Source organism: Oncorhynchus mykiss, chromosome 2, assembly GCF_013265735.2.
Source record: "Oncorhynchus mykiss isolate Arlee chromosome 2, USDA_OmykA_1.1, whole genome shotgun sequence".
Classification (NCBI taxonomy): domain Eukaryota; kingdom Metazoa; phylum Chordata; class Actinopteri; order Salmoniformes; family Salmonidae; genus Oncorhynchus; species Oncorhynchus mykiss.
This window is the reverse complement of record NC_048566.1, coordinates 64,386,121-64,456,794: the sequence shown is the minus strand read 5'-3', so window position 1 is coordinate 64,456,794 and position 70,674 is coordinate 64,386,121. Positions and strand designations below refer to the sequence as shown.

Here is a 70,674-nt window from a genome sequence, read left to right as displayed (position 1 = left end):
AAGTTTACTATTTTTATAATGCTGTTAGTCTTTACTCTGGGATTTTTTTTCAGCCTCAGAGACAATGTCTGTTTTGAAGCTAATTTCCTGCAAGCCTAGACATTTTGCTATGGCTTATTTCTTGTTCTTATGCTGTCTAAGTGATTCAAACATAAGTCATCAGATTCTCCCAGACTAGTTTTTATTTTGGTAATTGTTAGTTCTCAAAGATAATCCGATTAAAAAAAAATATATATATAATAATTTTAAAAAAAATTAAAAAAAAGTTGCTCCATTATCTTTTCAACAATCTTTATCTGGTTTTAGTCGTTTTTAAGTTTACACTGAAAACGTTTTACCATCCTGAAAAGGATTGGTGCATATTAGCTAATGCTGCACTCTAGACGTCTGAAGTTCTGTTACCTATGAAAATTATGCACATACATATTTTCTTCCCTTTTCCATTTACAGTAATGAGGAAGTGGAGGCATCACAGCGTATCTTTTTGTGTATCATGTGCTTTACCCTGGTACTGGTGTTGTCTTCCAGGCGAATATAGCTCTGTTTGAGGCCTGCTGTAAGGAGAAGATCCAGCAGTTTGAAGATGCAGGCTCTGATGAGGAGGACATCTGGGACGAGAAAGATGTTACTTTCGCACCAGACGCTCAGAGACGTCCTCGGTACGGCAGCGCCTCTTGGCGGATATGTAAATTACATGTTTTAAATGACTAACATATCTTCTGAGGCTTGGTTCAAGGCACCAGTTTGGGTGATTTTGATACATTTTCTTGACTTTTGTCCATTCTGTGCCTCCCATTAGGAGCTCTGGCAGCACAGATAGTGAGGAGAGCACAGACTCTGAGGAGGAGGATGTTAAACGCGATCCTTTTGACCCCAACAATGCCAGCTCTGATGACAGAATGGAGGTGGACACTGGTGAGTGATTGTTCCGGGTTTGCGCACTGGGGTTGGGTTAGTGGTTCGTTGGGTAGGTCGGTCTGGTATGATCTTTTCGAGATGATGCCTTGCTTTTTTGTGACGGCTGCCCTGTTGTTTCAGGGCCTCTGTGGACAGCTAACTTTGATGACATACCCATGGACACCGGGAGTTCTACGGCGATGGGGGAATCTGCCCCAGCCTCCCCCTCCTCCCCTGCGGTTATACCAGAGTCTGCTGGCTGGAGCTCCCCCAACGCCTCCCCTGGCAAAGCCATGGGCTGGGCAGACTTCTCTAGCAACTTCTCACCAGTTAGGTAAGGGTTCATCATCCCACCACCCTCATTCCCAAGGCCTTAGGTGACACTTGCCACACATTTCCATATTGCGTTATCCTTCCATGTAGTATGAATAAGGATGTGGGTGACGGGTGTTCTGTTCATTCCCCTGGCTTCCCATGTCTAATATTTGAGATGGGCTATTTTAAGAGGACAAATTCAAGACCTTTTCTGACTATCTTCCAGACCCAAAGATCCTTTGAGGAGCAATTCCCCAGTAGCAATGGAGACCTGTATAGAGACAGGAGACCCCTTGGGTGTCAACGCACCAATGCAGCATGAAGGTGAGATTTGCCACTGAGCTTTTCAGGAATAAGTGTGTTACGGCTAACTCTGTGGTCACTGTTATGATGCTGTCCCTGTGTGACGTCGCAGATTCTGACCAGTGGCCAGGGGATGAGGCAGCCCAGCCAGCCAGCTCCCCTGGAGGGAAAGCCGGATGCTCGGATGCAGAGGAGTCCGTCACCACTGAGACGGTCACCAATGGATCCATGAAGGAAACAGTTAGCCTTACTGTAGATGCCAAAACTGAAACTGCCATTTTCAAGAGGTAAGGCTTTTGATGACTCACCATACCCTGTTCCTCTGGTCACCAATCCTTCCTTTACAACACAGCCATTCACCTCAGAGCATGTGGAATTGACCTCTGTGTCTTGCCACGTTTTCCCCCTCCTGCACTGAGTGACTTAAATCCATGCAAGGCAGGGACACTCCAGTAGACTTGTATAAATATCTATATACCATTTATGTATCACCAAACCTGCCAAACCTACATTGCTGTCTGTGTTGTTTGAGAAACTGTCCTTCACTTTAACTGCAACACTTACAACATGAGCTTCCTCTTTCTCTCTGGCGTGCGTGTGGCTTCAGAGTGTTGAAATCTTATCGGTATGTACAGCCAGTCGGGGGGCAGACATCTGCCGTGTCTTGTTTTCATGTCAGCCACTGAGTTTTTTTTATTAATTATTTTGCCATCTCCATTTGCATGTATATCTCAGATGTATTGATTTGGTCGTCGCTCGTCGTCAATGACGTCGTGAATTGGCCATCAGCCCTCGGGATTAGCCACTCCCAGGCTTTGAGTTGGCCTTGTTCTCCTTTCTGTCGATGTCCAGGTGGGGGTGTGGATTGGTGTAGGCAGTCTTCAAAATTTATCCACCACCTCCTTGTGCTGGTGTCTCATTGGCTTTGGTTTGTAGCTCATGGCATTGTGAGGTGGCTGGAATAAACTGGAGAGAGATGATTCTTAGCCTAGCAGTAGTCCTGTTGTCGCGCAAAACTCAGCTCTACTAGCAGTAGTCCTGTTGTCGCGCAAAACTCAGCTCTACTAGCAGTAGTCCTGTTGTCGCGCAAAACTCAGCTCTACTAGCAGTAGTCCTGTTGTCGCGCAAAACTCAGCTCTACTAGCAGTAGTCCTGTTGTCGCGCAAAACTCAGCTCTACTAGCAGTAGTCCTGTTGTCGCGCAAAACTCAGCTCTACTAGCAGTAGTCCTGTTGTCGTGCAAAACTCAGCTCTACTAGCAGTAGTCCTGTTGTCACGCAAAGCTCAGCTCTACTAGCAGTAGTCCTGTTGTCGTGCAAAACTCAGCTCTACTAGCAGTAGTCCTGTTGTCGCGCAAGATTCAGCTCTACTAGCAGTAGTCCTGTTGTCGCGCAAAACTCAGCTCTACTAGCAGTAGTCCTGTTGCGCAAGATTCAGCTCTACTAGCAGTAGTCCTGTTGCGCAAGATTCAGCTCTACTAGCAGTAGTCCTGTTGTCGCGCAAAACTCAGCTCTACTAGCAGTAGTCCTGTTGTCGTGCAAAACTCAGCTCTACTAGCAGTAGTCCTGTTGTGCAAGATTCAGCTCTACTAGCAGTAGTCCTGTTGCGCAAGATTCAGCTCTACTAGCAGTAGTCCTGTTGTCGCGCAAGATTCAGCTCTACTAGCAGTAGTCCTGTTGCGCAAGATTCAGCTCTACTAGCAGTAGTCCTGTTGTCGCGCAAGATTCAGCTCTACTAGCAGTAGTCCTGTTGTCGCGCAAGATTCAGCTCTACTAGCAGTAGTCCTGTTGTCGTGCAAAACTCAGCTCTACTAGCAGTAGTCCTGTTGTCGCGCAAAACTCAGCTCTACTAGCAGTAGTCCTGTTGTCGTGCAAAACTCAGCTCTACTAGCAGTAGTCCTGTTGTGCAAGATTCAGCTCTACTAGCAGTAGTCCTGTTGTCGCGCAAGATTCAGCTCTACTAGCAGTAGTCCTGTTGCGCAAGATTCAGCTCTACTAGCAGTGAGATTTGTTTTTAAGCTTGAATCTCAAGTCCAACAGACTTTCAAAATGCCATCTAGGTAGTTGTAAATGTAGTTCACTTTGCCAGGTCATTTTAAATAAGAATGTGTTCTAAATTGACTTGCCTGCTTAAAGGTTAAATAAATCGCACATAACCGCCGCCTCAAACAGAAAATGAATAAGACCTGTAAAAATACCCAAATATCCTGGAGTGCGTTAGTTTTGCCTAGTAATTATGACGACGTAGTTGTGGTGGTTTTAATGACAAAAATCAAGACCGATGGCTGAAAACTTTGAATCATTTCGGTGAGTTTCAAAACTGTCATCTCCTCGTGTTCTGCTCTTCGAAACAAGCTCACTCTTAAAAAGAGGAAACTGCTGTAAGTGGATGGTCAGAATCTAAATGGACTCTTGCTGCTTCTGTCCATTTGCTGTCCATTTTGTTCCTTGCATCCATTTTTAACCGCCATATGCATTTCGACACATTCGTTTGCCCAATGCTTTGATGTTGTCTGTCTCTCCCATTCTGCATGCGCTAGTCTTTTCCGTTCTGTCTATAAACAGTGGGGGGTTTCTGTCTATTGTCATTCTGAATGTTTGAAATGGCAAGAGCTCTGTAAATGTTCCCTTTTTCTCTGCAGTGAGGATGTGAAGTTGTCTACCTCAGAGGACGCATCTGCAAAGTGCGTGGTGAGGGAGAGTGGAACACCAGAGAAGAGGGTCCCTGCATCTGTCCAGCCTGTCAGCAACTGTTCCAAACCAGGGTCTGGCTCCATGTTGTCAACTTATACCTTCACTGGAACTGTCTCGTACTAGTGAGCTATTTTCAGACATGCTGTTGTACCGGTTCTGTCTCATGATGTCTTATCTTTCTTTATTTCTTCCCTTCCACAGTGCACAACATTCAGATGAGAAATCAAAAGTCCCCAGTGACGCTGTTAATGGTCCCCTAGAAGGAACAGCAATGGACGAAGCCAAGTAAGTGTCAGCTAGAATGAGGTTGTGCTGTGGGGTTCCAGTCTGGCATGTCTTATCACTTGTGAAGTGTGTGTCATCCAGTATGTTACACTGTGTCCTCTGTCTGCCCGCCTACAGAACAGAGCAGAGCGTGGCCTCACCGGCGGCAGCTGTGAACGGCCCAGGGTGATGTGGTTCCTGCCAGCCTGTTCCTGCCACGCACAGCTCTCTCCCTGGGCCACCAGTAGAGGGCAGTGCAAGTCCAGAGTCAGAGCTGCTGCTGCACTAACTTCACCAGATCAGGACCAGCAATATTAATATTAGGCTATTACAGACAGTTGTACAGGAAGTTGGAACTGAATGAAGAGATACTCTAATGGATACAGTTATTATTTTTTTGCATTCGTTTATATACTATTGTTATGAGGTGATCCGTCTGATATTTTGCCACTCCAAGTTAAATAGTAATGTTGCTATAGTTAAAATGATTGTATGAATAAAATATTTTATAAAAAGAAAATGTATACAGAAACGGACGATAACTAAAATATACCAATTGGAAAACTTGGTGTGATTTTGATAGGGTTTTCCTTCTGCACAAAATCGGATACATTTTATTTCCAGCTACCATGCAATGTTAATCGGCAACCCATGTTGGTATGTTTATCAGTACGCTTGTTGGTAGGAATCAAAATAATTTTAAATATTCAAAGGTTTATTTTGCCACAGCTATTATTTGTAAATGTTTCTTGTATACTTTCAACATGAGCAAGATTTGAAAACCTTTGGTATAGTTTTTAACTTAATTTATTAAGGTAGATAATGTTCTGTTAGTGCCATACACATGTTTTCTCCCCCTTGACAACATTAAACTGTACAAACCCAAGGTGAAAAACTGTAGAAAATGGTTTCCAGTTGCACGTATCTAGTGAGTGTTAACTGTCTGAAGTCTTGTGGTAAATGGGTTCCATTTTACAACTGTTACAGTACCACTCAAGTCAAACATTCTACCTGCAAAATGATGCGTGTGTAATGAATATTCTTGGTATTGCTTCAATCATGCATCAACCATTGATTATTTTTATACAGTGCATTTGGAAAGTATTCAGACCATTTTACTTTTTCCACATTTTGTTAAGTTACAGCCTTAGTCAAAATGGATTGTCATTCCCCCCCCCCCCCCCCCCCCCCCCCCCCCCAGGTTTTTAGAAATTTTAGAACATTTCTTAAATACAAACCTGAAATATCAAATTTACATTTACAAGTATTCAGACCCTTTACTCAGTACTTGAAAGCACCTTTGGCAGTGATTACAGCCTTCAGTCTTCATGGGTATGACACTACAAGCTAGGCACACCTGTATTTGGGGAGTTTCTCCCAATCTTCTCTGCAGATCCTCTCGAGCTTTGTCAGGTTGGATGGGGAGAGCCACTGCACATTTTCAGGTCTCCAGAGACGTTAGATCGGTTTGAAGTCCCGACTTTTTCCGAAGCCACTCCTATGTTTTCTTAGCTGTGTGCTTAGGGTCGTTGTCCTGTTGGAAGGTGAACCTTTGCCCCAGTCTAAGTTCCTGAGTGCTTTGGAGCAGGTTTTCATCAAGGATCTCTCTGTACAGTTGTGGCCAAGTTTTGAATGACACAAATATTAATTTTCACAAAGTTTGCTGCTTCAATGTCTTTAGATATTTTTTGTCAGATGTTACTATGGAATACTGAAGTATAATTTCAAGCATTTCATAAGTGTCAAAGGCTTTTATTGACAAGTACATGAAGTTGATGCAAAGAGTCAATATTTGCAGTGTTGTCCCTTCTTTTTCAAGACCTCTGCAATCTGCCCTGGCATGCTGTCAATTAACTTCTGGGCCACATCCTGACTGATGGCAGCCCATTCTTGCATTATCAATGCTTGGAGTTTGTGTGTTTTTGTTTGTCCACCGCCTCTTGAGGATTGACCACAAGTTCTCAATGGGATAAAGGTCTGGGGAGTTTCCTGGCCATGGACCCAAAATATCAATGTTCTGTTCCCCGAGCCACTTAGTTATCACTTTTGCCTTATGGCAAGGTGCTTCATCATGCTGGAAAAGGCATTGTTCGTCACCAAACTGTTCCTGGATGGTTGGGAGAAGCTGCTCTTGGAAGATGTGTTGGTACCATTCTTTACTCATGGCTGTGTTCTTAGGCAAAATTGTGAGTGAGCCCACTCCCTTGGCTGAGAAGCAACCCCACACATGAATGGTCTCAGGATGCTTTACTGTTGGCATGACACAGGACTGATGGTAGAGCTCACCTTCTCCAGACAAGCTTTTTTCCGGATACCCCAAACAATCGGAAAGGGGATTCATCAGAGAAAATTACTTTACCCCAGTCCTCGGCAGTCCGATCCCTGTACCTTTTGCAGAATATCAGGCTGTCCCTGATGTTTCTCCTGGAGAGAAGTGGCTTCTTTGCTGCCCTTCTTGACACCAGGACATCCTCCAAAAGTCTTGGCCTCACTGTGCATGCAGATCCACTCACCTGCCTGCTGCCATTCCTGAGCAAGCTCTGTACTGGTGGTGCCCTGATCCTGCAGCTGAATCAAATTTAGGAGACGGTCCTGGCGTTTGCTGTACTTTCTTGGGCGCCCTGAAGCCTTCACAACAATTGAACAGAAAAACATCCCCACAGCATGATGCTACCACCACCATGCGTCACCGCAGGGATGGTGCCAGGTTTCCTTCAGACATGACGCTTGGCATTCAGGCCAAATTGTTCAATCTTGGTTTCACCAGACCAGATAATCTTGTTTTCTCATGGTCTGAGAGTCTTTAGGTGCCTTTTGGCAAATTCCAAGCAGGCTGTCATGTGCCTTTTACTGAGGAGTGGCTTCCGTTTGACTACTCTACCATAAGGACCTGATTGGTGGTGCTGCAGAGATGGTTGTTCTTCTAGAAGGTCCTCCCATCTCCACAGAGGAACTCCAGAGCTCTGTCAGAGTGACCATCTGGTTCTTGGTCACCTCCCTGACCAAGGCCCTTCTCCCCCAATTACTCAGTTTGGCTGGGCGGCCAGCTCTAGGAAGAGTCTTGGTGGTTCCAAACTTCTTCCATTTAAGAATGATGGAGGCCACTGTGTTCTTGGGGACCTTCAATGCTGCAAACATTTTTTGGCACCCTTATCCTGCTCTGTGCCTCGACACAATCTTGTATCGGAGCTCTACAGACAATTCCTTCGACCTCATGGCTTTTGTTCTGACATGCACTGTCAACTATGGGACCTTCTATATACAAGTGTGTGTGCCTTTCCAAATCATATTCAATCAATTGAATTTACCACAGGTGAAGTTGCCAAGTTGTAGAAACATCACAAGGATCATCGATGGAAATAGGATGCATATGTGCTCAATTTCGAGTCTCATAGCAAAGGGTCTGAATATATAAATAAGGTATTTCAGTTTTATATTTGCAAATATTTTGAAAAATAAGTTTTCGCTTTGTCATGAGGTATTGTGTCAGTGTTAAACAAATCAAAATGTATTTTTAATTCTTCAAAGTTGACACCTGTTGCACACTTGGCATTCTCTCAACCAACTTCACCTGGAATACTTTTCCAACAGTCTTGAAGGAGTTCCCACATATGCTGAGCACATGTTGGCTACTTTAGCTTCACTCTGTGGGCCAAACCATCTCAATTGGGTTGAGGTCGGGTGATTGTGGAGGCCAGGTCATCTGATGCAGCCCTCCATCACGCTCCTTGGTCAAATTGCCCTTTCACAACATGGGGGTGTGTTGGGTCATTGTCCTGTTGAAAATCAAATGATAGTCCCACTAAGCGCAAACCAGCTGGGATTGTGTATCGCTGCAGAATGCTGTAGTAGCCATGCTGGTTAAGTGTGCCTTGAATTCTAAATAAATCACAGACGTTGTCACCATCACACCACCTCCTCCATGCTTCACGGTGGGAACCACACATGCAGAGATCACCCGTTCACCTACTCTGCGTCTCACAAAGACACGGCGGTTGTAACCAAAAATCTCAAATTTTGACTCATCAGACCAAAGGACTTCCACCGGTCTGATGTCAATTGCTCGTGTTTCTTGGCCCAAGCAAGTCTCTTCTTCGTATTGGTGTCCTTTAATAGTGGTTTCTTGCAACAATTCTAACATGAAGGCCATATTCACGCAGTCTCCTCTGAACAGTTGATGTTGACATGCGTCTCTTTCTTGAACTCCGTGAAGCATTTATTTGGGCTGCAATTTCTGAGGCTGGTAACTCTAATGAATGTATCCTCTGCAGCAGAGGTAACTTTGGGTCTTCCTTTCCTGTGGCAGTCCTCATGAGAGCCAATTTCATCATAGCGTTTGATGGTTTTTACGACCACTTGAAGAAACATTCAAAGTTCTTGAAATGTTCATTATTGCCTTAATGATGGACTGACTGTCATTTCTCTTTGCTTTTTTGAGCTGTTCTTGCCATAATATGGGTATTTTACCAAATAGGACTATCTTCTGTATACCACCCCTACCTTGTCACAACACAACTGATTGTCTCAAATGTATTAAGGAAATTAACTTTTAACAATGCACACCTGTTAATTGAAATGCATTCCATGTGACTTCCTCATGAAGCTGGTTTAGAGAATGCCAAGAGTGCAAAGCTGTCATCAAGGCAAAGGGTGGCTACTTTGAAGAATCTCAAATAACATTTATTTTAATTTGTTTAACAATTTTAGTTACTACATGATTCCATGTGTTATTTCATAATATTGATCGTCTTCACTATTATTCTACAATATAGTAAAACTAAAGAAAAACCCTGTAATAAGTAGGTGTGTCCAAAATTGACTGGTACTGTGTGTATGTATATATATATATATACACACACACACACGTGGACAACCCTTCAAATTAGTGGATTTGGCTATTTCAGCCATACCTGAGGCTGACAGTTGTATAAAATGGACACAGCCATGTAATCTCCATACACAAACATTGGCAGTAGAATGGCCTTACTGAAGAGCTCAGTGACTTTCAACGTGGCACCGTCATAGGATGTCACCTTCCCAACAAGTCAGTTCGTCGAATTTCTACCCTGCTAGAGCTGCCCCAGTCAACTGTAAGTGCTGTTAATGTGAAGTGGAAATGTCTAGGGGCGAAAACGTCTCACTCATGAAGTGGTTGGCCACACAAGCTCATAGAACAGGACCGCTGAGTGCTGAAGCACAGAAATCATCTGTCCTCAATTGCAACACTCACTACTGAGTTCATGCTGCCTCTAGAAGCAACATCAGCACAATAACTGTTCGTTTGGAGCTTCATTAAATGGGTTTCCACAGGCAAGCAGCTGCACACAAGCCTAAGATACGAAATACCAAGGGTTGGCTGGAGTGGTGTAAAGCTCCCCGCCATTGGACTCTGGAGCAGTGGAAACGCATTCCTTGGAGTGATGAATCACGCTTTACCATCTGGCAGTTCGACAGACGAATCTGGGTTTGGTGGATTCCAGGAGAACACTTACCTGCCCGAATGCATAGTGCCTGCCGACTGTAAAGTTGGGTGGAGGAGGAATAATGGTCTGGGGCTGTTTTTCATGGTTCAGGCTAGGCCCCTTAGTTTCCAGTGAAGGGAAATCTTAATGCTACAGCATACAATGGATGACATTCTAGACGATTGCTTCTATCTTCGTGGCAACAGCTTGGGGAAGTCCCTTTCCTGTTTCAGCATAAAAAAATGCCCCAGTGCACAAAGCGAGGTCCAGACAGAAATGTTTTGTCGAGATTGTCATAGAAGAACTTGACTGGACTGCACAGAGCCCTAACCTCAACCCCATTGAACACCTTTGGGAAGAATTGGAACGCCAACTGCGAGCCAAGCCTAATTGCCCAACATCAGTGCACGACCTCACTAATGCTCTCATGGCAAGTCCCCGCAGCAATGTTCCAACATCTAGTGGAAAGCCTTCCCAGAAGAGTGGCTGTTATAGCTGCAAAGGGGGGGCCAACTCCCTATTAATGACCATGAATTTGGAATGAGATGTTTGACGAGTAGGTGTCCACATACTTTTGGTCATGTAGTGTAGATGGTATCTGTGCCAGCAATGGAAAGGGGATAAACTGTTTATATAAGCACTATTCTACCCTATTTTCTCAGATATTAGATTTCACGTATTGTATTAATCTCAAAATAATTACTCCTAACATGACATTGATTCAAGAGTTTGACAACGGTCTTTAGGGATTCAATTCAAACAAACCTGGGGGCCTTTTCTGTTCAATTAATCTAGGTGTTCAAATGCTCATGTGCTTTGCTAGTACAGTGTTATTTTCCCAGAGTAGATTTTGGATTAGTCAAACGGCAGTTAGTATAGCCACTGCACAATAGTTGAGCCTTGAACAGCTTGGATGACAAGTAGGTTTAAGCTTAAAACAGTAACACACAAACGCTATATGAAATAAATATGTTTAATATTAAATCAGTATGATACATTTGAAAACAAATATTTTGCTTATATAAGTTTTACAGATTCAGGTTGCCTGGCAGGTTGTGTCTGGGCCTGTATGGCCAGCAGTTGCACAGTCATACCCTATCATCACGTGGCCTTGTCAAGTGATGAACAACTTCTCTTTGGAGAACCCTCCTTAGACGTCACCTTCACAAAGAAAGACGGATGTTCCTCTCTGGGGCCACTATTTCACTTCATTAATGTGTTAAACATGATAGGGGGCGGCAGGGTAGCCTAGTGGTTAGAGTGTTGGACTAGTAACCGGAAGGTTGCAAGTTCAAATCCCTGAGCTGACAAGGTCGTTCTGCCCCTGAACAGGCAGTTAACCCACTGTTCCTAGGCCGTCATTGAAAATAAGAATTTGTTTTTAACTGACTTGCCTAGTAAAATAAATAAATAAGATACAGTTCATTATATTAACTTACACTTACTGTTCTCAGCAGCCCTGATCGATCATCTCTAGATGCTGCCGGGAGAGAAAGAGGAGAGTCCGATGTCAATTCACTTGCAATACTTGTAAAGGCAGCGACGTTGGTCATTGTACTTAAAATATCAATTATCTAAAGCCCATTTGAAATAATACTACTGAAGGGCTTGGTCATAATGTTAGTTCAGCATTCTGTCCATCTTACAAAGACGTACATCATTCTAGGTTCAAAAGAGAGCAGGGACACCCCACGTAATCACCCTGAGGCTGACCCCTCATTTACCTCTCCTATGAGCTGCATGTCTCAGACAGGGAACACTGTCCTGTCTTGGAAGCTCTGAGACGGTCTGCTTCATTTCAGAATGCTCACTTGGCACGATCAACAGTTTGGTGGTGTTTGCTGTGCCCAGTACCTATACCGAGTTGAGTTAAAACAAAATAAGTTAACACTTTCTGCATCTGAATGAAGAGGTAAAAACAATAGAAAGACATACAATAGCGCAACTTATCTGAGGATGTCGGCCATTTTTAACATGACACTTGTTGCACTGATAATGTCTCCAGCAGGTGGCACTATTTCCTAGTCAGTGAATGTCAAGTTGACTAGTGTAGCCACAGTATGAGAAGGTGACATCTGAGTTGTATAGTAACCTGGTGAGTAGTCCTGCTGATGAGAGCTGGGGCGTTGTAGGAGCACTGGGACGCGAGGTCATCACAACTCCCATAGATCACCACCACGTCCTCCATGGTGCCGTCGTACACGTCAAACTTCCTGTTCACCTCCACGTCTACCAGATAGGCCCGGGCCAGATGAGAACAAATCCTGTGGTAACTCCAGCCCTGTGAGGGAAAAGGATTTTGTTCAAATGATTTTGGAACTGTCTAACAATACTGTCTGTTGTCCGCTGGTTATACAGAATGCTAAGTAACGCAACTCACGCTCTCAATCTGTGCTGCGATTTACGGGCCATTTTCTTTGTTGTTTAACTTTATAGGAATGCTACAGTGGATGTGTAACTTGCAGAGTGTGAGACTCCCATTTATTTCAATGAAACCTGGGCGTAAGCAGTTTGGATCTTTACTACATATTGCACCATAGAGCGCTAAGTTGGTAGTACCTGATAGATAATGTGCTCCATGAAGGTGCTGGTGCTGATTTTCACGGCCAGGGAGCGCCAGATCATATACTCCAGAGACGGGAACTCGGGGAAAACATCAAACGCCTCAAACAGGGATTCAATAGCAATGAAGCAGGTCTGGGGAGAAACCATGGACAAACAATCAGGAAAAATATAGACAGGGGAAAAAATGGCAGATAACAATTGTCTCCATGGTTACGTGGAACAGTTGGAGAAGGGGCCTGCCTTATGGCTGGTTTATCAACCTCACAGTGACGTTTTTGCACACAATTATCTATGTCGTGAAAGATCACACCCTTGTCTGACATAGCTATTATCAGACAGAGGAGTGGATATTCAGTTACTTGGGCTTTCTCCAAAAAAACTGCATCAGATACAGGGCCATTCTGGAAAGAGCCTTGATAATATTGCCCACTTTGTCCATACTATTATTCTCCTTTACATTTGTACTGATCTGACCTTTGAGACTGAATAAGGTTCTCAAACACTTGTCTTCACTGACATTCGTAGGCCATTTCATGCGAACAAAGTTTAGTAAATGAACTGTAGAGAGACCTGAGTGGCTGTCTCACAGGTGACCGTCATCTCCATAGACTGCTGGGTGAGACAGTTGAGTTCTCCCATGATGGCCCCGCAGCTCCTGTAGTCTGTCAGCCTGGTCTTCTCCTTGGGCCTCTTGCCTCCAAGGTTTGGGCTTCCTCCAGTCATCTGCGATACAGTACGGTTCAGAGATTCACATCCATACAGCATAAGGTTATGACCACAGAGCGTCAATCAGGTGATTTTGTGCTTGTTTGATGATTAGGGGAGCTTATGCTATAAGACCAGCATTTGATTTAAATTACCTCATAAATAATACAAATAGCATCAACATAAGAGATCATTTCAAGGTACAGCTTCCATTTCAACAACCGGAAATTACACCTCTTGAAGAAGATGCATCAACCAGCGTCATCAATGTGACCCGGGGAATAAGGATGGGAGCTCTGAGAAGAGGATACTGCAGTTTGTAAGTGTGACAGCTGGTCTACCTCATACGTAACAAAGCATTTGCTTTTCTGCCCATCGTGCTGCTCCATGACTCACAGAGTCATAGAGCTTATTACACACTCCGTCTTCAGACAATGTGAAAATGACCTGTGACGTTGGTAAGTTCAAACCATTCTAGGATGAGGAGATCAAACAATCAAAAAAAATGTAGCAAAAGACAATTTCTTAATACAGTAATTGCGGAAGTTCAGCTTTACAGCGTGATTGAAATGTAAAAGGCAATGTTCCCGCTTAGTGGAGACTGCATTCACGGTAACCGCTGCATATGTCGTTTCAATCGGAAATTCTATCGTGGAATCTGTCGAGCTTCAGTGTTATAGACTGAATAGAGCCCTAAGTAACAAAGGGATGTTTGTGCTTTTAACATTTTACGACCTTGCTAATTACAAAAATAATTTGGAATAAAATACTGTACAATACAGCCCTCCTTCTACTACTTAGAGATTGTTGTTGCACTCAATATTTCTATTTGAGACTTCCCTTTCTAGTTTGTTTTCTACTATCCTTAATAAAGCTTCAACAAACAAAGTGTCCCTGAAGGTACTTTGGCTTACTGTATCTACCGAATGAGAAATTCGATATAAAGAAAATGTAGGAAACGTGTTAATCAATGTTTCTGAATATTGTTTAATATCAGGTCCTGAAACCAATGACTTATACTGCATTAACAACATGAATGGGACAATGACTTTTAAAAAAAAAAGTCCAGTTTTGTATTCAGAGGCAAAGAACCAAGAATTGGTATAGAAAATGAGCTGATTTTGAACAACGGCGTAAGATCACAAGGTAAGTAAAGGTGCCTGTACAAAGAGAGCGCAATTATCCCCTGCCTTTCAAAATGACCCATAATTGCACTGTCACACTGTAATGTGTTGAAATAGCTTACATTGTGTTCCATTTTAAGGTGACCAAAATGACAAGTGATTAAGTGTAATTTCCAAATATTAATAGCATTGACTGTATACTTGATGTTGGGTTCTACAGAGCTACAATGTGACGGAGTGAGGTAATTCGTTTGTGGTGAAGACTGGGAAAGAAACTACTGGTGAGTAGTAGGCAGATGAATATCAGCCAGTCATTATTTTGTTGGCTCTGAAAATAATGTGTCATGCCAAAGACATTCATTCCCAACTATTACATCTAGCAGTGATGTTTCAAGTTTGTGGTTTTTGTGTCTGATCATATTGCAAATGAAAACCGCTCGATACAAAAACGAGAATGCATTTTCAGAACAGTAACCCCTGATTAACACAACTTCAGCTCAGTAGTATGTTATCCCTTTTACTATTTGTGCGTATCAGTACATACCTTAACCAGGCCAGAGACAATCAAGTGTATTCCTTGAGGGTCATCATTTTCTTGTATGATGGTGTCTCCAAAGTCAAAGAAAAGAAGCTTGGCCACTGTCTGAAATAACACGATAAATAGAAGGAAAAAAATGGCATGAAAGAAACATTGGTATAATACAGAAAATAAAACCGATTGTCATTCTAAGGCAAGGGTCTGGGAGATGTGTGCTCTACCTTGATGAACTGAATCTGGGTGCTGTCTTTGTTCAGCCAAGGCAAATTCTGCAGAAGCTCCTCTGCTGTTGCTGCTGGGATTGTTGGTGGAAATTTGATCAATTTCTTCATTTTTATTTCAATCATCTGCCAAAGGGGAAAATGTAACATTCATTCATTTAATTTGTCAATAATAAACCTAACTCTCTGTATAGTCAGAGGTAACAATATATGTATATATTTGAGGAAATTCATTGGAAGCATTGTAAATGGCAGGAGGAACAAACTGAAAGCACCTTCTCCAGCTTTGATGCTTCTATGTCATCTAAGAGCCCCCCGGACACGAGTGTATGGATGGCGTCTCTCTCACTGTTCAGCACGGCTCGTATGGCCTGTCTGGTCTTCACCGAGATGGCAATCTCAGGATGGTCTCTCTGCAGCAAGCCTGAGAAAAGATCCCACACGGTGTCCTCAGTCACACTCCTGTCAGTTGTGAACTTAGCACACTGTGCGTAAGCTTGCCATCAAATAACAAAAAGAACCTGAGATGCACTGAGGGCTACATAATTATATTTCACAAATAGAAAATCAAGCTGTTTTACATATACTTGTAGTGTGTAATCCTGCTTTGCGTCTGTGAAGACTCCCTAAGGTCACCACAGATCTGCTCTTTCTAAATGCTAATGAAAGGTGTTATATAGTTTTCAGAAAGAAGCATCAATCTCGTCCAGCAGGAGAGCATGCTGGGAATCTGAGAAAATGGCTCCATGAGGTATTATTACCAGTATCCTACTGAGCCCTTGTGTTCTCCCAGAACACATTTAGGTCCCCTACTTTGAGGAGTCACCTATGTCCTGTTTCTGTCTTTGATGGGGTACAATGGACTGGTAGTTACATCCCATACCTTTTCTCCGAAGCCCTGCTAGCTTCCCGATACCAGGGGCCCAATCATTAGTATTTCCTGATGTGTCCCATTTCCTTTGATGGTTGTATCTAAAAAGATAGTTGCTCTAAAAGTACACAGACTTGATCCCCCAGCCTGCTCCCTTTTTCTCCCTCTCAAGTAAGTTTGGTCAGAACTTAGGTACGTAGAATCACTACAAGCATGACCAGAACAGCTTCAACTATACGTAAGTTAAAATGATTGTACGTCTTTAAAGCATGATTGGCTAGCAGTGCATTTTCCTCCATTAACCAAGGTACACAATTAGAATATCACACATTCTAAACTGGGTAGTTCGAGATCTGAATGCTGATTGGCTGACAGCCGTAGTATATCAGACGTATACCACGGGTATGAGAAGATGGAACGAGATGGATTTTGGCTGACATTCTGCACATTTTCTCATCGATGAAACATTTGATCTCAATAGTTTTCTGTTCCCAAAACTAGAATCTGTTATGAACAGAGTGGACTAAGTTTTGTAGACTTTCGCCTTTGCAATAGTTCGAAAAAGAAATCGGCATGGCATTGATGAATACTTGTTTCCTAATTGGCTTGATGGGCATTGTAGAGCGTGCATTATTTGCCTATAATGTACTGTAGAATTCAATGGCTATAATTTATTCTTACATGTTCTATGTTTGAGCTGCTTTTGAAAACAAAAGTCAAATTGAAAACATTATCGGCATTGTTGAATTAGATTTTAATAATGGCAAGCTAGGACTGATGGTTAGCTAAACTAGCAGGTCTGTTTGGTTACCACGGCAACTACTGTAGGTATCTAGTAAACTTGCTAGCTACTCGTGGATGTTGAACACATTTTATCGGCACAAGTGTTAAATTCTAGCCATGGTATAAAAGGGATAATAAACTGGGGGCTCTATGCGTTCTCTGGATAATAATGCACGTCAGTTCCACTCTGCTAGTGTATAGCGGAACACACTTTACACGTTGTTCATTATTTTCGATAGAACGGTTAGCCAGCCCCTCGTTGGTTAATTTTTTCATCTATATCAATTTAGGGGAGGTTTAATGTAGGATACTTGACATGTAAATAGGACTGAAGGATTGCTGCTGTGAAAGATGTAGGTGAGTTAAAGCCAACTAAGTATACTATATTTGTGATCTCACAGTGACCCTGGTTAAAGTGATGGCCTTTATTCAGCATGACTGATATACTGAAGATACAGACAGTGTACATGCAGTAACATTGCTTGTCTGTCTCCCCTACTCTCTTACCAATCTCCCTGACAGCCTGCTGGCAGTTTCTCTCCAGTATTATTTTCAATTTCTGCAACACAAGATGTGGTGTGATGTACATGATCCCAACACATTATAGGGCTATGGAGTAATTATTATTTGGCTAGATACATCTCTGTGTTGCAAAAGCACAAAAAAAAAGGTAAGTACCTAAGATTTCTTTACTATGAGAGAACTAAAAATGATATCCTGTTGTGAAAAGATCAACATCTGTTGCTGTATACTGTATTGTAAATGTCATTTAAAAACACCTTAGATATGCTTTTGTCATCAGAGATATGGTCAATGATCTTGCTTATGTGCTCCTCTCCGATGACATAGCCTTTCCCGATGTCATACCCAAAGCTGAGCTGCTTATGGATCTGCCGGTTTATGATTTCTATGAGCTTGGGAATGATGATCTGAAACATATACATTCAACAATAGATTATTATGATTCACAGCCTTGCTAAATGTAACTGGATAGATAACCTTAGAAAAATGTGCTGTAAAGCTATGTCAAATCTACACTGAGTGTACAAAATATTAGGAACACCTGCTCTTTCCATGACATAAACTGGCCAGGTGAAACCAGGTGGAAGCTATGATCCCTTATTGATGTCCACTTCAATCAGTGTCGATGAAGGGGAGGAGACAGATTAAAGTAGGATTTTTAAGCATTGAGACAATTGAGGCATGGATTGTGTATGTGTGCCATTCAGAGGGTGAATGGTCAAGACAATATTTAAGTGCCTTTGAACGGGGTATGGTAGTAGGTGCCAGGTGCACTGGTTTGTGTCAAGAACTGCAACGCTGCTAGGTTTCACGCTCAACACTTTACTGTGTGTATCAATAATGGTCCACCACCCAAAGGACATCCAGCCAACTTGACACAACTGTGGGAACCATTGGAGTCAACATGGGCCAGCATCCCTGTGGAATTCTTTGCCCTGACAAATTGAGGCTGTTCTTAGGGCAAATGGGGGTGCAACTTAATATTAGGAAGGTGTTACTAATGTAAAAAGAAAATGTACACTCAGTGTATATCACTGATCATAGATTTTATGGTCCCATCAAAACATAGCATACCTTCACCAAACGAAGTGCCCTGGTAAGGCGGATCATTTTAGACACCTTCACAATTTTTATCATGTGAATATTGACAACATATGCTGTGGTTTCTAAATAATGGTCCAGGAATATGTCAACACAAGCCAAGACGATAATGAAGAGGTCAAACTGGTTCCAGTGATTGAAGATATAGGCCTTCCTCATGGCCAAAGCCTGTAGAACAAGAGGAAATGTGTCACAGAGGGTCTTAAAACCCAAATGTTTGACATTATGTGAGGGTATTGTGTATTAGATGATTTTTAGTTGACATGTATTTTAGTTTAGGCCTATGTCCTACCTTCAGTATAGCCTCCACAAGATAGCCGCTGAAGAAAATGTAGTTGATAATACTGAGTTCTAGGTTATGTTTGTCACTGATCGCTGGGATGAACTCCAGGATGATGGGGAAGATGTTGAGGACAATCAATGCGTAGATGAAATACTCAAAGGGGAGGCTGAAGACAACCTGGTAGCACCGCTTGAGCATCGCATTCCTGAAATACAACATATCGTTGCGTACATTATGTGTCATTAGAGCAGTTATACAACACCATTATTTCACTGAGTAACCTGGTGGTCTAAATTAATTTACAGTAAATCTCAGCTGTGCTTTCTTACCTTGATGGTTTAAGTTTATCAAGCTTGACATTGTACAGCCAGTCCTCTAGACTCCTCCGAAGAGACACAAAAAACCCTTTCAGCTCCCAGTATTTCTTGACATCCTGAACACTCATGAACCTAAACAAAGACAGAAACGTATGCATTGCTCTCCCAATTTTTGCAAACATATCTTCTCCTATACTTAAACAGTCCTCAATGTATATCATATACCTGAACTAATATTTCCACTTTCTAAAAATAAACCACACATCATAGCTACAGTGCATTCGGAAAGTATTCAGACCCCTTGAAGTTTTCCATATTTTGTTACGTTACAGCCTCATTCTTAAGTGACACTCAAGTCTTGAGAAAAAAACAATACACTAATATTGCAGTTAGCCATGACAGCCTTTATTATAGAATGCTTGTGACCACACACACACACACACATCTAAATATTGCACTTGGGGAAAAAAAATAAAAATAGAAATAGAATGAAACAAACAGGCATTCTATTTTTGCTCTATCATAGTGGCCACTTTGTAAGGCTACAAAAATAACGTTCACTGAGTAAAAAATGTAATAATCCACCCTCACTCACACAAGTGTTACTGTCAAGTTCCACACAATAAAAGCAATATCTTTGGGCTACACTGCACATTATTACATTGTACACTTTCTGCCTGTGGACATCTGTTCTACAATGTTCCAGCAGAGCATGATATCCTTTGTTGGCATAATTGATCTCTTTCAGGCAGAGAGTACACCCGGCATACCCCTTTTATCCACTGTATTGAAAGAGGGAAAGTGTGTGGCATTTCTTTCACCTGTATTGGCACCTGTATTGGCATCCAGCATAAGCCAGGCCCAGCTCCACTTGATACCTGAATCCACTTGTTTAACCTCTATGGGATTGGAGTCCCCCCCTGCGGGACGGTTGAGCTAGCATATGCTAATCACATTAGCCTGAGGTTGTAAGTAACAAAAAAAAATAAAAAATCCCAGGACATAGACATATCTGAAATGGGCAGAAAGCTTACATTCTTGTTAATCTAACTGCACTGTCCAATTTACAGTAGCTATTACAGTGAAAGAATATCATGCTATTGGTTGAGGAGAGTGCACAACTAATAAACCAATTAGGCACATTTGGGCAGTCTTGATACAACATTTTGAACAGATATGCAATGGTTCATTGGATCAGTCTAAAACGTTGCACATACACTGCTGCCATCTAGTGGCCAAAATCTAAATTGTGCCTGGGCTAGAATAAGACATTATGGCTGTTCTCTTGCATTTCAAAGATGGCAAAAAAAAACACATTTTTTCTTTGTATTATCTTTTACCAGATCTAATGTGTTATATTCTCCTACATTAATTTCACATTTCCACAAACTTCAAAATGTGTTTCCTTTCAAATGGTATCAAGAATATGCATATCCTTGCTTCAGCTCCTGAGCTACAGGCAGTTAGATTTGGGTATGTCATTTTAGGCTAAACATTTTTTTGAAAGGGTCGGCTCCTCCAACAAGCAACGCCTCTTTTTTATGTAATTCTCTCACTCTAAAAAATTAACCACATACTGTAGCGGGAAAACATGAGTTCAATGCTAACAATACTTGTTCCACCACACTTTCTCCTTCACCTCAAACTTTCCAAATGCCAGTTGTTTTTCGGTTACAGCTCATGAAGTACACTTCATCACCTTCTCACCCCCGTCTCAGTGGTCAGGCGTCTCACCTACCTCTTCGTTATCGTTCAAGGACGCACTGCTGTAACTGGCAAACTGCCTTTGCACCCTACTGCTGTCTTTCCAGAGCGAGCGCTGATTCTGTAACTAGCAAACTGGTTGTCTTTTCTCTCTTCAGTCGCGTGCAGCATTCTGTTGTTATGTGAACGATTGGCTGAGCCTTGGATACAGCCAGTATTGCTCCAAACGCGCATCACTCGTTTGTTTACAGCCAGTAGTGCTCCAAGTGACCCCCCCCTCAAACTTTTCTCATCGAATCTACACGATTCACGTAGGTCACCTATTTTGGATTCAAAACAGCGAATTTCGACGAAAGGTGACTAGTTTGCATCCCTGATGAACAGAGCAAAGTACAGAGAGATCCTTGATGAAAACCTGCTCCAGAGCGCAACAAGACCTCAGACTGGGGCGAAGCTTCATCTTCCAACAGGACAACGACCTTAAGCACACAGCCAAGACAACGCAGGAGTGGCTTCGGGACAAGTCTAAATGTCCTTGAGTGGCCCAGCCAGAGCCCGGACTTGAACCCGATCGAACATCTCTGGAGAGACCTGAAAGTAGCTGTACAGCGATGCTCCCCATCCAACCTCACAGAGCTTGAGAGGATCTGCAGAGAAGAATGGGAGAAACTCCTCAAAAACAGGTGTGCCAAGCTTGTAGCATCATACCCAAGAAGACTCAAGGCTGTAATCGCTGCCAAGGGTGCTTCAACAAAGTACTGAGTAAAGGGTCTGAAAGTTTAGGGAAATGTGATATTTAAGGTTTTACATTTTTATAAATTTGAAGCAATTTCAAAAACCTGTTTTTACTTTGTCATTATGGGGTATTGTATGTAGTTTGATGAGAGAAAAAAACAACAATTTAATACATTTTAGAATAAGGCTGTAACGTAACAAAATGTGAATAGTCAAGGTGTCTGAATACTTTCGGAATGCACTGAATACTTAAAATTAATGATTAAATATATTTGCTCTGTATAACTAAATATATATATATATATATATATATATATATATATATATATATATATATATATATATATACACACACACACGTTTGACACACTTACTCATTCAAGGGTTTTCTTTATTTTTTACTATTTTCTACATTGTAGAATAATAGTGAAGACATCAAACCTTTTAAATAACATATGGAATCATGTAGTAACCAAAAAAGTGTTAATCAAATCAAAATATATTTTATATTTGAGATTCTTCAAAGTAGCCACACTTGACAGCTTTGCAAACTCTTGGCATTCTCTCAACCAGCTTCATGAGGTAGTCACCTGGAATGCATTTCAATTAACAGGTGTGCCTTGTTAAAAGTTAATTTGTGGAATTTCCTTCCTTAAAACCTCTTTTTTTTTCCGCAGCTTTTTGTTAAAAATCACGCAACATTTCAAAGTCCTGCTACTCATGCCAGGAATATAGTATATGCATATGATAAGTATGTGTTTATAGAAAACACTCTGAAGTCTCTAAAACGGGTTAAATCGAGTCTGTGGCTATAACAGAACGTGTTTAGGAGTAAAAATCCCTGGTAAAACTGTTTACCAAAAACACAAAAATAATATTAATCCGCCATTCAATGAATTGTTTAAGGCGACAAAATATATGCGAATCCCCTGTAAACGCCTACAGCTTCCACACGATGTCGCCATTGCTGTCAATTTCTGCCTCATTTATCCTTGGTTACGTCACGAATAGGCCCTTCCTGACTTGAGGCGCACCACAGGATGTTGTGAAAATGAAAACATGGCCATTGATTTCCAGACTTGCTGCTATCGAATACAGATTGCCCCGTGATCAATTTTATAGATTATTAACGTTTATTAATACCTAAAGTTGGTTTAGAAAAGTAGTTTCAAGTGATTTGTAAAGGTTTATAGGCAACTTTTGTAATTTTAAAAAGTGACGTTGCGTCTTGTAAAGGGGCATTTTCCAGGAAATGACTGGCCTTCAGCAAATGACATTTTGGGTATACAATGACGGATTTAAATCGGGAAAAAGACCCAATTGTGATGTTTATGGGACATATAGGAGTGCCAACAAAGAAGCTCGTCAAAGGTAATGAATGTTTTATATTTTATTTCTGCGTTTTGTGTAGCGCCGGCTACCGCAAAATCTGTTGTTTAGGTGACGTTCTGGTATTTTGGGGGGGTGCATGCTATCAGATAATAGCTTCTCATGCTTTCGCCGAAAAGCATTTTACAAATCTGACTTGGTGGCTAGATTCACGAGTGTAGCTTTAATTCAGTACCTTTCATGTGTGTTTTAATGAAAGTTTGAGATTTATCGAGTACTATACTATAGTACTATAGGTGGCGCTCTGAAATTTCCGCTGAGGTGTTCCTGTGCAGGGATCACCTCTTAATGTGTTTGAGCCAATCAGTTGTGTTGTGACAAGGTAGGGGTGGTATACAGAAGATAGCCCTATTTGGTAAAAGACCAAGTCCATATTATGGCAAGAACAGCTCAAATAAGCAAAGAGAAATGACAGTCCATCATTACTTTAAGACATGAAGGTCCGTCAATGCGGAACATTTCAAGACCTTTTAAAGTTTCGTCAAGTGCAGTCGCAAAAACCATCAAGCGCTATGATGAAACTGGCTCTCATGACGACCGCCACAGGAATGGATGACCCAGAGTTACCGCTGCTGCTGAGGATAAGTTCTTTAGAGTTACCAGCTTCAGAAATTGTAGACCAAATAAATGCTTCACAGAGTTCAAGTAACAGACACATCTCAACATGAACTGTTCAGAGGAGACTGCGCGAATCAGGCCTTTTTCTGCAAAGAAACCACTACTAAAGGACACCAATAAGAAGAAGAGACTTGCTTGGGCCAAGAAACACGAGCAATGGACATTGGAAATTTGTGAGACGCTGTGTGGGTGAATGGATGATCTCCACATGTGTATTTTCCCACCGTAAAGCATGGAGGAGGAGGTGTTATGGTGTGGGGGTGCTTTGCTGGTGACACTGTCTGTGATTTATTTAGAATTCAAGGCACACTTAACCAGCATGGTTACCACAGCATTCTGCAGCGATACGCCATCCCATCTGGTTTGGGCTAAGTGGGAGCATCACTTGTTTTTCAACAGGACAATGACCCAACACACCTCCAGGCTGTGTAAGGGCTATTTTACCAAGAAGGAGAATGATGGAGTGCTGCATCAGAAGACCTGGCCTCCACAAATATCAAATACTCGACCTCAACCAAATTGAGATGGTTTGGGATGGGTCGGACCGCAGAGTGAAGGAAAAGCAGCCAACAAGTGCTCAGCATATGTGGGAACTCCTTCAAGACATTTGGAAAAGCATTCCAGATGAAGCTGGTTGAGAGAATGCCAAGAGTGTGCAAAGCTGTCATCAAGACAAAGGGTGGCTATTTGAAGAATCTCTAATATAAATCTATTTGTATTTTTTTAAAACTATTTTTTGGTTACTACATGATTCCATATGTGTTATTTCATAGTTCTGATGTCTTCAATATTATTCTACAATGTAGAAAATACTAAAAATAACAAAAAACCCTTGAATGAGTAGGTGTTTTGACCGGTAGTGTCAATACTTTTATTTTCTGCACTTTGAGAATCTTGTACAATGAAAATCGCTTTACAAATGAAATAAATTATTTATGTTTTTCAGCATCAGACCTGCCTAATTCTCACTCGAAACAGTTTGGTGTTTAATAAACTAAATTACACATTCTCGTAACATCTGACTCCATAGTGATCTGTACTTGCAATTTCTAACGTTAGTCTAGTTAGCTAACAATTCACATTTAGATATGATAATTTATCAAAAAGTAGTTTGGAAGTAACTAACATTACTAAGTTAGTGAACTAGCTGGCTACTTTTCAAAGAAACTTTAGTTAGCTAGCTAAGTAAACTAATGTTACCAATATGTATCTTAATGGTAACTTTATCGCAGTCAAAGATGATCTATTATATTGACAAAATAGTTTCTTTGAAAAGTAGCCAGCTCTAACAATGCAAATGCATGTCCTCAAAAATGGAAGGCAGGCGAGATCAGGTGGGACCATTCTAGCCAATTAAAAGGCAGATACGCGTGTGAACAACAGGCACAACAACTAAGTCATTTTTCTCAAAGTTGCGTGAATACCACGTGCATCCACTTATAGCAGTACGTTATTTGTAACAGCATAAACATTACGAAACTTCAATTAGATCAAATAAGCCTCATGTTATTTGACACTCTCTCATAGACCTCCATACAAAAAAAAATCCCACTTGGTCTGCTTATCTCATGTGAACAGATTGTGGCCGTTTTTATTTATTTATGTTTTAATTCTAAAAACCTGTTTTGGCTTTGTCATTATGGGGTATTGTGTGTAGATTGATGTGTGAAAAAGGATTTAATCCACTTTAGAATAAGGCTGTAACGTAATAACATTGCCATAGGCCAATAAACCTCTAGGACAATAATAGAATCATAACCCAGAGAGATGTCAAATATTTAAGGGGTGCTTAATCTAAGTACATAATAAGGTGCAATTACTGAGGTTAGAGTCTTCCAAGTGGTGCCCCCTTTTCCAAAGGGTGCCACACACTTACACAATGACTATAAAAACAATGGAAGATGCTCATCATAAACACATAGACCCGGACTGAACCAAGTGGTCCTATATCTTTTTGAGTGAGGTCAACGAGAGCAGCACTTACTTTCCCTTGTGGTCTGTCATGTTCTCAGCTGTATTGATCAGGGTCCTGGCTGCCTCTCGGTTCAGCATTCCAGCGCTGTACTGCTTCCAGTAGCTTGTCTGGTAGGAAACCAACATCAGTTTCCAGTTTAGGCACCATTCATTCTGGACTCTTAATGATTCATCGGTCAACTTCATGCTAAACACATTACATTCACCAAAGTCAATAGTTCCTTCCCTGTGGGCTAAAAAGTTAATTATATTCTTATGGATCATCCTAACCAAATTGTATAAGTGTATCAACAAGGCTACAACTAAGTGAGGAAAAGCAGGGGTACAGGCTGTGATTAAAGAAACAAAAACAATTTCTAACGTAATATCCTATCGAACACATTGATTTTACATATTTGAAAAGAACAGAACATTCGACCGCATCCTCTTTTTAGGTGAGCATTGCTTCCATGTGTTGTACATTGAACAGGCTGAACGAGCGATTAGGCCCCATCTCTGTACGCAAGGTCAGGGTGACTATGATGAACATTGTGGTCAGTAGGATCCAGTGGGGTGAACCATACCTTCTGAGCCTTCAGGATGCGCATGCGAGCCTCCTCCATCATGTCCTCCAGCTCCTGTGGTGATGGTGCATAGGGAATGTCCCTGTCACAGTCTGGGCACTTAGTCATCCTGGCTGTGGGAGAGAACTCTTCAATGCTAACCTGGAAGAAAGGGCACAGGCAAATACATATATTTTCACTCATATGTCAAAGTAGGAGTAAAATATAGATATACTGATTTGGGTGTTTTCACTGTAACACAGTGCCAAATGACTACAGATGATATGCATGTCGTCTTGTTTCGAATCGGTTACTTCTTCGTGTCAAAGAAAACAAAAAGAGACACACAATACCTTTTCATTGGGTGTTTTATAGGGGTCCTCTATGAGGACTCTCTGCTCTGCCATTTCCCAGTTAGCATCTGCTAAAAACCTGTCAATCTTCAACAAACTGAAAGTGTTCTGCGAGCTCTCCCGCACCCGCTGCACCGCACTATACATGGCCATGCGCCTGGGCACAGACACATCATACAGGCCTGGGAACACAAGATACATTATATAGGCCTGGGCACAGACACGTCATACAGGCCTGGGAACACAAGATACATTTTATAGGCCTGGGCACAGACACATCATACAGGCCTAGGAACACAATATACATTATATAGGCCTGGGCACAGACACATAATACAGGCCTGGGAACACAAGATACATTATATAGGCCTGGGCACAGACACATCATACAGGCCTGGGAACACAAGATACATTATATAGGCCTGGGCACAGACACATCATACAGGCCTGGGAACACAAGATACATTATATAGGCCTGGGCACAGACACATAATACAGGCCTGGGAACACAAGATACATTATATAGGCCTGGGCACAGACACATCATACAGGCCTGGGAACACAAGATACATTTTATAGGCCTGGGCACAGACACATAATACAGGCCTGGGAACACAAGAGACATTATATAGGCCTGGGCACAGACACATAATACAGGCCTGGGAACAAGAGACATTATATAGGCCTGGGCACAGACACATAATACAGGCCTGGGAACACAAGATACATTATATAGGCCTGGGCACAGACACATCATACAGGCCTGGGAACACAAGATACATTTTATAGGCCTGGGCACAGACACATAATACAGGCCTGGGAACACAAGAGACATTATATAGGCCTGGGCACAGACACATCATACAGGCCTGGGAACACAAGATGCATTGTCAGAGAGAGACAACCTCTTGCTGCCTAGGTGCTCCTAAGTGCAGTTTAGTTGGCCTCGCAAACATGGTTCGTTGGACAAAGCCTACGAGGAAAATGAATGGTGTTTTTGGATGTTTTTTTTGGCCGAACCAGATTTGAGAGGACTACAAGCTGACAAGGAAGAGAAACTACTTGACACAGTATACCTCACCTAATAGTCTAAGGAACCAAGTCATCGATGATGCATTGATAAGAAGTGTTAGGACCACCATTCCAGAAGACAGGACCAAAATCTGTAACAGAGATGATTTTCAACTGTCAATATTGCAATTACATTAACCGGGACCATAAGACACTGCTATCATCATGGTAGCCTGCTAAAGGGGTAGAAAGTAGCAAATACAAAAAAATCCCTACCTTTTCTCTCACTTGCTCTTCATCTAAATCGTCTGACTGAAAAGCCATGAGTGTAAGACTTAGACAAAAGGCCCCCTTGGTCCCGCCCCAGACACAGACTGCTGCCCACCGCCAGCTGAAGCCATAGCCAGTGCGTACCAGGAAGGGTGACAGTGCAATAACAGTCACAAGTCTGTAATAGAGAAAGAAGAGTCCCAAACCAAACTGATACATAACATTAGCACATGGTAGAAAAACTGGTTAAATGCCTGATGTAAACTCATTAAAACAGTGATGTTCTTTACCTTATGATGTACATAGCAAAGTAGAGCACTACAATGTTGAAAAAATCGTTGACGCCCACGTGTTGAAATGCTCTGGCTACCACAATACCAACAATGAAGAAAATTAAGGTGTTGGCCAAATAGGTCAGCATCTCCCAGAACCTATAGAAACATTTGAATATTGTCTTTAGAAACTATTTTAAATTCAGAAAACACCACAGAAAGTGGATTTAATTATCTAGACTCACCGTAAAAGAAACACTTCAATTTCTGGGCTGAAGTTGACAGTGTCCAAGAGAAGCCCCATAATGAGGACAGCTATGACCCCAGACATGCCTAGCCATTCAGCTAAATGACATGAAAATGTTCATTAAACAAATTATATTTATTTAAGATACATTTCTTGCTATTGAACAAACAAAATGACGTCATTTCTAAAAGGACGTAACAAAAACTCCCTTACCGAAGTAAAATGTGATGTACGTCATTGCCAGGCTGATGGTTATTTCAATCAGTCCATCGTTGAAGATGTACGACAGCCAAAACATAATGATTTTAGACATGATGAACCCTAAAAGAGGGCTCCCGAAGACTTTCAATATCAGCTTGATGGTGAAAGTTGTTGCTGTGGGATGAAAACATTCACATGATTACAGAATATTCCTTCTTTGAACCCAAAAATAGATACAACTGTAATTTCATAGATACTGTACATTGTACCTTCAAAATGACTAAGATCAGTGGCAAGGTCTTTGAATGCTTCAAATGTAATGATAGAGGCGCCATCACTGAACAATGACTCTCCCTCTATCAGAAGTATGAGGGGTTTGGCTGTTCCTGTAGAGAGGGACATAGTGAGATCCTACCAGTACAGCTGATATCATTAAATTGCATTTTTCTGCAGAAAGATGTGTATTCTTACCGAGACTGCGTAACAAAGCCGTTGATATGAAAGGGTCAATGGTGCTTACAATGGCTCCAAACATCATGCCAACATACCAGTCCCAGTTGTAAGCATACACTTTCACAACTAGCAATGCAATCATAGAAGAACTGAGCAAAAATCCAGGTATTGCCAGCAGTAGTACCTGTTTAACACAAAATTTAAATCATCTGTTTATGTTATTTCTTTAGTCATTTCTAGTGACATATTTTAGTGTTGTTAACTTATGTTTCTTTTAAACACCATAAGGCAATTCACAAAATGAATTGTATTGCAACCTGTTTATAATAACAACAGTGCAGGGAAGACCTCACCTGTATTAAAGATTTCCAGAAGATGTGGGATTCAATTTCGAAGGCACTACTGAATATCAACACGGGCATAAACGTGTGAATCAACAGTTTGGGGCTGATGTGTGCAATCTCCTTTGTGTAATAACTGACCTGGACAGCAATACAAATCCATATCAGCAAAGGTATCATAATTCTGATTCTTATCATATGGCCTATGATTAACATCAGAATTTTGGGTTGTAGCCAGTCTATAGAGGCAGAACATAAAAATAATAAAACTTTTCTCAACAGTATATTTTAGACTTTTAGATATTAAATAATTTGATAAATATGATACAATTGAAGTCAGAAGTTTACATACACTTAGGTTGGAGTCATTAGAACTTGTTTTTCAACCACTCCACAAATTTCTTGTTAACAAACTATAGTTTTGCCAAGTCGGTTAGGACATCCACTTTGTGCATGACACAAGTAATTTTTCTAACAATTGTTTACAGACAGATTATTTCACTTATAATTCACTGTATCACAATTCCAGTGGGTCAGAAGTTTACATACACTAAGTTGACTGTGCCTTTAAACAGCTTGGAAAATTCCAGAAAATTATGTCATGGCTTTAGAAGCTTCTGATAAGCTAATTGACATCATTTGAGTCAGTTGGAGGTGTACCTGTGGATGTATTTCAAGGCCTACCTTCAAACTCAGTGCCTCTATGCTTGACATCGTGGGAAAATCTAAAGAAATCAGCCAAGACCTGAGAAAAAAAATTGTAGACCTCCACAAGTCTGGTTCATCATTGGGAGCAATTTCCAAACGCCTGAAGGTACCGTACCACGTTCATCTGTACAAACAATAGTACGCAAGTATAAACACCATGGGACCACGCAGCCGTCATACCGCTCAGGAAGGAGACACGTTCTGTCTCCTAGAGATGAAAGTACTTTGGTATGAAAAGTGAAAATCAATCCCAGAACAACAGCAAAGGACCTTGTGAAGATGCTGGAGGAAACAGGTACAAAAGTATCTATATCCACATTAAAACGAGTCCTATATTGTCATAACCTGAAAGGCCGCTCAGCAAGGAAGAAGCCACTGCTCCAAAACCACCATAAAAAAGCCAAACTACAGTTTGCAACTGCACATGGGGACAAAGATCGGACTTTGTGGAGAAATGTCCTCTGGTCTGATGAAACAAAAATAGAACTGTTTGGCCATGAAGACCATCGTTATGTTTGGAGGAAAAAGGGGGATGCTTGCAAGCCGAAGAACACCATCCCAACCGTGAAGCAAGGGGGTAGCAGCATCATGTTGTGGGGGTGCTTTGCTGCAGGAGGGACTGGTGCACTTCACAAAATAGATGGCATCATTAGCAAGGAACATTATGTGGATATATTGAAGCAACATCTCAAGACATCAGTCAGGAAGTTAAAGCTTGTTCGCAAATGGATCTTCCAAATGGACAATGACCGCAAGCATACTTCCAAAGTTGTGTCAAAATGGCTTAAGGACAACAAAGTCAAGGTATTGGAGTGGCCATCACAAAGCCCTGACCTCAATCCTATAGAACATTTGTTGGCAGAACTGAAAAAGTGTGTGAAAGCAAGGAGGCCTACAAACCTGACTCAGTTACACCAGCTCTGTCAAGAGGAATGGGCCAAAATTCACCCAACTTATTGTGGGAAGCTTGTGGAAGGCTACCCGAAATGTTTGACCCAAGTTAAACAATTTAAAGGCAATGCTACCAAATACTAATTGAGTGTATGTAAACTTCTGACCCACTGGGAATGTGATGAAAGAAATAAAAGCTCAAATAAATCATTCTTTCTGCTATTATTCTGACACTTCACATTCTTAAAATAAAGTGGTGATCCTAACTGACCTAAGACAGGGAATTTTTACTAGGATTAAATGTCAGGAATTGTGAAAAACTGAGTTTAAATGTATTTGGCTAAGGTGTATGTAAACGTCCGAGTTCAACTGTATGTCCATACCTCTGGATACTGGAAACTAAGTGTTCCTAGTAACATCCCACAAAGGGCTAATAGTACAGTATATGGCAGCTTCAGAGTCTGCAAGAGGGTTCTGACAACAGCTGTAGAAACCAGAGGGGAAAAAAGTTGTCATGTTTGTGAGGGATTTCGGGTAACACAGGGGTAATTGTAGGGGTAGTGTATAATTGTACGGCACTGACATGGTTTGCAATTACATATTGCATTTAGTTTTGGGTTGTGCACAAGAAGTGACTAGTGTATACGGTCTAGCTAGTTATCTAACTTTACCTCCAAAGAGACATGCTCCAAACACAGTGAGTATGATCCCTGGTTGACTCTGGTCACTTAAAAGAATCCAGGGCATGAGGCTGGTGTCATTATCAGACGTCATATTGCTGATTTCTGAATGAGATTCGGTGTGTAGGAAAGCCATTTTTGCATGCAGATAGACTGGGAGGGAGGGACAGGAAAAAGGTTATTGCACCCATCGGTGACAACGGGTGGGCATTGTCAGCGGGCTCGGACGGGTTACAAATCACACTAGCTAACGTGAAAGATACTCAGCCAGGTCAAACTGTTCGAAAGACATCAGGCTTCTTTTGGATATCTGGCTAACAGTGTTGGGGAAGCTACTCTGAAAATAGGCCTATAGTTTTCCAAGCTAGCAGGTACATCACAATGAAAGAAGTTAAGCTACACTAAAGCTACCCTCAAGAAAAATATAGCTTACTTAACTGAAGTTACTTTGAATACATCCAAACTACTTCCTGAAAAGTATCACATGTACAGTGTAAATCTGAAATGCAAGAACAGATCATTTTGTCATTTAGTCTATTAAACACTTCTCTGATATGTATGTATTTTTGTACAAAAAAAGTAGTATGTAGTACAGTAGCTAGCTACACCCCTACATGGCAAAAAATGTATTAACTAGGTTACTGAAAACATTACCTAGATTTGAATTTAGTTCAACTACTCAGTGTTGGGGAGTAGTGCACTACATGAAGCTTATTCAACAAGCTAGTAATTTAACTACATTTTGCAGTAGCTTGGTGGTTGTTCAACAAGCTAAATTAAAATATTGGTAGATAGTGTTTTCAGTAGTTAGCTAGCTAGTCAATTAGCTAGCTAGCTAACTTACTTACTTGTTTGCCATGTAGGGGTGTAGTTAGTAAGCTAACTAGAATTGGAACTACATAGCTAACCACTGGGCACAGATGTCAATTCAACGTCTATTCCACGTTGGTTCAATGTAATTTCATTTCAATGATGTGGAAAAAACATTGATTCAACCAGTGGGTAAACAAAATATAGGTGAAGCAGGCAGATATATTTTAATGGTTGTATATATTTGCTTGGTTTAAGTAAATATATACAGTACCAGTCAAATGTTTGGACACACCTACTCATTCAAGGGTTTTTCTTTATTTTTACTATTATCTACAATGTAGAATAATAGTGAAGACATCAAAAAAATATGAATAACACAAATGGAATCATGTGGTAACCACAAAAATGTTAAATAAATCAGAATATCTTATATTTGAAATTCTTCAAAATAGCCACCCTTTGCCTTGATGACAGCTCTGCACACTCTTGGCATTCTCTCAATCAGCTTCATGAGGTAGTCACCTGGAATGCATTTCAATTAACAGGTCTGCCTTGTTAGAGAATAATTTGTGGAATTTCTAACCTCCTTAATGCGTTTGAGATACCTCTGCTGCAGATGATAAGTTCATTAGAGTTACCAGCCTTAGAAATTGCAGCCCAAATAAATGCTTCACAGAGTTCAAGAAACAGACGCATCTCAATATCAACTGTTCAGAGGAGACTGTGTGAATCAGGCCTTCATGGTCGAATTGCTAAAAAGAAACCACTACTTAAGAACACCAATGAGAAGAAGAGACTTGCTTGGGCCAAGAAACACGAGCAATGGACATTGGACCAGTGGAAACCTGTTCTTTGGTCTGATGAGTCCAAATTAGAGATTTTTGGTTCCAACCGCCGTGTCTTTGTGAGACGCAGAGTAGGTGAGCGGATTAATTCCAAATGTGTGGTCCACCATGAAGCATGGAGGAGGAGGTGTGATGGTGCTTTGCTGGTGACACTGTCTGTGACTGATTTACAATTCAAGGCACACAATCAGCATGGCTACCACAGCATTCTGCAGCAATACGCCATCTCATCTGGTTTGCGCTTAGTGGGACTATCATTTGTTTTCAACAGGACAATGACCCAACACACCTCCAGGTTGTGTAAGGGCAATTTGACCAAGAAGGAGAGTGATGTAGTGCTGCATCAGATGACACAATCACCCGACCTCAACCCAATTGAGGTGGTTTGTGAAGAGTTGGACCGCAGAGTGAAGAAAAAGCAGCCAACAAGTGCTCAGCATATGTGGAAAAGCCTTCCAGGTGAAGCTGGTTGAGAGAATGCCAAGAGTGTGCAAAGTTGTCATCAAGGCAAAGGGTGGCTACTTTGAAGAATCTCAAATATAAAATATATTTTGATTTGATTAAAAGTTGTTTAGAAGCCTCTTGAACCTAGACGCTCCGGTACCGCTTGTCGTGCGGTAGCAGAGAGAACAGTCCATGACTAGGGTGGCTGGAGTCTTTGACAACAATTAGGGCATTCCTCTGACACCACCTGGTATAGAGGTCCTGGATGGCAGGAAGCTTGGCCCCGGTGATGTACTGGCCGTACGTACTACCCTCTGTAGTGCCTTGCAGTCGGAGGTCGAGCAGTTACCATACCAGGCAGTGATGCAACCCATCAGGATGCTCTCGATGGTGCAACTGTAGAACCTTTTGAGGATCTGAGGACCCATGCCAAATATTTTCAGTCTCCTGAGGGGGAATAGGTTTTGTCGTGCCCTCTTCACGACTGTCTTGGTGTGCTTGGACCATGTTAGTTTGTTGTTGATGTGGATGCCAAGGAACTTGAAGCTTTCAACCTGCTCCACTAAATCAAATCAAAGTTTATTTGTCACGTGCGCCGAATATAACAGGTGTAAACCTTGCTTACTTACAGGCCCTAACCAACAGTGCAATTTTTAAGTAAGAAAAGGGTATTCGGACAAAACAGAGATGCTTGCTCTAGGTCCCAAGAAACAAAGAGATCTTCTGTTGAATCTGACAATTAATCTTAATGGTTGTACAGTCGTCTCAAATAAAACTGTAAAGGACCTCTGCGTTACTCTGGACCCCGATCTCTCTTTTGAAGAACATATCAAGACCATTTCAAGGACAGCTTTTTTCCATCTACGTAACATTGCAAAAATCAGAAACTTTCTGTCCAAAAATGATGCAGAAAAATTCATCCATGCTTTTGTCACTTCTAGGTTAGACTACTGCAATGCTCTACTTTCCGGCTACCCGGATAAAGCACTAAATAAACTTCAGTTAGTGCTAAATACGGCTGCTAGGATCCTGACTAGAACCCAAAAATGTTATCATATTACTCCAGTGCTAGCCTCCCTACACTGGCTTCCTGTCAAGACAAGGGCTGACTTCAAGGTTTTACTGCTAACCTACAAAGCATTACATGGGCTTGCTCCTACCTATCTCTCTGATTTGGTCCTGCCGTACATACCTACACGTACGCTACGGTCACAAGACGCAGGCCTCCTAATTGTCCCTAGAATTTCTAAGCAAACAGCTGGAGGCAGGGCTTTCTCCTATAGAGCTCCATTTTTATGGAATGGTCTGCCTACCCATGTAAGAGACGCAAACTCGGTCTCAACCTTTAAGTCTTTACTGACGACTCATCTCTTCAGTGGGTCATATGATTGAGTGTAGTCTGGCCCAGGAGTGGGAAGGTGAACGGAAAGGCTCTGGAGCAACGAACTGCCCTTGCTGTCTCTGCCTGGCCGGTTCCCCTCTTTCCACTGGGATTCTCTGCCTCTAACCCTATTACAGGGGCTGAGTCACTGGCTTACTGGGGCTCTTTCATACCGTCCCTGGGAGGGGTGCATCACTTGAGTGGGTTGAGTCACTGATTTGATCTTCCTGTCTGGGTTGGCGCCCCCCCCCCCCTTGGGTTGTGCCGTGGCGGAGATCTTTGTGAGCTATACTCGGCCTTCTCTCAGGATGGTAAGTTGGTGGTTGAAGATATCCCTCTAGTGGTGTGGGGGCTGTGCTTTGGGAAAGTGGGTGGGGTTATATCCTTCCTGTTTGGCCCTGTCCGGGGGTGTCCTCGGATGGGGCCACAGTGTCTCCTGACCCCTCCTGTCTCAGCCTCCAGTATTTATGCTGCAGTAGTTTGTGTCAGGGGGCTAGGGTCAGTTTGTTATATCTGGAGTACTTCTCCTGTCCTATTCAGTGTCCTGTGTGAATTTAAGAGTGCTCTCTCTAATTCTCTCTTTCTCTCTCTCTCTCGGAGGACCTGAGCGCTAGGACCATGCCTCAGGACTACCTGACATGATGACTCCTTGCTGTCCCCAGTCCACCTGGCCATGCTGCTGCTCCAGTTTCAACTGTTCTGCCTTATTATTATTTGACCATGCTGGTCATTTATGAACATTTGAACATCTTGGCCATGTTCTGTTATAATCTCCACCCGGCACAGCCAGAAGAGGACTGGCCACCCCACATAGCCTGGTTCCTCTCTAGGTTTCTTCCTAGGTTTTGGCCTTTCTAGGGAGTTTTTCCTAGCCACCGTGCTTCTACACCTGCATTGCTTGCTGTTTGGGGTTTTAGGCTGGGTTTCTGTACAGCACTTTGAGATATCAGCTGATGTACGAAGGGCTATATAAATACATTTGATTTGATTTGAATTTGATTTGTATTAGGTGAACAATAGATAGGTAAAGAAATAAAAACAACAGTAAAAAGACAGTGAACAATAACAGTAGCAAGGCTATATACAGTAGCGTGGCTACTGTAAATGCAGGCTCCGGTTAGTCAGGCTAATTGAGGTAGTATGTACACGTAGGTATGGTTAAAGTGGCAGCGTGCTCGGTCCTCCTTTCCCTGTAGTCCACAATCATCTCCTTTGTCTTGATCACGTTGAGGGAGAGGCTGTTGTCCTTGCACCACACGGTCAGGTCTCTGACCTCCTCCCTATCGTTGTCGGTGGTCAGGCCTACCACTATTGTGTCATCGGCAAACTTAATGATGGTGTTGGAGTAGTGCCTGGCCGTCCAGTCATGAGTGAACAGGGAGCACAGGAGTCCAGTTGCAGAGGGAGGTGTTTAGTCCCAGGGCCCTTAGCTTAGTGACAAAGGAGATGATTGTGGACTACAGGAAAAGGAGGACCGAGCGTGCCCCCATTCTCATTGACGGGGCTGTAGTGGAGCAGGTTGAGAGCTTCAAAGTTCCTTGGTGTCCACATCACCAACAAACTAACATGGTCCAAACCCACTAAGACAGTCGTGAAGATGGCACGACAAAACCTATTCCCGCTTAGGAGACTGAAAAGATTTGGCATGGGTCCTCAGATCCTCAAAAGGTTCTACAGCTGCAACAGAGAGAATCGTGATGGGTTGCATCGAATCAAATTACATTTTATTGGTCACATACACAGAGTTAGCAGATGTTAATGCGAGTGGTCACTGCCTGGTATGGCAACTGCTCGGACTCCGACTGCAAGGCACTACAGAGAGTAGTGTGTACGACCCAGTACATCACTGGGGCAGCTGCCTGCCATCCAGACCCCAGCCACCCCAGTCATAGACTGTTCTCTCTACTACCGCATGGCAAGCAGTACCAGAGCACCAAGTCTAGGACCAAAATGCTTCTCAACAGCTTTTACCCCCAAGACAAAAGACTCCTGAACAGATAATCAAATGGCTACCCAGACTATTTGCATTGTCCCGCCCCACAAACCCCTAATGTATGCTGCTGCTACTCTGTTTATCATATATGCATAATCACTTTAACTATACATTCATGTACATACTACCTCAATTAGCCCGACTAACCGGTGCATGTATATAGCCTCGCTACTATTATTTTTCAATGTCTTTTTACTGTTGTTTTTTATTACTTTACTTATCTATTGTTCACCTAATAGCAATTTCTTACTTAAAAATGCACTGTTGGTTAGGGCCTGTAAGTAGTTCGGCGCACGTGCCAAATAAACTTTGATTTGATTTGATTATTGATGAGCTTTGAGGGCACTATGATGTTGAATGCTGAGCTGTAGTCATTTAATACCATTCTCACATAGGTGTTCCTTTTGTCCAGGTGGGAAACGGCAGTGTGGAGTACAATCGAGATTGCATCATCTGTGGATCTGTTGGGGTAGTATGCAAATTGGAGTGGGTCTAGGGTTTCTGGGATAATACTGTTGATGTGAGCCATGACCAGCCTTTCAAAGCACTTCATGGCAACAGACGTGAGTGGTACGGATTGGTAGTCATTTAAGCAGGTTACCTTAGTGTTCTTGGGTACAGTGACAATGGTGGTCTGCTTGAAACATGTTGGTATTACAGACAGACAGGGATAGGTTGAAAATGTCAGTGAAGAAACTTGCCAGTTGGTCAGCGCATGCTCGGAGTACATGTCCTGGCAATCCGTCTGAATGTTGACCTGTTTGAAGGTCTTACTCACATCGGTTGCGAAGAGCGTGATCACACAATCGTCTGGAACAGCTGATGCTCTCATGCATGTTTCAGTGTTACTTGCCTCGAAGCGAGCATAATAGTTATTTAGCTCGTCTGGTAGGCTTGTGTCACTGGGCAACTCTCGGCTGTGGTTCCCTTTGTAGTCTGCACATTGAGAGCAGCAGCTCTAGCCTTTAGCTCAGTGCGGATGTTGCCTGTAATCCATGGCTTCTGGTTGGGGTATGTACGTACAATCACCGTGGGGACGACGTTATCGATGCAATTATTGATGAAGCCAGTGACTGATGTGGTGTACTCCTCAATTCCATCGGAATATCAATTATATTGGCAAGAAATTCAACAATGGAAATTCATGCCCACAAAGATGGAAGGCAGATAAGGTCACAAAGATGGAAGTCAGATAAGGACCATTCTAGCCAATGAAAGGGCAGATACGCGTGTGAACAACAGGCACAACTAAATCATTTTTCTCAAAGTTGCCCAGAAAGCCACATGCATCCACTTATAGCAGTACATTATTTGTAACAGCATAAACATTTTGAAACCTCTATTAGATCAAATAAGCCTCATGTTATTGGAAACTCTCTCATAGACCTCCATACAAAACAATCCCCACTTGGCCTCCCGAGTGGCGCAGCAGTCTAAGGCACTGCAGTGCTTGAGGCGTCACTACAGATCCGGGTTTGATCCAGGGCTGTGTTGCAGCCGGCTGCGACCGGGAGATCCATGAGCAGAAGCACAATTGGCCCAGCGTTGTCCAGGTTAGGGGAAGGTTTGGCCGGCCAGGATGTCCTTGTCCCATCTCACTCTAGCGACTCCTGTGGCGGGCCGGGCCCATGCACGCTGACACAGTCGCCAGTTGTACGGTGTTTCCTCCGACACATTTGTGCAGCTGGCTTCCAGGTTTTTGGAAGCCAGAAAAAAAGATTAGAATAATAAAAATGTTAATCCCCACTTGGTCTGCATCTCTTATGCGAACAGATTTTGGCCAGAGTACTGTAAATACTCTCGCTTTGCCTCTTCCGCTCTGGTGCAGCTTAACTTCTTCCAGTGTAAAGTAATTGGTAGCATGTAACATTACTTTGAACTAGCTAGCTAGCTATATTTTCAGAGTACCCACTGGGCACAAACACAGACTCAACGTTGTTTCAACGTAATTTTAGATCTACAATGTTGTACACTATAAGAAAATAAAACAGTCTAGGCAGAACATCCTACTGGAAAATGTATCTATCTACAGCTACCTTTTGGTCTCCCATCCAGGGTTTTAACGCAACCAAATATCAACATTTGATGGAGATGTATCTTCTAGTGCCATCTGTGCCACTGACTTAGTCTGACTTTAATTCCAGTTTGCCTACATATTAATAATTTATATTTTGGATTCAAGTTAAAGTCTAATTTCAAGTTTGATTTTATTTAGTACTATCATTTAAGTTAGATTTTGATTGAGACATGAATCCAACATATCAAGGAAACATGTCAAGGAAACAGCAGAGGGAGCCCCCCCCCCCCTATTCACATTGATGCGACCACAGTGGAGAAGGTGGAAAGTAGAGTTCGACCGATTAATTGGAATAGCTTATTAATTAGGGCCGATTTCAAGTTTTCATAACAATCGGAAATCTGTATTTTTCGGCGCCGATTTTTACAAATATTTGTACCTTTATTTAACTAGGCAAGTCAATTAAGAACACATTCTTCTTGGGGGATCCAATCTTGCAACCTTACAGTTAACTAGTTCAACGCAATAACGGCCTGCCTCTCTCTCGTTGCACTCCACAAGGAGACTGCCTGTTACGCGAATGCAATAAGCCAAGGTAAGTTGCTAGCTAGCATTAAACTTATCTTATAAAAAACAATCAATCATAATCACTAGTTAACCACACATGGTTGATGATATTACTAGATATTATCTAGTGTGTCCTGCTTTGCATATAATCTGACTGAGCATACAAGTATCTAAGTATCTGACTGAGCAGTGGTAGGCAGAAGCAGGAGCGTAAACATTCATTCAAACAGCACTTTCGTGCGTTTTGCCAGCAGCTCTTCGTTGTGCGTCAAGCATTGCGCTGTTTATGACTTCAAGCCTATCAAATCCCGAGATGAGGCTGTGAAATAACCGAAGTGAAATGGCTAGCTAGTTAACGCTCGCTAATAGCGTTTCAGACGTCACTCGCTCTTAGCCTTCTACTAATTGTTCCCCTTGCTCTGCATGGGTAACGCTGCTTCGATGATGGCTGTTGTCGTTGTGTTGCTGGTTCGAGCCCAGGGAGGAGCGAGGAGAGGGACGGAAGCTATACTGTTACACTGGCAATACTAAAGTGCCTATAAGAACATCCAATAGTCAAAGGTTAATGAAATACAAATGGTATAGAGCATGGGTGTCAAACTCTGGCCCGTGGGCCAAATTTGGCCCGCGGGGTAATTATATTTGGCCCGCGAGACAATACCAAATTACTACTAGAGCTGGCCCGCCGGTATTATACAGCGCATTCACCACTAATACTACAAATCCCATAATGCTCTGCTGTTTTCGCGCGCCAATCAGGACAGGACCCAGAAACGCTCTCTCCTCTGTGACAGTAGTCATAGCAACATAGACGCTACAACTGTCAGCGAGCTAACCCTTCCCAAAAATGGTGAAAAGAAAGGCAGAAAACAGGAGCTTTCTGGACAAGTGGGAGGCAGAATATCTGTTTACATATGTAAAAGACAAACCTGTTTGTCTTGTTTGTGGAGTCAACGTGGCTGTAAGTAAGGAGTACAACATTAGACGACACTATGAAACGAAACACCATGACAAATACAAGGACCTGGACATGACTCAAAGGAGCCAGAAAGTAGAGGAGATGAAAAGAAGTTTGGTTTCACAACAGAATATGTTTAAAAAAGCCACATCACATAGCGAGGCTGCTGTAAAGGCTAGTTATATAGTGGCAGCAGAGATCGCAAAATCAGCCCGGCCCTTTAATGAGGGAGAGTTCATGAAAAAGTGCATGATGAAGGTTTGTGACCTCGTATGCCCAGAGAAAAAACAAGCATTTTCAAACGTGAGCCTGAGCAGGAACACAGTAGCTGATCGCACATGTGATCTTGCCACCAATCTGTATGACCAGCTGATGGAAAAGGGAAAAGATTTTGTTGCGTTCTCCCTCGCTGTGGATGAGAGCTGCGACGCATCTGATACTGCTCAGCTGTCAGTCTTCATCCGTGGAGTGGACTCAAATCTGTGTGTTACGGAGGAGCTATTAGGATTCAAATCAATGCATGGCACAACCACAGGAAAGGAAATCTTTGAGGAGGTTTCCAAATGTGTAACTGAAATAAAGCTGCCGTGGGATAAACTCGTTGGATTAACGACAGATGGTGCGCCAGCGATGTGCGGTAAAAAGAGTGGACTGGTGGGCATGGTTCGGGAGAAGATGCGGGAAGAGAACTGTGCAGGTGAGCTAACTGTTTACCACTGCATCATACATCAGGAAGCACTGTGTGCCAAAGCCCTAAAGATGGAACATGTTATGACCACAGTAACACAGGTAGTTAACTTTATAAGAGCCAAAGGTCTAAATCACCGCCAGTTTAAATCTTTTCTGGAGGAGTGTGGTTCGGAATACGCAGACGTGCCGTATCACACAGAGGTGAGATGGCTAAGCAGAGGAAAAGTACTGAACAGATGTTTCGAGCTGCGTGAGGAAATATGTCAATTCCTGGAAACCAAATGGAAGGATACAGCAGAGCTCCGGGAGCAAAAGTTCCTGTGTGAGCTGGCCTTTCTCTGTGACATCTCGAGCCATCTCGATGCGCTGAACCTGCAGCTTCAGGGGCGGGGGCGCATCATCACAGACATGTACGCTGCAGTGAGGGCCTTCAAAACTAAACTGTGCCTGTGGGAGAATCAGATGCTGCAAGGAAACCCTTGCCATTTTCCCTGCTGCCAATCCATAAAAGCGCAGATCTCTACCGCCGTGTTCCCATGCGCACAGTTTGCTGAAAAACTCAGTGTTCTCGCCGCTGAGTTTAGCCGGCGATTTGCCGACTTCGATGCCCAGAAATGCACGTTTGAACTGCTTAGTAATCCCTTCGCAGTTGATGTGGAAAATGCACCAACCAACATCCAAATGGAGCTGATTGAACTCCAGTGCAACGACACGCTGAAGTCAAAGTATGATGCTGTGGGCGCCGCACAGTTTCCACGGTTCATCCCTGACACAATGCCTCAGCTCCGCACCCAAGCTGCTCAGATGCTCTCCATGTTCGGCAGCACTTATCTATGCGACCAAAACAACTCACAGGAGACGTCTAACTGATGAACATCTTCGCTCGATACTGAGGATTTCTTCAGCTCAGAGCTTGAGCCCAGACATCGATGAACTAGCATCCAAGAAGAGATGCCAGGTATCTGGCTTGGGCACATCAGATTAGACCAGTGTGCAATAATTAACGTTTTCTTTATGCACTTTTTCTTGCTACAAGGCATGGGCTTGAATGGTTGATTGATTTATTATCATTTTATTTGTAAAATTATTAGCCAGTGGAAAAAGTTTATTTTGGTATTTAAATCAGAAGGCTGCAAATAGAAAAGAAGCATACAATTTTTATTTAAATGTTATTTATTTAATAAATGAATGCCATTGATGTGTTTTTTCATTTGAAATTCGATTTTGCATGTCTCCACTATTAAATTATATATTGTATGGTAATAAGCGATGCTTGTTCCATATTCAATGTTAAAGCAAAACTTGTTTGAGTCCATATTAAAAGGTTAATTTGTTCAATGTTGGCCCGTGACTTTGTTCAGGTTTTACATTTTGGCCCACTGGGTATTTGAGTTTGACACCCCTGGTATAGAGGGAAATAGTCCTATAATTCCTATAATAACTACAACCTAAAACTTCTTACCTGGGAATATTGAAGAGTCATGATAAAAGGAACCACCAGCTTTCATATGTTCTCAAGTTCTGAGCAAGGAACTAAAACGTTAGCTTTCTTACATAGCACATATTGCACTTTTACTTTCTTCTCCAACACTTTGTTTTTGCATTATTTAAACCAAATTGAACATGTTTCATTATTTACTTGAGGCTAAATTGATTTTTTTGATGTATTATATTAAGTTAAAATAAGTGTTCATTCAGTATTGTTGTAATTGTCATTATTACAAATGTTAAAAAAATATAAAAAATAATCGTCCGATTAATCGGTATCGGCTTTTTTGGTCCTCCAATAATCGGTATCGGTGTTGAAAAATCATAATCAGTCGACCTCTAGTGGAAAGCTTCAAGTTCCTCGGCGTACACATCACTGACTAACTGAAATGGCCCATCCACACAGACAGTGTGGTGAAGAAGGCGCAACAGCGCCTCTTCAACCTCAGGACATTGAAGAAATTTGTCTTGGCACCTAAAACCCTCACAAACTTTTACAGATGCACAATTGAGGGCATCCTGTCAGGCTGTATCACTGCCTGGTACAGCAACTGCACCGCCCGCAACCACAGGTCTCTCCAGAGGGTGGTGCAGTCTGCCCAACGCATCACCGGGAGCAAACTACCTGCCCTCCAGGACACCTACAGCACCCGATGTCACAGGAAGGCCAAAAAGACCAGACTGTTAAATACTGTTAAATAGCTATCACTAGCACATTAGAGGCTGCTGCCCTATATACATAGACTTGGAATCACTGGCCACTTTAATAATGGAATACTAGTCACTTTAATAATGTTTACAAATTTTGCATTACTATCTCATATGTATATACTGTATTCTATCCAATTCTACTGTATCTTAGTCTATGCCGCTCTGACATTGCTCGCCCAAATGTTGAAATATTCTTAATTTCATTCCTTTACTTTAGATGTGCGTGTATTGTTGTGAAATTGTTAGATATTACAGTTAGATATTACTGCACTGTTAGAGCTAGAACCACAAGCATTTCGCAACACCCGAATAGCATCTGCTAAGCACATGTACATGACAAATACAATTTGATTTGATTCATTTGTAGACAAACTGGAATTAAAGCAAGCCAAGTCTGTGGCACAGATGGTACTATTCAAGCACTAGATTAAGCACATCCTTTAGTTGTGTCAAAACGCGCATTGATAAACATTTGGGTAATGTTAACAACTAACAACAAATCAGACATTGTTTTTCCATTGGAATTTGGTTGTGCTCTTAGGTGGTTGAAAGCATAGTGATAACACATTGGAATTGGAAATTCAACTAGCTTTTTGAGTGGGTGAATATAGGTTGTAATCGCATTGATCTACAATGTCTCAACCAAATATTACCCAATTATCCACGTTGAAGTGGTGTGCCCACTGCCCAGTGGGTAGCTTCTTCAATACTGACTACCGCCAAGCTACTCAAATTTAGCTAGCTAGCTAATTACAGAAATGACTCATATTAGCTAACGTTAGCTAGTTAAACTACATGTAACGTTAGTTAGCTAACTTTAGATCACTAGCTACTACACGACACTGCTGGTTAGCTTGCGTGGCAACGAAGCCAGAAACTAGCCAACCACTGCAGCAGTTAGCTAGTTAGCTACAGTAGCTAGGAAAACACAAACATACGAGATCGAGCCCCTTTCCCACTGCGCTGATCAACGGCTTCTGTGGGCAAAATACGCTTGCTAACGTTAGCATACGTTAGCAAGCTAAAAACACTACTCAAATAAACTTACCTCATGGATTTATTTTGGGATTTGAGACAACGTTTTTTTCTCCAAGTTCATCCAAATTTCCGAGAGACCAGTGTAAACGTTTCAATTTAACGTTGCTAGGCTAGAACGATGTTTCGAGCTTTATGATCGCGTGACGTCATCGGCTACCTTTGGTTGAACAGCCAGTGCGTTACGCGACAGTGCGCTCCACACAGGAGCTGTCTCGGACAAGCAAGGCTAGTACGCTGTCCGTTTACATTGCGAAACTATACATTTAGCCACTGCTATAATCTGTAATAAGCAGTCTTTCACAAATCCAGAATTTGTGTAATTAATTTAGCCCTTGTAAAATAACTGTAAAAATGTGCGATCATTGCAGACACAGAGGGCATGGAGTCTCAAAGAAAATAAGGGTTAGTGCAAATGTATGCAGACTCACGTGACGTCATTGATGCAAATCATGTATTTTGGGAATACTTTACTTTATAAAAGAGTTAGGAACTTTCCTTAACTTCATCTATGATATTTAATATTGTAGAAAGTCAGAAGAAAACTGTCAGGCTTCAATGGTCAACTTGCAGAGGTTGAAATGTTGCCCAATGGATTGTCTGCTAAAAGAATGCATTGTGAACTACGGCGAGAGACCTCTGATTCGGAGAAACAAAGACCATTACCTGCATCGGAAGTTGCACGTTTCTCTAAAGCACAACCATGCGTAGTCCAGTTAAACAGTGACGGCAGATATGGATGTGTTGCAATTACCAAGGATGGGGTTATAGCACTGTTTCTTCCAGACAAGAACCCCCTTACCTGTGCAAGAGCCCTACCTGGAGTCCAGGAGCTAAGGCCATTCTGTGATAGGACTTTGCAATTAAAGACAAGGCAAGGAAAGAACATCGAAAGCAGGTAGGCCTGGACTTTAGCTGGAAAAGTGGTTGTATCCAAATAGATCTGTCCTGTATGGTTGGTACAGGATGGAGTGTAGATTGTATAATACAAGGTGTTGAGTCAGAACAGTGCTCATAAAAACGTGATTTTCTCTTCAGCAACCTCTCCCTGCAGAAAACATCAACACATGGATTGTGTGGTGGTGTGATAAATACTCCGATCATCAATGTGAAAGGAGACAGCCATAGATCTTCAGCATTGAGTTCTGTGGATGGAGTTCCTTCCTCATGTCATAATGGATCAGAACATTGCCCAAGGTGTGATGCTTGTTACAATGGAGGATTTCCCACACAGACCAATGACAAATGTAGAGAAGAACTTACCGAACTGCCCATGCCTGTTGCAGAATCAGACCGAACATCTAAAAACGGACAAACCATTTTACAAAGAGCCCTAAGGTTCCTGCCTTTGTTACACCCTGTTTTTGTCCCATTTTGCGCTCTGTTGGTGGCTGCTGACCTGTACTGTCATTGGAATGGAAGGTCATGGTGCCCTGAGAGTGGCTTTTCTAGTCTGTTATCTAGTGTAGCTTGTGAATACCATCCTCCAGTATGACTAGTTAATCTCAATGATAGGATAACATTTTCATATAAGTCATGCTCTCATTATTTCTGATCTGTTAATTAAATAAAGAACTTCATTTAAATCCCTCTTATTGATCTCATATACATGTAACCTATAACCATTTCTGAAAAGTGTTATTTTAACACCTTCAAACTAATATTTTATGGCAACTATCTATGGATAAAGGCTACAGAAAAGTTCCAATCTATTGTCACAAAATAGATATCGCCCTTTGATTCAGTATTTCCTGCTTTCATAATTGAAATGGATCAGTCCACAAATCCATGGAAAGATTCTAACTTTCTCCTTGTCTGTAAAGGTTTTGTATTTTGACATTTTAACCACTGAGAGGCTCTAAAATAAATATTTTAGATTCACTGATCTTATAGCAGTTTTAGTTTAGACATACACGATAAATGTTTTTTCTACAAATGATATCACGTGAGATTCTGTTAATGAGAAAATTGATCCGACTTTCAGAACTACTGTCCAACTCAATGTTTCAGGTTGCAAAAAGTACATGACGATGTTATTGTAATTTAATCGTGACATGACCACTAAGCCTACAGGAGGGGGTAGGTGGTTGTGACGTCTGAATTTGAGGAACAGGTAGGACCCCCCCTACGCTTTATCCCCCCTACACTTTTTTGTAGTTGCTTGGGGATTATAAAAGGCTACCAGAATCATCCTAACCCAAACGAGAATCACTACATGGACATTGAAGTTCTCTCCTCATCTATGAGCATACCTATTTTGAATAAAGCCTTATAGACGTTTACATTATATTTTCTCTTCCACCCTTGAACAAAACTTTAAAGGTAAGCAGATTCAAGACTTCTTTATAAATGTTTGTTTTGCGACTTTCAACTTCTAAAATTTTGAGATTTTCTACAACTAAAATGTTTTTGTATATCTTGCCTTAGATGCAGAAGTCTATTGGAGTAGTTTGCATATCACTCATTTTCTGCGCAGCTCTGTCAGAAACAATTGGATTAGTGATTGCGGTAGGTCAACGTTGTATTGTATTTGTAAAAATGTTGTCTAAAATGCTGTGATTTTCTCGTTGTTTTAACTAGAAGTAGGCCTAGGCTATTGCAAACAACATAAACATTATATTAACGTTTTAATGACTTAACACCATAACGTGGCATTGAGAGAATCGAGTTATTGCAATATAGTTAAATTGAGCAATTGGCATTCCATTTTTTTTTTATTCACAAGTGAAATACTGTAGTGTGAGGTGTGTGTGTGTTTGTTGAGTTAACTGATGAGTATACAGTCTGTATAAGGAATCTGATTTAAGCGTGTGTGTGTGTGTGTGTGTGTGTGTGTGATCGCAGGCTAAAGAGAAGCGAGGATGGACACTGAACAGTGCTGGCTACCTTTTGGGTCCTCGTAAGTGACTTCTAACCAGGGTTGGGGAGTAACAGATTACATAATGTAACGTTACATGTAAGGGATTACAAAAAACGGTAACTGTAATCCGTTACAAGCAAAACATATTGTAATTACAGATACTTTTGAAAAACTAGATGATTACTTTTAAATTCACAAAGGATGTTTGCGAAAAAATTATTTGACACTTCTGATTGCTCAATGAAATTCAAACCAGCATCGAAAAAAGGCTCAAGTTTCAATTTGTTCCACCTGAGGGAGTCTGACCACAAGTCTGATGCCACTATGATGACACACTAAATGTGTTTGATGGATCGCGGGAAAAGAGCAGGAATAGGATTTTGTAGGCTACAGTCCACACATTTCTTCCAATGGTGCGACTGCTGTCGGCATCCAACGATTATCCAATTTGAATAATGTTTAGAGGTAAGGATGACAGCAGTGGTGTAGTCTAGGGCGATACGGATATCACGTATTATTGATATCTACATAGCGCAGTGATGTGAATCACACTGCTGCTCTCATTTAGCTATTTGCGCCTTACGGATTGTGGTTGTTGAGGATGGCTGTTCACAAATCTAAAAGTATATTTGAACCCAACAATGGTTGAATTCAATAAATGTAAGCTGCTTATCAATCATTGTTTTTTAAACCAGTGGACAGCCAGAGAAAAATGCGCTCTTGCAACAGCTGCATAGTGCGGATCCCAGCCTATGGATAAATGTAGGGCTTTTATTGCTCAATCTAATCCATGCTGATAAAAAAATAAATCCATAGGCCTAATGGACACATGCTCAAACTCACACACTTTTGATAAACTTAAAGGGGCAATTTGTAGTTGCTACATCCATTTTTGGATTTATAAATGATATACATTAATGTAAAGATGCAGTAGAAAGCGATGGATTAGAAGAAGTATACATAACCAACACATAAAGTAAAATGTAACATCCATGTATGGCCAGCTATGTAAACTTTAACATTGATTTATCCTGCAATAGATGTCGTTCAATTGGTAACATACATTTTTGTCTTCTTCTAATGCAGTTTAAGGGGAATGTAATCTAAAAGTAACTGAATGTAATCAGATTACTTACTGAGTTTGGGTAATCCAAAAGTTAAGTTACCGATGACAAATTTCTACAGGTAACTAGTAACTGTAACGGATTACATTTAGAAAGTACCCAACCCCGCTTCTAATTTATTAACAATATATACATGTACAGCCTCTCAATCACAACAGTCAACTCCTTTCTCCTAGTCTTAACCTCATATTTGTTTGCCCATTGTACACTTTTTCACCTGGCTGTGTGATGTGGCATGATGGTTTCCAACATACTTGTTCTGTGTAATTATTGGACTTTTAAGTTGTCATCCCTGACTATATTCACTATATTATAATATTTTGGAAGGTATCTGCTTTAAACAGGATAACCTATTCATTCCAAAGGTTAATGGATTCTTGTCAACAAAGAATGAGAATATGTCCTAAACTAGTTTAATTTTCAAACACAAATGCAATATGCAGTACCTCTGTCATATGCAACTTTGTACTTTTAACTGAGGATTTATTTAAATATCACATTTAATCCAATCTGTCAGCTGAATGCCAATGACGGTAAGTGGTTAACTGCACAATGTTAATTTAAACATCTCAATACTCAGTGTGCACTACTTTATAGACACAGGTCAGTGTTGTAAGTTCAGGTAAAATGCCATCATCCCTGTGTTTCAGGTCGTATTGATCACCTAATACAGATAAAGGATAATCCCAGCGTAAGGGGGAGAGAAGAACTGCTAAGTCAATGTAAGATAGCTCCTGCAGGACATTGGAGTCAACGGAGGAATTGCTCTGTGACGCATCGCTCTGTGTGCTTATTTACTGTTTCCAGATGAAGCGTATTTCATGTCTCATAATGTATTAAACAACCAAGCAGAGGTGTTTTATCACGGCCATGGTCCCTTTGTTAGTTTATATTTCTACCTGTTTATGAATGATTCAATTGTCATACAGGAGCTTAAATCTCAGAAAGGCACTGTGAGAACAAAGACAATGATGCTAATGTTATTTTAGTATTTAATTATACTTGATGTGTGATGACTGAGGCTATGGGTTAAGGTAAAAATTCAAGGATTACAATTCAGATAATTAGTGCACTTACATGATTGTTCAGTGCATTTTTCTAGCCCTCTTGACTTAAACCTCTATTAAAGTTGTGAAAGGGGAGTGGTATTGCAACCATGTTCTGGTCTGCACCTTGCCCCTTTTGGCTTTAAAATTAAAAACATAAGCAATGTGCTCTGTGAGATGCACAGTGAATGAAATTACTCTCCAAACGTTCATTTAGCCTAGCTTTCTTGGTTTTTATTTATTTTTTCTTAGCATGTGGTTGGACTGTTCCTTAATATTTATTTCCTTTTTAGGTTCTGTATCCATTCTCAAATGTGTATGTGCCTATCCTTCACTTATTCCATTGGTGAATATAAGTTGTAAAGCAATTCCGAGACTCAAGCCCTGCAGGTTGCTTTTCAGACTCATGACAGATAAAAGGAAAAACGCACGCTCATAAATTACAAGGGTGCCTTGAGGCTTTAGGCAGGGCTGTGGTGTTTGTGCGTGGTGTGCAATGAAGGGGATTTCATCTAGGGAATGGGTGAAAGTCAGCTGTGCAAACTATGATTTTGTCTTGTTGTTCAGATGGCATCGACGGTCACCGGACGCTCAGTGACAAGCATGGCCTTGCTGGTAAGAGAGACATGCCCCGGGACTATGACTTCAAATCAGGTGAGAGGCTCTAACAGCCATGTAAAACCTGGGGCTTGTAGCCTACAGTTTATAGACCCTATGAGAGGGAAAATCCAACGTTCAGAGTGCTGCAGTACAGTAAGTCTGTTTTACTCAGTGTCTTCTACACCTCATGAGGATCTCTAATTTTGCAGGTTCCTTGAGAATAACAGATGAGGATGTATTACACAATGTCATTGACTTCTTATCATACATGCAACTTAAAGGTGAGTTGATGTCTGTTATGAATGTTTAATTACAGCAAAATATATGACTGCGTACTCCATCAGGAGTTTTATTCATATCATAAACGGTTATGTTGACATGTTCCAGAGTAAAATGATCATATTTTGATTTAATATTTACATTTGTAGTCAGATTCCTGGCAGTATATAGTTAAAAACATATTTGGAACAGAACAACTTACTAGCATAGTCCTGATCAGATATAACCATCTGACTGTGCTCACTCAAATGTTTTTTCATCTACTTTGCAGAAATCGGAGCTCTGGATACCCTGCCTTCCTTGCTCACATCAGAAGAGATGAGTCAGCCCTAGTTCAACTTCAACATTCATTGATCTATTCTCAACTCTTCAAAAGCCTGCAAAGTACATTGTCTGTGCATATCCCATTATACTGGATACTGGTGTCATGATTTACAACAATCTCCTATACAGAGTAAACATGTTCCTATTATAATTTGAAAGAAATGTATTGAATAAAACTTTTTGAATGGCAATACTTTTTTGTTCCTATATATTGATTATACAGTATATAGTTGTTCTATGCAAACAGTGAGATTACCTTAGAAAGTGCAACAACCAAAACAACTCAGATTTTTTTTTAAATCTCAAATTTAAAATGTCAAGGCTCCAGCTTCTCTCTCACGCCAACTAAATACAAAGAAATCAGAGATTGCAGAGCAACCTAACAGCATAATGTTGCAATTGTGCGTTGTATTCTATGATCTCTGCTCAGTGTTTTGTCCCAGTGGATTGTCGGCAGTACAACTGCACATTACACAAGTTACTGTTTCAAAGTTGAGCTTCACCATGGTAGCTTGTTTCCAGAGTTGTTGAAGAATCCCCCATGATGCTTTTCTGTCAGAGACAGCAAAGATGATCCTCCGCACTCAAATCCACCTATTCCATAAAAGACAGGAAATGCTGCATAACAGTCAATTTATTGAGATACACAGAAATATATTATAATGTATTCATATTAAGGACCCAATCATAAAACACCTCAACCAAGCGTATGAGACACTCACATATGGGCCACCTACGTCAGTGCGCACCCAGCCAGGGTGAAGGGCTATACACAGAATCCCTTCAGATTCCAGGTCAATGGCCAGACAACTTGTCGCCATGTTCAAGGCAGCCTACATATGTAAACAAAATGAGATGGACAGGAGATGGACAGGACATGTAATGACTGTGTACACATACAAACAGTCAGATTAATTATCTTCACACCCAAACATCCTATGGCCAATATTGCAACCGGAGATGATCTGTAATGTTTATATGGGCTCTGTTAAAAGGACAATTACTGTTGCTGTTCACCTTTGAGGTCCTGTAAGCATAGCTTTTGAAGGCTGCTCCGGCTCCCCAATTGGCCTTAATGGAGCCCAGTATGGAAGAGATGTTTATCACAGCTGCCCTACTGATCCCCATTACAGTGGTCCGTGCAGCAGCTGCCTGGAGCAATGGCAGAAATGCCTACAAGAGCCAAAAACATAAACAACTCAGTCAAAAACATGACAATGTGATCTGGACAGTTACAATGTAGGTTTCTTAGATGAAGTAGGGAACCGGTCATAAAACTTGGGTATGTGAAGATCCTCTGTACTCCAACAAAATTAAGAGGTTTCTCATTCATGCTGTTCTAGAGGTGAAACAAATACATTTACCTTGGTGGCAAAAAGAGTAGAAACAGTATTACTCTCGAAATTCGTCAGGTGTCACTGTCTTCAGATCAGCTGTGTTGTTTATGAGGCAGTTGAGCCCATCACCTCCCAGTATGGATGACACCTCGTGAAATGCTGAGTCTATACATGACTGGCTGACAACATCTGATAACAAAGAGAGCACGACCATTTAAAAAATTACATTCTTCACAAGAAACAAACCATTTTTGTTGTTGCTTGTTTTTATTTAAGAGGAAAAGGTTTAATTAGCTAATGGTTATTTCAGTTTGGCATCTCTTCATGTTCTGTTGAGTACTTGAAATATAAAATTGAGCATGTAATCAGTTACTTGAATGTTTTAATTTAAAGAGAAGCCCTGTGAGGAACCTCAAGCCAAAACCCAATACAGTGCCTCTTCCGCCATCTGCTGGAATACCAAACATGGCACATGATACACATAGGATCATATCCCCAACAAAATAATTAATCCATCCGCATTACTCTGCGCTCTATTTTACGTAATTATGTTGGCTATGCTACTCACCAAGCCGTACAATATAAACACCTTTGTAGGATTTGGCAATATTATGAAGATCCCGATGAAGAACAACTTTTATCATGCATCCCTAGGTTTACAGTCAAGACATATCCTCACACGTGTATTCCAATTGGATGGAATTCATAAAACAAGTTGAACATGATGTTCTCCTACCTGTGCTGCGGGTGGTTTGCGCGCAGTAACTTATTGTGGTCGGTCGCTCGATGCTTCTCGCCAGGTCTTTCACCATTTGTAGACCGAGGCCTCTGCACGCCCCAGTAATTAGTACAGAATGACATTTTCAAAAATGTCGATTCATACTATTTAGAATATGTCTGTCAGTTTACTTTGTTTGATGATTAGGAAATATGATTGGCCTGTCCAGACAGAACTTTAGTAGCGTTACAATCTGAAGGTGTGGTTATAAAACAACCCGACTGGACCAATGAGGGGAGGTGCGCTTGATTTAGTGTCTGTCAACTCTTTTCTTATTTCTTGCCATTTTTACAGAAAAAAATGTCAGTTTGACCTGCCTGTTGCCTTCTAAATGTGTTATTTTTATTTATTTTATTTTTCAGCAACTTTGAAATAATATATCATATTATTTTATACACAGGTAGGGTGATTAGAGCAGGTTCAATTTAATTGTGGCATGAATCATGCACACTGATTTGAAAATACAAACGCATTTACCATTTTCACATTAATATTTAGCGTTTAAGCATTGCATTTTCGAACTGACACTGATCACCCGCCATAGGACACTAACAAAATATTCAATAATAACAAAGATCTATTCTATTTAGATGTGTAAAAACACAAATAATTAGTAAACTAATACAAGCCAATCAAAAATGATTTCCCTCTTAAATCAGTCCAATCCCTATTCACTACTCATTTAAATTATATAACATTATTACTAGCCCCAATGTGCAAATCCAAAACATCCCCCCTGGCACTAGCCAAGCCATCGAACGCATCCATTTTGAAAGATGGATGTGGCTCGCACCGCCCCTCCCTCCAGTCACTTCGCCTCAGGAAAGGTTCTTCCACAGCTGACTGTCAGGTAAAGTTATTGGTGGAGGTAGCTAGCTAGTACTAATTAGCTTTGAAACACAAGCATTGTTATTTGTTGTGAACTGTCCAACTAATAGCTATTGGAACAAGAGAGGTCGAGAAAAAAACGTAAAATATTTATATGAATAGTATTGTACTAAGTTAGCTAGCTACAGTAATTAGCTCAACTATCTATTCTAGCTATGCTAACGCCTAAAATCATGACGAAGGAAAGCTATATGTCAAATGTATTATTGAATGGTGAACTGACTGATTCTCTAGCTAATTTAACTAGACTAGACATCTGGGCCGATTTCCCAAAAGCATCTTAAGGCTAAATTGAATCGTTAGAACCATGCTCATTGATTCTAACCATGAAGTCAGCCTAAAATGCATCTCTGGGCCAGTGTTTTACTAACTATCCATCCAGGCTAACACCACTGTCACTGATTTATGCTTCTGTCAGGTAGGAGCCTTGTTTTCAGAATGAGTTGCCTCAAAGAGCAAAACCAAAGAAGTTTGGACAATGGATCCGAAACCTCCGCTGTCTATTCCTCTGAGAACTATGGTCGCCACCTAAGAACATTGGACGTCAACATTGATTCAGGCGATCACACTGACTTCAGTGTGCCAGGAGTGATGCCCCATGGTTCAGGTGGAGAGTGGTCAGGGTACAGCAGAGAAGCTGGGTCCAGCAGGATGGACCACCACTGTACCAACTACAGATTCTACCCACCTCCACATGATGCTGAGCCCTCACTCCCTCAATACCAATTTGCTACTCATGGAGATTATGTGCTCCCCCAGTCTAGCCCGTTCCATTTAATGAACCCCAGTTTAGCTAATAACAGTAATCTCAGTTCACTTGGTGGCCAGTGGTCATCTGAGGGCCCAGTCCACAGCAATATGTTGTCAGTAAGTGCTAATTCAAACCAAAAACAAACCTTAGAAATTATATTACAATCCTCAATCTATGGGTGAGTTTGTATTGCAACACCTGGCGCCCCGAGTGGGTGGAGATTTTAAAAATTACCAATAGAATGGTCTAAAAGGTGCAAACCCGGGGCATCCGGCGATGCAGAATGTACTTACCCAATACACTGATATTTTATTGGATATTTTGACATCACTATCAATTATTGAGGTGGTACAGTATATTGCTCTAATTCAAGTTTGTGTTATGTTACATATTCATTTTATTTTGTTTTGTCCAGGGTGAAATTTATGATGCTGTGGCGAGCATTTGCCCAGACAGCAAGGATGACCACGGACCAGAGTCCTATCGCAAACAGGAGACTATGGCCGAGCTAATGCCTCAGAATCAAATGGACATCAGTCAGTCTGTAAGAGGATTTCCAACTTACTGTCTGATGAGTACAAGTGTACATGTAACCTACATACTGCACATGCTTGCAATGACACAGATAAATGGTAATAATGTATAATGCAGGACCATAGACAACCTTTACCAGAAAGCATTTATTTCATGAATTTTGCACTGCAGGAATAGACACATTCTTGGATTCATGTGATCAATGAAAAAGGGTTGACTGTGTGAAAAACGGGCTAAATGTCAGCGTGACAATTTTAATATGCAGTCTTGCATAGCAAAGAGAATTTATATGATTTGATCTAGCCTTGGAAACCTGATTGAATGGTAATTATTGAATAGGGCTCTCTGAGTCAAAAGATAGAGAAGTATTCTAAACATGATCGCAATGACCTTACAAGAGTCAAATGGTGTGTTAGTTTGTGTTAAGCAATAATTCTAACGAGGATATGTGAAGGGCCTTTCATAACAACCATAACTCAAGACCATTACTGTGTGGATTCTCAGTGATATGCATCTTTAGCTATGAAATGCCAGGCATCTGATTATAAAATCTCTGTGTTTTCGGTCTCTAGGCCAATGGGCCGCTCACTGTGTATCTACAGCACCTAGACCACCAGCTTGGGGAGAACGCCACTGTGAGTGTCTAATTGTTTAGCCTAGAGATATATATAAAACCCACTGGGCACAGACTTCAATACAACGTCTATTCTATGTTGGTTAAATGTAATTTCATTGAAATGACGTGGAAACACCAGTGTGTGCCCAGTGGGAATTTTCCACTGGGCACAGTTTTCCATCCTCAACAACATGTATTACCTTTAGGCACTACAGTACACATTCAATTCCACAATGAAGGCCTACTCTACAGATGGACATGGTTCTGTGAGTGTGTAGAAGTAAACTGTAACTCCATAAGAGTACCACAGTATGAGTCATAATACCCATAAAACCTAGCAATTAAACAGGGAAATAGTTCAAATAGTTTTTTCACCATCCATTTTCCCATAGGGGATTTTAGAAACACTTAAATAATGGCTGTGTTTCGTGTAGGCTTACCCTGGCGTGACGTTTTGATAACGATGGAAATCTCTCTCAGGGCAAGGTGACTTTTATTAGTATATTTGCCTGTATTTACCTCCTCAAAATGAAATGCGAATTAGCTCATACAGATCTACAAATGCCATGATCTGGATGAGACTGCCGAATCAAGGCAAAGGTAAGAATCTCTGGATTAACTATCTAATGTTAACAACATTTACTAATGAATAAATAAGCAACATTTCCTTAAATTGACAATTCTGTGAACTGTCTTTGGCAAGTCTTAAATTGACACAATGCCTGTTCGCAAAAATGTCAGCTAAAAATTACGTACAGAAGCTTGCAGGGATTTGTAGTCTTGCATGATGTCTACTTTGATGCTAATTAGCATTTTCTATTCTCAGAGTAGAGCTGAATATATTGATAAGTCACCTTATCCGAGAGATTTACATGGTTACCAAAAAGTCACACCAGGGTAAGCCTACACAAAACACAGCCCTTATTTTAAGTGTTTCAAAATCCCCTATGGGCAAAAGGAATGGTGGGAAAACGATTGGAACCATTTCCCTATTTGACTGCTTGGTTTTATGGGTATTATGACACGTCCACTGTGGGGCTTTATCTAGGTTGTGTGCAACATGAGTGGCCGAGGGCAGATGGTGGTAATGAACCATTGTAGCCCAGGTCAGATGCTCCACTCTTTGCCTCCTGGCCACCCTGACTCCAGTCCAGAGACCCACTACTACACCACATCCTCTAAGGAAAACTCAGAGCAGAGCTACTCAATGGGAAAAGGTTAGAGGCAGGCAGATCACGTCTTAGTGCTGTGTTGTTGACGTGTAGGCTACCATGAAGAATCTTGATCATCCCATACCTCATAGGCCTACTGTTGTTGAGCTGTTCTGGTTATTTCAATACGTCTTAATAAGTAAGCCAATATTGATGTATAAACTATTTAATCCCAGAATGTTTATTATGTATTTTTAGATAAATAAATATTCATAGCAGGGTATGTATGATGTGTTGTGCAGTATCGACACCAATCTCATTCTTCATGTACTACAGCTTCTCAGTCCTACCTGCCCTCTATTAGCCTGCCTCCCATTGGGCCCAACCACGGCCTCCTTTCCCCCAACCATCTGGTTTTCTCTGGTCCTCCTAGCTCTGGATACAGCTACAACCACATACCTGCACCCTACTTCTCACAGGTCAGTAGCATGTCTGTCTCATCCTCAAGTCTCATGACCTGCATAAGATCAACTGTGGCTTTAACAATCAAAAAATGTAGGCCAGAATGTTTGCTTTTACTACTGATAAATAACACTAAATCAACCATCAAACTTGAAAAGCTAAAAAGAAAAATGAACTTCATAACAGTTGACCATGAAGTTGAAAAGTGACATGTATATGGTTGTCCTGCCAGTACCACCAGTATCCTGAGTATCCTGACTCCCTATGCATGGTCCCTGATGGTCAGTCCACGGCAAGCAGTGTCTTACGGTAGGAACACTAGGGGATGTGACAAATGGAATTTGTCCCGGTTTTCCATTAAAACGATAAGAAAAATGCAAAGGATTCCACATGAATCCACTTAAATACTACTTTACTAAAAGTCTAAAAGTATCTAGTTTTAGATGTACTGAAGTACAGTGGTGGAAAAAGTACTCCAATGTCATAATTGAGTAAAAGTTTTTTTTAAAAGTATGCTGTACATCAAATTCCCTATATTAAGCAAACCAGACAGCTCGATTTTCAATTTTTTATATTTACAAATAGAAGGATACACTTCAACACTCAGACATAATTTACAAACACAGTATTTGTGTATAGTGAGTTTGCCAGATCAGAAGCAGTAGGGAGGGCAACCTGTTATATTGATATGTGTGTGAATTGGACCAGAATTTTGGCCTGCCTGAGCTTTCAAAATGTAAGTAATTTACGGTGTCATGGAAAATGTATGGGAGTAAAAAGTACATATTTTCTTTAGGAATCTAGTGGAGTAAAAGTTGTGAAGTTTCAATATGTAACTTTTTGGGCGATCCGACCAAATTCACATAGAAATGCTGGTTATACACTGCTCAAAAAAATAAAGGGAACATTTAAACAACACAATGTAACTCCAAGTCAATCACACTTCTGTGAAATCAAACTGTCCACTTAGGAAGCAACACTGATTGACCATAAATTTCACATGCTGTTGTGCAAATGGAATAGACAACAGGTTGAAATTATAGGCAATTAGCAAGACATCCCCAATAAAGGAGTGGTTCTGCAGGTGGTGACCACAGACCACTTCTCAGTTCCTATGCTTCCTGGCTGATGTTTTGGTCACTTTTGAATGCTGGCAGTGCTTTCACTCTAGTGGTAGCATGAGACGGAGTCTACAACCCACACAAGTGGCTCAGGTAGTGCAGCTCATCCAGGATGGAACATCAATGCGAGCTGTGGCAAGAAGGTTTGCTGTGTCTGTCAGCGTAGTGTCCAGAGCATGGAGGCGCTACCAGGAGACAGGCCAGTACATCAGGAGATGTGGAGGAGGCCGTAGGAGGGCAACAACCCAGCAGCAGGACTGCTACCTCCGCCTTTGTGCAAGGAGGAGCAGGAGGAGCACTGCCAGAGCCCTGCAAAATGACATCCAGCAGGCCACAAATGTGCATGTGTCTGCTCAAACGGTCAGAAATGGACTCCATGAGGGTGGTATAAGGGCCCGACGTCCACAGGTGGGGATTGTGCTTACAGCCCAACACCGTGCAGGACGTTTGGCATTTGCCAGAGAACACCAAGATTGGCAAATTCGCCACTGGCGCCCTGTGCTCTTCACAGATGAAAGCCGGTTCACACTGAGCACGTGACAGAGTCTGGAGACGCCGTGGAGAACGTTCTGCTGCCTGCAACATCCTCCAGCATGACCGGTTTGGCGTGGGTCAGTCATGGTGTGGGGTGGCATTTCTTTGGGGGGCCGCACAGCCCTCCATGTGCTCGCCAGAGGTAGCCTGACTGCCATTAGGTACCGAGATGAGATCCTCAGACCCCTTGTGAGACCATATGCTGGTGCGGTTGGCCCTGGTTTCCTCCTAATGCAAGACTATGCTAGACCTCATGTGGCTGGAGTGTGTCAGTAGTTCCTGCAAGAGGAAGGCATTGATGCTATGGACTGGCCCGCCCGTTCCCCAGACCTGAATCCATTTGAGCACATCTGGGACATCATGTCTCGCTCCATCCACCAACGCCACGTTGCACCGCAGACTGTCCAGGAGCATGCCCAGGCGTTGTAGGGAGGTCATACAGGCACGTGGAGGCCACACACTCTACTGAGCCTAATTTTGACTTGTTTTAAGGACATTACATCAAAGTTGGATCAGCCTGTAGTGTGTTTTTACACTTTAATTTTGAGTGTCACTCCAAATCCAGACCTCCATGGGTTGATATTTGATTTCCATTGATACTTTTTGTGTGATTTTGCTGTCAGCACATTCAACTATGTAAAGAAAAAAGTATTTAATAAGAATATTTCATTCATTCAGATCTAGGATGTGTTATTTTAGTGTTCCCTTTATTTTTTTGAGCAGTGTAGATCTATAACCGTGTGCTAGCTAGCTGACTATGACACTGCAGATATTGTCATAGATCATATGGTCAGCAGGTCATGGTAGTAACTCTGCATCTTCTCTTTCACCTTGATCAAGTCTCAGTGGATCTCTATGGGACTCCAAATCCAAGAAGCCCTGCAACTGCACTAAATCTCAGTGTCTCAAACTGTGAGTTGTATCACAACCAGTGAGATATACAGTAGTTTCTTTCCTACTCTGTTATCTGTTATGTAGACTGACAAGTGTGATCTCATGTGTGAATGTTTGTAGAATGACCAAGCAATGACTCAGCAAGTATTGGGTGTGTCCTAAGACCTTCACTCCTCATGTTATTTGCCATTGTACATTATTGTACTGGTCTAATCACTGTGTATGCCGTCTTTGTAGTTACTGTGACTGCTTCGCTAACGGCGACGTCTGCAGCAACTGCAACTGCATCAACTGCTGCAACAACAATGAGCACGAGTCAGAGCGATACAAGGCCATCAAGGTACAGTGAAACACTTGTCTCATTAGAGTTTTTCCTGGTTAGGAACAACTCCTGTCCCTACTGATTACAAGTTGTCCATTCTGTGGCAGTCATGACATTTTATCAGCTGATAATTATCATGCAGAAGACTGCTGGTCCCATCGTAAATGTCCGTTAATTAACATAAACATGTTTAGTATCTCCAGGCCTCCACACATACAAGCCGCTGAAAGACTGCTGGTCCCATCGTAAATGTCCGTTAATTAACATAAACATGTTTAGTATCTCCAGGCCTCCACACATACAAGCCGCTGAAAGACTGCTGGTCCCATTGTAAATGTCCGTTAATTAACATAAACATGTTTAGTATCTCCAGGCCTCCACACATACAAGCCGCTGAAGCGTCCCTTTGGAACATTTACGTTTAAAAAAAAGTATAATAAATCAATTTAATATACACCATCACAACACATCCATTCTATATTTTAGGCAGGTCTAAAGAAACACGATATGAAGAAAATGTATTTCAAAAGAACAGAATATGAGTTGACCTTCTGTATGTTGTTATCTGGCTATGCGCCATGCCATAGGCTGTGGGCTTGTTCATTTAGCAGACAAGATATGCTTATAAGTCTGCCATTCTTTAATATGATATGATTTTATAGTAAGAAGAACATAATTGAAAATAGCTGAATAAAATAGAAAGGATATTTTTCCCATTCCGGAATGCATATGAAGTGGCTATGTTGAGCGTAAAAGTGATAATTTGAAACAGGTGCTATACGCTAGGTTTAGACTTATTTGTCAACTTTAGACGTGAATGATACAAACCGTAGAATGTCTTAGAAATCAGAACATATATGGGTTTTATGATGTAACTATAGGCTATTGATGATGTGAGAAGCTTGCGCTCTGTTCGTTGCCTCAGGCTGCACACGCTGTTCTCTCATCAAGTGTTCATATTATTTTCACTATTCTCAATTTTATCTTGTCTTTATTTCGATTTAGAAAAAAGAAACAACCAGCGTGCTGCTCTTGCATCACTGTTATTTTTTTAAGCTCTACACATCGGCCTCAAGAGGACAGTGACACTAGCAAGAGAGGCGTGCAGCTTTCTTCTGTCATGTTATTCAATTGTTACCATACACCTGCAACAAAGATATCTTAAATGTGCGAGTGCCTTTTGAATTTAGAATGGCCCATTATCAGATAGGCAGGGGGAAAAGACGTCAGCCATATGCACTCAAATAGCGAGTGGAGCCCCCCGTTGGTTTCTTTTTCAATCACGCTGGTAGGCTTCTCCAGTTATTTCACTCCACCGCTGTTTGAGGAGCATGCACACTCTCACTGTGCGACAGGTGATATTCCGTCTAAACTCTGTATGCCATGGGCTCTCCAATTATGTTCCTGCAGCTACCCAGTGCTTAATTTGGGAAACCAAGTGAAATCTGTTCGGGAACATCGATGTTTTCACAACTAAACGTATTTCATTAAACTTTTGACAGCCCCTCTCTGCTCGCTGGAGAGAGGAATTGAGGAGAGAGAGGAGATGGAAACGCATAGTGGTGAAAATGCCCTATTCAAAATCAAATACTAATTCACTGTAATTGTAGGCTAACCAGCCTACTCTGTAGCCGCCCTGCACAATCAATAAACCAACAGCATCACCTAGGCCTGTAGGTTCTCTCCCAGACTCATGGATAGTAATGTTGGAGTGTAGCATAAGAGAACCAGTCCATCCAGTATGCATAATAATACAGTCCACACAAAGGTGATTACTATAATCTTTACATTTTTGGAGTATAGGCTGGACCAATTATGTACAAAATAAATCTTTAAATCTTTTTTTGGTTTTTGTATGTTTTTCTGTCATGTATGTATTGAATAACAGCACAATCATTATTTTAAATCAGGATTTTCGGGATTGGGCTCATAGGCCTATGCGTATACATAAGCTCTAATATGCGAAGGGATGTTTTGAAGTAATCATCACCTTAGAAAGCACAGTCCATTTCGTTGTGATAGGCTTTAAAACAACATCCACAACTACCATGTTTTACACTCAGTTTCAACTTATTGTTGAACTTCTTTCTTCATGTTGATCAAATCAAAAAATAATTTGTTATTAACTGACTTGCCTAGTTAAATAGAATAAATGTTTAAAAAATCTAATAACATTTTATTTGTCACATGCGCAGACCTTACAGTGAAATGCTTACTTACAAGCTCTTAACCAACAATGCTTTTAAGAATTTTAAGAAAAAAAGTATTAAGTAGAAAATAAAAGTAACAAATAATTAAACAGCAGCAGAAAGATAACAAAAGCGAGGCTTTATACAGGGGGTACCGGTACAGAGTCAATGTGCGGGGGGGCACCGGTTAGTCAAGGTAATTTAGGTAATATGTACATGTAGGTGGAGTTAAAGTGACTATGTGTAGATAATAAACAGAAAGTAGCAGCAGTGTATCATTGGGTTTACTTGATAGCTACCTACACAAATAGCTAGCTAGAACAAAGTGTTAATAAGATATTCATTTAAAAAGATTAAAAGCAATACAAATAATTTCTCCAGTAGGCATCTAGCCCTTTGATTAGCTTTTCAGGAGTCTTATGGCTTGGGGGAAGAAGCTGTTAAGAAGCCTTTTGGACCTAGACTTGGCGCTCTGGTACCGCTTGCCGTGCGTTAGCAAAGAGAACAATCCATGACTAGGTTGGCTGGAGTCTTTGACAATTATTAGGGCATTCCTCTGACACCGCCTGGTATAGAGGTCCTGGATGGCAGGAAGCTTGGCCCTGGTGATGTACTGAGCCGTATGCACTACCCTCTGTGGTGCCAAGCAGTGATGCAACCCGTCAGGATGCTCTCAATGGTGCAGCTGTAGAACCTTTTGAGGATCTATGGACCCATGCCAAATCTTTTCAGTCTCCTGAGGGGGAATAGGTTTTGTCATGCCCTCTTCACGACTGTCTTGGTGTGCTTGGACCATGTTAGTTTGTTGTTGATGTGGACGCCAAGGAACTTGAAGCTCTCAACCTGCTCCACTACAGCCCCGTCGATGAGAATGGGGGTGTGCTCGGTCCTCCTTTTCCTGTAGTCCACAATCATCTCCTTTGTCTTGATCACGTTGAGGGATAGGTTGTTGTCCTTGCACCACACGGTCAGGTCTCTGACCTCCTCCCTGTAGGCTGTCTCATTGTTGTCGGTGATTAGGCCAACCACTGTTGTGTCATCAGCAAACTTAATGATGTTGTTGGAGTTGTGCCTGGCTTTGCAGTCATGAGTGATCAGGGAGTACTGGAGGGGACTGAGCACGTACCCCTGAGGGGCCTACGTGTTGAGGATCAGTGTGGCGGATGTGTTGTTACCTACCCTTACCACCTAGGGACGGCCCGTCAGGAAGTCCAGGATACAGTTGCAGAGGGAGATGTTTAGTCCCAGGGTCCTTGGCTTAGTGATGAGCTTTGAGGGCCCTATGGTGTTGAACGCTGAGCTGTAGTTGATGAATAGCATTCTCACATAGGTGTTCCTTTTGTCTAGGTGGGAAAGGGCAGTGTTGAGTGCAATAGAGATATGCAAATTGGAGTGGGTCTAGGGTTTCTGGGATAATGGTGTTGATGTGAGCCATGACCAGCCTTTCAAAGCACTTCATGGCTACAGACATGAGTGCTACGTTCGGTAGCCATTTAGGCAGGTTACCTTAGTGTTCTTGGGCACAGGGACTATGGTGGTCTGCATGAAATATGTTGATATTACAGACTCAGTCAGGGACAGGTTGAAAATGTCAGTGAAGACAGTTGGTCAGCACATGCTCGGAGTACACATACTGGTAATCCGTCGGGCCCTGCTGCCTTGTGAATGTTGACCTGTTTCATGTCACTGGGCACCTACTTTTTAGTCTGTAACTGTTTGCCAGCCCTGCCACATCCCATGAGCGTCGGAGCCGGTGTAGCACAGTGAGGTGAGTTTTAAAAGCACGATACTGTTTTGATGAGTGTTTGATGTGATTTTCGATTGCATTTGCATAGATGTCAGAGTGGTTAGAGGGACAATAGAGCCCTGAGTTCCAGGCCATTAGGACCTGATGGAGGGACAATAGAGCCCTGAGTAACAGGCCATTAGGACCTGATGGAGGGACAATAGAGCCCTGAGTAACAGGCCATTAGGACCTGATGGAGGGACAATAGAGCCCTGAGTACCAGGCCATAAGGACCTGATGGTTGTTAGTGAGTTGGGTACAACCAACGCATGTCCAGAGTGCATGAAAGGAGATTAGTTGATTAGTCACATGGAATTTTGTTTGCCGGTGTGCCAATGATATGGTCACCACAACAGTGCTAGTCATGTCTTGAAACAACTGGTGAAGTTGTTGAGAGGACACCCATTGTATCTGCCTGCTGTCATTGCTGACAGGCACTACACTGCTTGAATGAACTCATCAGGGTTTGTATTGAACCATTTATGGATTCGCCCAAGGTTAGAGGGTCAGACTATTAGGGGAGTTTGATGGCTCAGTGAGCCACTGGAGTTGCCAGCAGACAGAAAGACAACAGCTTCAGTGGACCAGGGTTCCCCTACACACGTAGAAAAAAGGGTTCCAAAAGGAACCTTTGGCTGTCCCCATAGAACACGTGTTAAACTCATTCCACGGAGGGCTAAGTGTTTGCGGGTTTTCGCTCCACCCTTGAACTTGATTGATGAATTAAGGTCACTAATTAGTAAGAAACTCCCCTCACCTGGTTGACTAGATCTTAATTGAAAAACCTGTAGACATTCGACCCTATGTGGAATGAGTTTGACACCCCTGCCATAGAATAGCACTTTTGGATTCCAGATAGAACCCTCTGTGGAAAGGGTTCTTTATGGAACCCAAAGGGGTTCTACCTGGAACCAAAAGGGTTCTTCAAAGGGTTCTCCAATGGGGACAGTCGAAGAAGCCTTTTAGGTAGAATCTTTTTTTGTGTGTATGCTTTAGTGTTAGTCGGTATCTTTAATCTTGTAAGTGAAAAATATTGTCAAAGTCAACTGAGCTAGACGTGTAGGGAGTTGGTGATAAATAATGTTTAATTATTATTGGTAGACTGCTTTCTATGTTATTTTAAGATTGATAAACATATAATTTTCCTGAAGATTTGTCTGGACAGAAATCCCGAGGCGTTCAGACCAAAGATTGGAAACGGGAAACTGGGAGAGATCAAAGGACGCCACAACAAGGGCTGCAACTGCAAACGCTCAGGCTGTCTGAAGAACTACTGCGAGTGCTATGAGGTATATATGGATAAAACATTAATTACTCTGTTTGACTTAAGAGGAACCTGTAGTGTCAAGAACTGCAACGCTGCTGGGTTTTTCATGCGCTACAGTTTCTTGTGTGTATCAAGAAGGGTCCACCACCCAAAGGACATCCAGCCAACTTGACACAACTGTTTGAAGCATTGGAGTCAACATGGGCCAGCATCCCTGTGGAACGCTTTCAACACCTTGTTAGAGTCCTTTAGGCTGTTCTGAGGGTAAAGGGCACTGCAACTCAATATCAGGAAGGTGTTCCTAATGTTTGGTATAGCCAGTGTAGAATACTAGTCTGTAACAGTAGTGTTTCTATTGTCCCATACAGGCCAAGATAATGTGCTCATCCACCTGTAAGTGTGTGGGCTGCAGAAACTATGAGGACAGTCCAGAGAGGAAGACCATGGTGTGGGACAGCCCTGACACCACCTTCTACAAGAAGGCCAAATGTGACAAGGACAAGTGAGGACATCTAAATTAATTCAATGTCATAGATTTAAAAACATTTTTGAAAGCAATCATTCCCTGCTTTCTGTTCAACTCCCTTACCCCCCCCCCCCAGGTTTAGTCAATTAAATAATGAATCGTTTAAAAATCATAATAAATTAATCCTAAACATGATGGCTTAATAAGTAATTGACTAGGAAGTAGGCCATGAATGAATATCTATGCATATGTAGTGTAAGATGATTTTCATTTCACTTGACAAACAAATCATTTAGTCTCTTCAGGACTTGGCTAATTGCATTATGTTGTTGTTGTAAGGAGAGGAGAATGGTCTCCTCCTTCCTTCTTTTGTTCACTGTTGGTCTTTTGGCTGATAGGTGTCCTCTGTCGTGCATCACGCTCGACGTCGTGGAAGCCACATGCGGCTGTCTTCTGGCGCAAGCAGAGGAGGCTGAGAAGGAAGGCTACACGCTGTGTCAAGCTGAGAAAATGATTTTGGAGGAGTTCGGCCAGTGTTTGACGCAGATTGTTCGGTCAATATTTAAATCTACTAGCTCGTAGATAGAATCTCATGTAGGACAAGTTGATTAACATTTTGGATATGGTCTGTTCTAGACATGATGACATTTAAACTGCCATTTTTTAGCAACATGTTTATTAACAAGATGTTGTGAATTGTGTATGCGTATGTATTTATTTCTTACATAATTGATTTATGCATGTATTTATGAGTTAATTTATTTAACTTATTCACTCACTTTAGTTTAAGTCTCAGAATGGAGGACAGTTCCATCAGCTTTGGGTCATATGTCATTGGTTTGAAATATGAATTTTAAAAAAAATAGTTATTGTGAACAATTCTTTCCATTTCTTTCATCCTTTCTTTTTAAGCTGCAGAAAGAACGTTTAATTTTATGCAAATGTCCCTGTTGAGTCTCTGTTAAAATACAACATCCAAATGTACTGATGAGCATTCTGTGAAAATAAAATATTAAATTCCGACAATGTGATTAGTTTTAATGTTTCTAAATGTCTGCAAATAAACAATATGCAGAATCTTTAAAAAAAGATCTAAAGATCCAGGATACTCTAATTGTATTGACTTTCATTATGTCAATTGAGGTCTTGACGTAAGCTTTTTGTTTTTGAGCTAACAGCAACAGCCTTCCTAGGAGAGCTCAGAGTACCTGCAACAGTTGTCTCACACGGGGGTACTATTGAACCTGAGACCCTGTTGCTATCCCTAAAAATAAAAGGGGACAAGAACATTGGCCCAATCACAGATGGTTTGGCTTGGCTGTAGACAGGCAGCTCTTTTGTAGACATGGTAAGTATTAGATATTACAATTTTGAGTATTTTCAACAACAAAAAAACAGGCTATAAGGAGAAGTAATGGGATGTTTATTTATTTGTAGAGGTCAAGAACAACGATTCAATGGACTTGCACAATCATTGTGATTTGGTTGATTGTGGAATCACATGCTCAAAAGGTAAATCATTTTATTAATCTTGTTATTTTCTGAACTGTTTTTAAAGAACATGTATTAGTATACTTGTACTGCTAATGAATGCAGCAACTACAGCCATGTGATCTAAATGAGTTTATCTCTACGTTGTTCGACAGATTAAAATGAATCCAAACCGCTGGGGCCCTCAGTCAATGATGTATCTCAAAGGGAAATGTAAGTTGAACTTCTGGCTCTGCTTCCATGTCGTAGGGCATTTTCTTCTCGTCACGTACTGCTTCCATGTCGTAGGGCATTTTCTTCTCGTCACGTACTGCTTCCATGTCGTAGGGCATTTTCTTCTCGTCACGTACTGCTTCCATGTCGTAGGGCATTTTCTTCTCGTCACGTACTGCTTCCATGTCATAGGGCATTTTCTTCTCGTCACGTACTGCTTCCATGTCGTAGGGCATTTTCTTCTCGTCACGTACTGCTTCCATGTCGTAGGGCATTTTCTTCTCGTCACGTACTGCTTCCATGTCGTAGGGCATTTTCTTCTCGTCACGTACTGCTTCCATGTCGTAGGGCATTTTCTTCTCGTCACGTACTGCTTCCATGTCGTAGGGCATTTTCTTCTCGTCGCGTATTGCTTCCATGTCGTAGGGCATTTTCTTCTCGTCACGTACTGCTTCCATGTCGTAGGGCATTTTCTTCTCATCACGTACTGCTTCCCAAAAGCGATCGATAATGGATATTGTATTTCGTGACTTTCAGATGGCACAAGAGATGTACCTGACTATGATGACAGTGTTTACAAATCAGGGTTGAATGGCTGGTACACACTTATTAAAGGTTAGTCTTCATTTTATAATATGCCAAATGTGAAATTGTTATACAATGGCATAGCCTATTGTATATATTGAACATCATTGACAGACTTTAGTAATGTGAGATTGACTACGCATTGTCATATTCCAATTTTGACCATAGGGTTCCAAAGGTTGAGGTCAATGAATTTCAGAAAACCCAGAAGACTTCGAACAACTAATCCACTACTTGGAGTATTGAAGATAGATGGATATTTTGAGGTTGAAGTAGTTTAGTTATGGGACAATTTTACCTCAAAGAATTGTCTTAAGATGATGAAGGCTTAAGTATTTTTGCATTAACTTTTTCACTGCTGACATTGTTGACATATGTTCTTTATATGATAAAATGGTAGTAATTTGTGCTGTGTAAATTTGTACATGTTCTCTTTAAAAATGTATTGCTGGAGAATTTCAACTGAAAATGACTGAATATTGTAATAAATTATTCAAACTGCGAAGATAATGATCCTCACGTGTCTGTTGATGTTGCTCTGAGTGCTCACAACAGACAGTCACGTAGTAGGCATCTTATCTGTATGTCTAGCACAGACGTGGGCTAAACTGACCATGAACTGCACTAAATTGTTAAAATTGATGGGAAGATGGATGGAGCCAAATACAGGACCATTTTGGAAGAAAACCTAATGGAGTCTGCAAAAGACCTGAGACTGGGACGGAGATTTGTCTTCCAACAAGACAATGATCCAAAACATAAAGCAAAATCTACAATGGAATGGTTCAAAAATAAACATATCCAGGTGTTAGAATGGCCAAGTCAAAGTCCAGACCTGAATCCAATCGAGAATCTGTGGAAAGATCTGAAAACTGCTGTTCACAAATGCTCTCCATCCAACCTCACTGAGCTCGAGCTGTTTTGCAAGGAGGAATGGGAAAAAATGTCAGTCTCTCGATGTGCAAAACTGATAGAGACATACCCCAAGCAACTTACAGCTGTAATCGCAGCAAAAGGTGGCGCTACAAAGTATTAACTTAAGGGGGCTGAATAATTTTGCACGCCCAATTTTTCAGTTTTTGATTTGTTAAAGTTTGAAATATCCAATAAATGTCGTTCCACTTCATGATTGTGTCCCACTTGTTGTTGATTCTTCACAAAAAAATACAGTTTTATATCTTTATGTTTGAAGCCTGAAATGTGGCAAAAGGTCGCAAAGTTCAAGGGGGCTGAATACTTTTGCAAGGCACTGTATGCCTTGCACAGGCCTCTTGCTCCCGAGTGAATATAGCTGTCCTTCCACCTGCATGTGGCAGCCTTGCAATTCTACAAAAAGTGGTTGTGCAGTTACAAAACATATTCATGCAGTACAATACATACCGTGATTAACTTTACAAATGTCTATTGAAACAGCTGCATATAGTGTAGTACAGTAAATTTGCAATTACAAAAATACAGGAGTAAACTGTACCTGTTCTCTTCTCTGAATGTCCTTACTATGGTGGACACAGAAAATCGGCTCAAATTGGGTTACACTCTAAGACCTGCTTCCCTCATTGTCAGTCCATGGACAAGAACATGGTCTATAACTTTTGCTCGAATTTCATCAGATATTTCCACTCTTTGTCTTCCTCTTCGTCCTCCTCTTCCTCTTTCTTGCCCTCCTCCTCCTCTTCCTCCTCATCGCCCACCTCGCATACGCACTCGTCCTCGTCCTCTCACATTGTTTATTCTATCTATTCTCAGACTTTCTCCTTCCCACCTTCAACAACCTGTTTGCACTCTGAACTGGCTTATATTGGTTGTGTCACATCATTCGAAACAGGTTAAATCAATTTTGAGTGGTTGTGTTGAATCAATGACATGGGTTCTCTATTTGTATTTGATTGTTGCCACTTGTGTTTTCCAGTATGGATGACATGTTCATTAGTGCAGAATGTGTTTTGAGAATGTGTTTAGAGTTTTGCTGAAAAGTCTAAGTGAGATCTGCAAATTGTGTTTTACCATGTGAAATGGTTTAAGGTATTGACAACAGACTGCATAATTAGCTAAATGAGTCCAGGCAATGTTTGGAATACTCAGTGTATATTTTTTTAAAAGTGGGAAAAAAAATGTGTATAGTGAAATGTTTTTATGCATATCGCTAGTAACAACAGAATAAACACATTTTGAATTACATAACTACAGAAGAAAAGAGGAAAATATCTTTCTAATGATGTCAACATTATTTCTCAGCTCCTAATAATGAGCAAATTACCCTCACTGGAGACAGTTACATTGGAGAATCCGATGTGACTTTTCGTAGCAGGTTTAGGAGAATTAACGTAACAGGTTAGGAGACTGAGATTACGGTAAAAATGCTGAGGTTAAGGTAAAAATGCGAAAATGCTTTCCTAACCTGTTACAAAAATAATTTTGTATCAAAGTGGTGTGAAAAGAGTGTGTTATATGCATTGAAAATGCACCTGCAAATTTTCTTGACAATTCTTTTGACAACACATGGCTTACCTTTGTTTAACCAGCTAATCAGCTGCTTAGCGAAAAATGTGTTTGGTGTAACCTATGTTACAGTTTATACTTCTTCTTCCAAATGAAATGTGGGGTTGGTCAAAATAATGAAAGTCCATCTACCAAATCATTTAATTTAAAAATGTTGATTAATTCTCATTGCCATTATCATTCACCTGAAGATAAGACAGACAGCAATTTTTTTGTTAACGTGTGATGTGGGTGTGGGCTTGCCTGGGAGGGGGTCCTTAGGA

At 41.4% G+C, this 70,674-nt stretch overlaps 5 protein-coding genes and 1 pseudogene across 12 annotated transcripts in view; 3 read left to right on the top strand and 3 right to left on the bottom strand.

Moving 5' to 3' along the window:
• Window positions 1-5,493, top strand: part of ppp6r3 (protein phosphatase 6, regulatory subunit 3) — an 18,532-nt gene extending 13,039 nt beyond the window's left edge. For 3 of the 7 annotated variants that reach the window (XM_021568158.2, XM_021568140.2, XM_021568132.2), the window contains exons 18-26: window positions 529-659; window positions 800-915; window positions 1,039-1,231; window positions 1,439-1,536; window positions 1,628-1,802; window positions 2,123-2,140; window positions 4,156-4,278; window positions 4,409-4,492; window positions 4,610-5,493. In XM_021568158.2, the coding sequence (XP_021423833.1) occupies window positions 529-659; window positions 800-915; window positions 1,039-1,231; window positions 1,439-1,536; window positions 1,628-1,802; window positions 2,123-2,140; window positions 4,156-4,278; window positions 4,409-4,492; window positions 4,610-4,661 (990 nt within the window). In that variant the 3' untranslated portion in view covers window positions 4,662-5,493. The remainder of the gene's footprint in view (window positions 1-528; window positions 660-799; window positions 916-1,038; window positions 1,232-1,438; window positions 1,537-1,627; window positions 1,803-2,122; window positions 2,141-4,155; window positions 4,279-4,408; window positions 4,493-4,609) is intronic. The other 4 variants (XM_021568187.2, XM_021568177.2, XM_021568149.2 and 1 more) reach the window with 3 other exon arrangements.
• A 5,401-nt stretch (window positions 5,494-10,894) lies between these two features.
• On the bottom strand, window positions 10,895-27,961 carry LOC110501781 (sodium/hydrogen exchanger 10). The gene is made up of 20 exons (XM_036952930.1): window positions 27,850-27,961; window positions 27,566-27,737; window positions 27,360-27,441; window positions 26,279-26,460; window positions 25,947-26,087; window positions 25,394-25,491; window positions 18,976-19,095; window positions 18,656-18,851; window positions 18,337-18,531; window positions 17,520-17,669; window positions 17,248-17,299; window positions 15,362-15,510; window positions 15,087-15,212; window positions 14,872-14,970; window positions 13,069-13,221; window positions 12,493-12,630; window positions 12,026-12,214; window positions 11,658-11,787; window positions 11,373-11,413; window positions 10,895-11,094 (listed from the first exon to the last, which is right to left on the bottom strand). Exons 1-20 carry the CDS (start codon window positions 27,861-27,863, stop codon window positions 11,035-11,037), a joined length of 2,487 nt encoding a protein of 828 aa, XP_036808825.1. The 5' UTR covers window positions 27,864-27,961; the 3' UTR covers window positions 10,895-11,034.
• Window positions 27,962-28,072: 111 nt separating this feature from the next.
• On the bottom strand, window positions 28,073-28,904 carry LOC118936791 (sodium/hydrogen exchanger 8-like). The gene is made up of 3 exons (XM_036934108.1): window positions 28,549-28,904; window positions 28,292-28,453; window positions 28,073-28,176 (listed from the first exon to the last, which is right to left on the bottom strand). The coding sequence occupies exons 1-3, from the start codon at window positions 28,679-28,681 to the stop codon at window positions 28,073-28,075; spliced, it is 399 nt and encodes a 132-aa protein (XP_036790003.1). The 5' UTR covers window positions 28,682-28,904.
• Window positions 28,905-46,478: 17,574 nt separating this feature from the next.
• Window positions 46,479-50,735, top strand: LOC110493697 (galanin peptides). 2 transcript variants are annotated; one of them, XM_021568113.2, is made up of 7 exons: window positions 46,479-46,616; window positions 46,722-46,802; window positions 47,139-47,193; window positions 48,929-49,000; window positions 49,892-49,978; window positions 50,134-50,205; window positions 50,475-50,735. In XM_021568113.2, exons 2-7 carry the CDS (start codon window positions 46,722-46,724, stop codon window positions 50,534-50,536), a joined length of 429 nt encoding a protein of 142 aa, XP_021423788.1. In that variant the 5' UTR covers window positions 46,479-46,616; the 3' UTR covers window positions 50,537-50,735. The 2 variants fall into 2 exon arrangements, with proteins under 2 accessions (XP_021423788.1, XP_021423797.1); XM_021568122.2 differs by lacking the exon at window positions 48,929-49,000 and having other exon boundaries at window positions 50,475-50,732.
• Window positions 50,391-52,676, bottom strand: LOC110493690 (annotated as a pseudogene).
• A 3,640-nt stretch (window positions 52,677-56,316) lies between these two features.
• tesmin (testis expressed metallothionein like protein) lies at window positions 56,317-66,644 on the top strand. The gene is made up of 8 exons (XM_021568081.2): window positions 56,317-56,648; window positions 56,919-57,061; window positions 57,277-57,353; window positions 59,540-59,611; window positions 59,831-59,933; window positions 65,042-65,179; window positions 65,526-65,659; window positions 66,022-66,644. The coding sequence occupies exons 1-8, from the start codon at window positions 56,492-56,494 to the stop codon at window positions 66,203-66,205; spliced, it is 1,008 nt and encodes a 335-aa protein (XP_021423756.1). The 5' UTR covers window positions 56,317-56,491; the 3' UTR covers window positions 66,206-66,644.
• Window positions 66,645-70,674: the final 4,030 nt, after the last annotated feature.

Excerpts from the sequence above, each read along its gene's own strand:
- LOC110501781 (XM_036952930.1), bottom strand. Across the intron at positions 26,461-27,359 it reads TTGGTTCCTTAGACTATTAG|GCCTGTATGATGTGTCTGTG; the intron begins GTGAGGTATACT and ends TTGTGTTCCCAG. Across the intron at positions 15,511-17,247 it reads GCAGGCTGTCAGGGAGATTG|GCTTGCTGCAGAGAGACCAT; the intron begins GTAAGAGAGTAG and ends ATCTTTTCTCAG.
- LOC118936791 (XM_036934108.1), bottom strand. The coding sequence starts at position 28,681 with ATGTCCCTCTCTACAGGAACAGCCAAACCCCTCATACTTCTGATAGAG. Across the intron at positions 28,454-28,548 it reads TGATCTTAGTCATTTTGAAG|CAACAACTTTCACCATCAAG; the intron begins GTACAATGTACA and ends TTCATCCCACAG. Across the intron at positions 28,177-28,291 it reads GTACATCACATTTTACTTCG|CTGAATGGCTAGGCATGTCT; the intron begins GTAAGGGAGTTT and ends CATGTCATTTAG.
- LOC110493697 (XM_021568113.2), top strand. The coding sequence starts at position 46,722 with ATGCAGAAGTCTATTGGAGTAGTTTGCATATCACTCATTTTCTGCGCA. Across the intron at positions 47,194-48,928 it reads TGGCTACCTTTTGGGTCCTC|GTCGTATTGATCACCTAATA; the intron begins GTAAGTGACTTC and ends CCTGTGTTTCAG. Across the intron at positions 50,206-50,474 it reads ATCATACATGCAACTTAAAG|AAATCGGAGCTCTGGATACC; the intron begins GTGAGTTGATGT and ends TCTACTTTGCAG.
- tesmin (XM_021568081.2), top strand. The coding sequence starts at position 56,492 with ATGAGTGGCCGAGGGCAGATGGTGGTAATGAACCATTGTAGCCCAGGT. Across the intron at positions 59,934-65,041 it reads AGCGATACAAGGCCATCAAG|ATTTGTCTGGACAGAAATCC; the intron begins GTACAGTGAAAC and ends ATTTTCCTGAAG. Across the intron at positions 65,660-66,021 it reads GCCAAATGTGACAAGGACAA|GTGTCCTCTGTCGTGCATCA; the intron begins GTGAGGACATCT and ends TTTGGCTGATAG.